General features: G+C 38.4%; 2 protein-coding genes across 2 annotated transcripts; both read left to right on the top strand.

Moving 5' to 3' along the window:
* Positions 1 to 29,055: 29,055 nt before the first annotated feature.
* On the top strand, positions 29,056 to 38,528 carry CA3 (carbonic anhydrase 3). The gene is made up of 7 exons (XM_036830963.1): positions 29,056 to 29,346; positions 30,091 to 30,288; positions 32,477 to 32,595; positions 34,334 to 34,426; positions 35,532 to 35,594; positions 36,436 to 36,591; positions 37,545 to 38,528. The coding sequence occupies exons 1-7, from the start codon at positions 29,313 to 29,315 to the stop codon at positions 37,662 to 37,664; spliced, it is 783 nt and encodes a 260-aa protein (XP_036686858.1). The 5' UTR covers positions 29,056 to 29,312; the 3' UTR covers positions 37,665 to 38,528.
* A 14,282-nt stretch (positions 38,529 to 52,810) lies between these two features.
* CA2 (carbonic anhydrase 2) lies at positions 52,811 to 68,244 on the top strand. Its single transcript, XM_036831011.1, has 7 exons — positions 52,811 to 53,358; positions 54,468 to 54,665; positions 61,314 to 61,432; positions 61,861 to 61,953; positions 62,963 to 63,025; positions 65,914 to 66,069; positions 67,433 to 68,244. The coding sequence occupies exons 1-7, from the start codon at positions 53,325 to 53,327 to the stop codon at positions 67,550 to 67,552; spliced, it is 783 nt and encodes a 260-aa protein (XP_036686906.1). The 5' UTR covers positions 52,811 to 53,324; the 3' UTR covers positions 67,553 to 68,244.
* The last annotated feature ends 3,845 nt before the right edge of the window (positions 68,245 to 72,089 follow it).

Here is a 72,089-nt window from a genome sequence, read left to right as displayed (position 1 = left end):
TGTGGCATTGGCCATGAGAAGGCTTATAGCTTGAGAGTTTCTGAGAACTGGTGACAGGTGTTAAAAGGAACCTTATAACACCAGATATGGATGGATGTGGCCCAGTATACTCATGAAGTATGTGTCTGGATGCATTTTATATAGTCCTATGCAGCTTCATTCAGCTGGGTGCAGTTTATTGCATTCACTTAATGGTTCAGGTTAGAACAACTTTAGATTTTCAAAACATGCATTAAAGCAGAACTGACTACATTTTAATAGTTTTTTCTCATATAATTATGGCTAATTTTTTAATATTACCCTAAAACTCAACAAATAGTTGTTAAAGATTAGCTTCACTGTAGAATCTAAAACCATATTAATAAGTTTTTCATATTCTGTTACATTAAAATTTATGATCTATCTTGTTCTTTAAATAGATTGCTTACCCATGCATGATTTTGTAATATCATCCTTTGGCTATTTGGAAAATATTGGTTCATTGAGTTACTAGCAAACTGACTCCAAAGATATTTTAAAAAAAGGATTATATTCCACGACCACATAGGATTTATTCTAGAATGCAAGGTTGTTTCAACATATGAAAATAAATAATATGAAATAAATCAACTTATGAAAATAATATGGTAATGCACCATATTAATAGAATAAAGGACAAAAACCACATAATCATCTCAAAAGATGCAGAAAAGCATTTGACAAAATCCATCACCCTTGCATGATAAAAAACATTTAACAAATCAAGAATAGAAGGAAACTTCTCCAGCTTGATAGAGGACACTTACAAACCCCCATAGCTAATGTCATACTTAATTATAAAAGACTGAAATCTTTTCCACCAAATCAGGAATAGGACAAGGATGTCCACTTTCACCACTTTAACATTCAACATACAATACAACATTGTACTGGAGATTCAGCCAGCATAATTAAGCAAGAAAGGGAAATAACAGGGATCCAAATCGGAAAGGAAGAAGTAAAATTTCTGTATTTGAAGAAGACATGATATAAGAAAAAATCATGAAAAATCCAAAAAATATCCTATTAGAGCTAATAAACAAGTTCAGCAAGGTTTCAGCATACAAGTAATGATGCAAAAATCGGTTATATGTTTATAACACTAGCAATGAACAATCTGAAAGGAAATTTTAAAAAATTCCATATACAATTGCACCAAAAAGAATAAAATTGTTACAAATAAAATCAACAAAAAAAGTTCATGACTTATACACTGAAAACTACATAACATCACTGAAAGAAATTAAAGAACTAATACACGGAAAGACATCTTATGTCATGGATTGAAAACTTGATATTGTTAAGATGGCAATACTCCCTAAACTGATCTTCATAGTCAATGTGATTCCTATTAAAATTCCAGCTGTCTTTTTTTACAGAAATGGGCAATCTATCCTAAAATTTAGATAAAAATACAAGACACCCAGATAGCTTAAACAATCTTGGAAAAGAACAAAGATGAAGGACTCACATATATCAATTTCAAAACTTACCACCGAGCTATAGTATTCAAAACAATGTGGTACTGGCATAAGGATAGACATATAGAGTACTAGAAGAGAATTGAAAGTACAGGAATAAACATTTCCAGTCAACTGATTTTCAACAAGGATTCCAAGAATATTCAACACAGAAAGATCAGCCTTTTTAACAAACTGTGCTAGGACAACTGGATATCCATATGCCATAGAATGAAGAAGGACCACTATCTCACACCATATACAAAAACTAATTCCAAATGGTTAAAGACCTAAAATTAAGAGCAAAACTATAAAACTCTTAGAAGAAAATATAAAAGAAAACATAGATATAACTTTGTAACTTTGAATTAGGCAACGGTTTCTTACAGATGACACTAAAAGCACAAAAACAACAAACATGCATACATATATACAAGTTCATCAAACTTAAAAAAAATTGTGTTTCAAAAGACACTATCAAAAAAGTTAAAAGAGGGACTACCCTGGTGGTGCAGTGGTTAAGAATCCACCTGTCAATGCAGGGGACATGGGTTGGATTCCTGGTCCAGGAAGATCCCACATGCCGTGCAGCAACTAAGCCCATGTGCCACAACTACTGAAGCCCGCGCGCCTAGAGCTCATGCTCCACAACTAGAGAATCCACCGCAATGAAAAGCCCGCTTACCTCAACGAAGAGTAGCCCCCGCTCCCTACAACTAGAGAAAGCCCGCACACTGCAACGAAGGCCCAACGCAGCCAAAAAAAAAAAAAAAAAGTTAAAAGATAACCCATGGAATGGGAGAAAATATTTGCAAATCATACATCTGATAAAGGACTAGTATCCAGAATATAAAAGACCTCTCTCTTGCAACTCAAAAATAAAAAGACAAGTAATACAATTGAAAAATGGGCAATTTCTTTGGATATGCATTCTTCAAAGAAGATATACAAATGGCTAATAAGCACATGAAAAGATGCCCAACAGCATTAGTCATAATGGAAATGCAAGTCAAAACAACAATGAGATACATCTACACACGCACTAAGATGTCTATAATCAAAAAGTTGAACAATAGCAAGTGTTGGCTAGAATGTGGAGAATTGGAACTCTCTTACACTGTTGGTGGGAATATAAAATGCTACAACTGCTTTCTTTTTAAGATTTTTTTGATGTGGACCATTTTTAAAGTCTTTATTGAATTTGTTACAATATTGCTTCTGTTTTATGTTTTGGTCTTTTGGCCGCGAGGCATGTGGGGCTTTACCTCCCCGACCAGGGATCAAACCCACACCCCCTGCATTGGAAGACAAAGTCTTAACCACTGGACCACCAGGGAAGTCCCTGGTATAACTGCTTTTGAAAACAGTTCCCCAAGAGGTTAAACAGAGTAACACTGTAACCAATGAATTCCACTCATGGGTATATATCCAAGAGAAATGAAAACACATGTCCACCCAAAAACATGTATGCAAATGCTCATAGCAGCTTTACTCATAATAGCCAAAAAGTTGAAACAACTCCTATTTCTATCAATTGATGAATGGATAAATAACACATGGTACATCCATACAATATTATTTGGCCTTAAAAAGGAATGAAGTACTGATACAGGCTACAACCTGCATAAACATTGAAAAGATTAAGTGAAGGAATACAACCACAGAAGACAACCTATTAAATGATTCTATTTATCTAAAATGTTAGATAATAGGCAAATCTGTAGAAACAGAAAGTAGATTAGTAGCTGTCTAGGACTGAAAGTTTGAAAGAAAATGGGGAGTGACTGCTAATGGATACAGGATTTCTTTTCATGGTGATGAAATGTTCTGAAATTAGATTTTGATGTTTGCACAACTCTGTGAATATAATAAAGCCACTAGATTGTACAATTTAAAAAGGTAAATTTAATAATATGTCAATTATATCTCAATAAAAAATGGAGAGATATAGTGATTATTAGGAGCTAGCAATGGATCATTTAAGAATAAATAATACTTTAATAATCTCATTGACTACCATTTTTTCATAAGTGGACCAGACATATAGATCAGAGAAGTGACATACATGTAGGCAATGTATGTTGATATAAATAAGTAATTTGACCCAATCATCGTTCCTTTATTTATTCAGTAATTCATTTTGCAAATTTACTGAGAACGTGCCTGAAGTATGCTGGCTATTGGAGATATATAGATCAACATGAAACAATTCTTTATGGAATTAGCCTACTAATTAAAAACTATTTTGTAAGTTAGAAAAGAGAAGTTCAGAGATGTTAACTAACTGCCCCAATATCACACAGGCAGTCCGTGACAAAGCAAGGATTTGAACCCAGTTACATTTGGGTTCAAAGCCCGTGATGTTCTATTACATCACACATCCAACAGCAGCGTGCTGGTAGGTAAGAATAGGAACTGGGTAACAGTGTAATTAGGGAGATTTACAAAGAGAAAAACTGTATGCAGAGAATGTTAATTCATGGACTGATCTCAACCTGGAGGGACATCGTCAGAGTGGTCAAAAAGTGTTCTTCCCATGGCTGGATCCTATTTGATAGTCTTATCAACAACATAAATGAAGACACAGAAGGCAGACTGGTCACATTTGTTGTTGACAGAAAGCTGGAAGTGATAGTATGCTCATAAAAGAATCAGGATTCAAAAAGATTTCATCAGACTGGAAATATGGGCTGATATTAATACAATATGCAGGGACAACTGGCTTAACAGGAATTCATGTGAAAAAGACTTGGATATTTAATTGAGAGCAAGCTCAATATCATTCAAGGGTCTGAGCCAAAAAAGCTAAGGCATTCTTACCTTGCATTAAATGAAAAGTAGTGTCCAGGAAAAGGAATGTAGTTGTACTTCTAGTCACTGCTCTTGTCAGACAAATTCTGAAGTATTTTGTTCAGTTATTGTTAAGAAGAATATTGACAAAGTGGAATATGTTCAGAGGAGAGAGATCAGGAGAATGAAATGTGTCACGTGAAGAACTGGAGATGTTTAGCTTAGTATGAAGAGTTGGACCGTACAGTGGAAGTGGGAGGAGGGAAATGAAATAGCTTTTTTCAAAGACTTGAAGGCATATCTTAGGGCCGTAGGTTTAGTTTAATTCCATTTATTCGAACAAACAGAACTAGAACCCACACAAGATAGGAAGACAGATTTGTGCTCATAAATTATCTTCAAATAATTGGAGTTGTGGAAAAGAGAATAATCTACTTTGTAATTTACTGAGCAGTTACTCATGAGAATCACTCAAGAAGAGTCTGGATGACCACTTGTAAACTGGAGATACCTGGAACTTCACTGCAGTTTGGATGAGATGACCCATGAAATCCATTTGAAGTCAAAGACCCAATAACAATTATAATAATAATCATTATTATTGTATCAGCTAATATGTATTGAGAAAGCTACTATAGAAAATATTCTACATGCATTATCATATTTAGCTCTGACAAGAACTTAATGAAATATTTTATTATCCTCATTTCATAGATGAGGAAACTGGGGCCTTAGACAGGTAGAGTAACTTTCCCAAGGATGCATGGCTTATTAGACGTAGCACGCAAACTTAAGGTGCTGTGATTTCACAGCCTCAGATCTTAATGCTTTCTAAAAACTCTTTTAATCTCTATGTTATTTAATGAGTTATAAGACTGTGATTGTGAGATAATTTAGCTCAACTTCTATATGTTCACAGTGAACATATTGGAGGGTATTGTATTGCTAGACATCTGAATAATTCAAGGTCAACAGGAAATCTTATCTTTGTGGAGAGTAAAAGCCTGTCCAGTGGAATTTCAGGATTGACACGTTCAGTGTTTAAAAAAGCAAACAGCTTAGCTCGTATTTTCATCCTTGGATTATTTTAAATAAGACAGTGCCAGAGTATATAAAAGCAGACAGCTTGGTTTCAGATTTTTACTCCTGAATTGAGATTTCAGTATGTATGCCATGATAGCAGATGCCTACCAAAGAATGGAAGGAGTAAGGGATGGAAATTACTGTATTTACTCTTGCGGTAGGCAGGTAACGTTTCTTCAATTTACATAGTTGTTTTGATTTCCTATAAATAGTGAACCAGTGATGAACAGGTGACCTCTGATATGCTGCTCAGAAAAACGTGTTTAATTTGAACTTGTAGGTCCCACCACAAAGTTTAAGTCTTTGGAAGAGACAAAGGACAACAGTGTTTTGCTTCAATAAATTCTTTTCTAGTTTAGAGTATTTTGAGGACAGTCAAATCAGAAATAAATTCATTCATTCATTCATTTTAGGTAACAAACAAATTACTATAGATTTTAATAAGTAGAAGAAAGAATATACATATGGTGCGCTCACAAAAATTAAGGAGAATCTACTTGGGTGAGATGACCAAGAAAGGGCACTTTGAGTTGGTGACTATTTAAAATTTTTTTTTATTGACGTATAGTTGATTTACAATGTCATGTTAGTTTCAGATGTACAGCAGTGATTCAGTTATACATATATAGATATATATGTATATTCTTTTTCAGATTCTTTTCCCCTATAGGTTATTACAAAATATCAAGTACAGTTCCCTGTGCTATACAGTAGGTCCTTGTTGGTTATATATTTTATATATAGTAGTGTATATATGTTAATCCCATCCTCCTAATTTATCCCTATCTCCTACCTTCTCCTTTGAGAACCATAAGTTTATTTTCTATGTCTGTGGGTCTGTTTCTGTTTTGTAAATAAATTCATTTGTATCTTTTTTTTTTTCAGATTCCACATATAAGCTACATCATATGATATTTGTCTTCGTCTGGCCTACTTTATTCAGTAGATTAATCTCTAGGTCCATCCAATGGCATTACTTCATTCTTTTCTTATGGTTGAGTAATGTTCCATTGTATATACATATATATATATCACATCTTCTTTATCCATTCATCTGTCAATGGACATTCAGGTTGCTTCCATGTCTTGGCTATTGAAAATAGTGCTGCAATGAACACTGAGGTTCATGTATATTTTCAATTATGGTTTTCTCCAGACATGTGCCCAGGAGTGGGATTGCAGGATCATATGGTAACACTATTTTTAGTTTTTTTAAGGAGCCTTCATACTGTTCACCATAGTGGCTGCACCAATTTACATTCCCAGAGTTGGTGACTTTTAAACTGAAGCCTGAGTAAAGGGAGAGAGCCCAGGGAAAGAGCACTCCAGATAGAAGACACAGCAAGGTGGGACTTCCCTGGTGGTCCAGTGGTAAAGAATCCACCTTACAATGCAGGGGATACGGGTTCAATCCCTGGTCAGGGAACTAAGATCCCACATGCTGCAGGGCAACTAAGCTCACGCGCTTCAACTAGAGAACCTGTGTGCCACAAACTACAGAGCCCACGCGCCCTGGAGCCTGCGCGTCACAACCAGAGAAGAGAAAACCCGCATGCCACAACTAGAGAGAAGCCCGAGCACCTCAGCGAAATGTCCTGCATGCCTCAGCGAAGATCCTGCGTGCCACAACTAAGACCCGATGCAGCCATAAATAAATAAATAAATAAATAGAAGATATAGCGAGCTGAAAGGCGCTGTGGCTGGGAGGAGTTCAGTATATTCTAGGCATACATAGAAGAGACAGCAATCGTCCAGATGAGGGATGTCTGTGTCTTGGACTAGGATAGTAACAGTACAAATGGAGATGAGTGGATAAACTAGAGGTATATTTTGGAAATTGAAATCAGACACTAGAATGAATACTATGCATGTATGCAATATCCTAGGTGCAGCACATATGCATACAAATAGCTCTAGAATCCCTATTCTAATTCTATATAATCTCAAGAAATCTTCGACACGTTTCAGTCTTTTATCAAAAGTCTTGAATATAAGCAATTCTTTTTCCTTAATGGGATCCTCCTTCAGACAATTCACTTTCTGTTAGTTAGAAAATCCCTCCCTCCCTCCCTCTCTTCCTTGCTTCCTGCATTCCTTCCTTTTTGCCTGCCTGTCTTTCTTCCTTCAGTAGTATGTATCAATATTACATGCCTACTTGGTGTCTAGCAATGAGTTAGCTACTGGGCATATGGTTATGACCAAACAGTCCTGGTTTCTGCCTTCATGAAATTTTCATTTAATTGAAAGCTAATTAACCCAGGGCAAAGTTTTACCGCTTTTACATGCCTATGTTTTTTAAGCTAGTAATTGCTGAATGCTTATTAACATCAGACAGTATTCTAAACACTTTATAGGTGTTATCTTAATTAATCCTTAAAGCAAACACATTCCCACTCTACTAATGAGGAAGCTGGAGCTCAGCAAAGTTACTTTCCCTAAGAAAATGGTGGAGCTGAGGTTGGCGCCCAGGTCTCTGGAACTCTGAGTTCTACCTCTTAATTGCAATGCATTGAAGCCTCTCTAATTCTATTTTAAAACTAACTAACCAAATATAAAAATAAAAGCCAAAGAATGGACAAATAAAAACTTGCTCAAGCATCAGCTGTTTCTTGCCACAGCTGAATCTGTGGTCTTCCTTTAGTTGGAAGGGAACTGGAGAGTTTTATACCTCCTTTTCTCAGGCTGCTCTGGTCTACGTGCATTTAGATATATTTCAAGAGAAGTCATAAAATGGCGATCACCAGGCACAATATCAATGACCTATTAGTTAACCTGAATCTCTAACTGATAACCATTCATTATCTCCTAATGTGAAGAAAACAAGGTATTTTTGTATATTTCTATTGTCTCATTTTGAAAGTAACTAAGTTGAAATGTAGAAATTGAATTTTGTTTCTTGTTTCTTCCTCCTTGTGCAGCCACACAAATTTCACTAGTGGTACTACAAACTCTATTTGAGATCTGTAGCTTCGTCACATGAAGCAATGTTTTACTAGAGTCAAAATAATGCAAACTATTGTTCCCCTCTTGCTTTTTACCTCCAATTCCATTCCATGTAGTAGTCAGAGTGATCTGCAAAGGTGAATCAAGTCGTATTCCTCATCAGCATTACATTCTCCAACAACTGCCATTGCACTGAAGTAAAAGATCAACACTTCCCTGCAACCTACATGGCCTTACATGGCCTAGCCTCTATCATCCTTTCTATCCTCTCCTTGTACCACCCTCTCCCTTGATTACTACCCTCCAGACAAAGTGTTCTTGGAGTTCCTTCCACCTGAAAGCTCTTTCTTGAATTCTTGCAATGGTTAATGTTTTTCCATGTTTTAGTTCTTTTATTTCAACTCCTCAGGAAACTCTTCCATAATTATCACATCTAAAGAAGACCTATCTTTTCCAGTCTCTCCAGTGGATTTTTCCCTATAAGCAATGGTTATTGTCTGTTTATTTGCTTTTTGTCAGTGCCACCCAACTAGAATGTAAACTCAATGAGGGGCACAATCTCTCTTGCTCCTTAATTTATCTCCAGTGCCTAGAACAGAGTTTATAGAAGCATGTAGAAGGCATTAAAAAACTGTGTTGGATGCATGAATAGGTGATATTCTTTCAATTACATTCTTTAGATATATTTTAAAAACCTACTGGATTTTGATAAAATAGTATTCCATTTGGAATTTGCTGAATTGGGTATGTCAAATATACTAATAGGAACTTCAGAAGTAATAGTTACTATGATTAGTCACCTGTATCACAGGCTAAGAGGACAATGTTGGACCAGTCATTGAATGAAATAAATAAATTTTTGCACTGTAATGACTTGAAAATTATGAAATGAAATGTGATGGCCTCAGAAGTTTCTATCTGTTAGTTGACAAAGAAACCATTTCTGAGAGACAGGATTTATGCTAAGATTTGTGATACATCATTTACCTACATCTGTAGTAAAATCTAAATGGAAGGTATATGTTCGAGTCAAAGTATATTAAATTTATGAAATAAATGATTTTAATTTATATTTTCCATGCAATTCAATACTTGTATTTCTGGATTTTAAAAATTACTCTGTTCTTGTTAAAAGAACAATAAAATTCTTTACAAGGTAAGTAGTAATGAACAACTCTTTCTAAGTTACCACTGCCAAAGAGAGATCCATCTTTATTTACTTAAATAATGTACCTTAAAAAAATCAATGTAGATGTTAGTAACACAACATTTCAGCAATGTGAAAGTGTGAAGAAATTGTTGTTCCTGAATCAGAGCTGACAGATTCATTTTTTAAAGTTAGTTTTGGGCTCATGCCACATTTTAATTATGGCAAGGAGAAAGTTTGTGCAATATCAGATATGCTAGGCTGTCATTTATTTCTCTCATCACCATGTCCCAGACTAGGCAGTGTTGGTGGTTGCAAACTGAGTGCTGAACCCTGGGCAGCAATGCCCATTACTCATCCTCTCAATCAAATATCAATGTGGAAAGTGGTGACTTAGGCCAAAGATGAAAAGATCTGACCAGCTGTTCCTCTCCAGCTCAGTTCTGATTCCTGTGTGAAGAAAGAATACCTTAGAAAAGTAATTTTGAGTCTGAATACAGTGATTGCCAAGCAAAGAATCCAGCTCTGCTTATTTTGGAAGGGCCACATGCATCAATCTGGCTGTGAGCAAGGTATAGCAAGGTTTATCCATCTCATTTGAATGGAGATTCCTCTGAGTGAATTTTTTGTCTTCTCTACCCTGTCCTTGGCACCTTCTGAAAAGAAGAATGTCTTTAAGGTCAATAATAAATGATTACTAATTATGCATGAAACTGAAAACCAAAAGTCTGGTCAGAATGGGCATCCTTGAGGATTCAAGCTCTGACAGTACAGAGGGATAAACTGTCCTAAAGGTTAATGTCAGTAGAACATAGGAGTTTAACGAGGGATTAACGAGGGATGGTGAGGCGGCAGGATAGATCTCCAGGCAGGAGCAGGACACTCTTGGTCTCTGATCATGTTATTCCCCATCTGACTCACCACTTTCCCATTGGTTCTTGTCTGTGCTTCTTACGTATCAAGTCTAAATTGGAACCTTCTTGGCCCTGAAGTGTGGATATGCTTTCCAATTTTTCCAGGTTGTTGACATTCATAAATGCTAACAATGATTAGGTTCTCTGGTCTAAAGAAGCTCTGGCTCTTCCACATTGCAATTTACTTCTACATGTCATACAAGTAATTTTCATTCAGTTATATTCCATTTTCAATAGGATATTCTGAAAAATTAAGTTATGAAGACAAATTCTGGTTTCTATTAAGTAGTATTTTGTTTCAAGGTTAAAATATATTGGATCTTAGAAAAGAATTTTTTAGTGTTAAATATAAATTCCTTAACGTCTTTTGAATTCATATGATACTTATGATGTATGAAGAAAAACACATTTTACTAAAGACAGTTCTGATATGGAACTTTAATTCCAGAAGTTTCAATTCTAGTTACACATTGAATTGGCTCCAGGAAAATATTTATTCTAGCATGTAACAAAACACATTTGTTTTAGACATCAATATTTATGTTGATGTCTTTCAACACTTTTAGTTTTACAGGGTTTCATATGATTAGCTATTTATACTGCATTATGCTTTTCAAGCTACTTTTTTGTTGGGGACATGGTGAGCTAGGATTTCACAAAGGAGATATTAAAATTTTATCATAAACATTCCTCTGCTAAAACAAGGCAGATAACTTATGTAGCAGAGCACAACATAAAAACAATAGATTAGTGCAGCTATTCACTCTCCAAGTGGAATTTCCCCTTCCTAATCTTACATTTCATCTGACTGAGTATATACTGTAATCACCTTGAAGACGATGTAGCTTACCATATTGTGTTAATAGTTGTGTTTTTCTTTACATTGACAATAGTCAACTAAAGAAGTTTCTAGTTTGAGAAGATTTACCTCAAAATTTCACACTGGTTTTAAGTTATTTGAATACCAAAGACCAAACTATATGCCAGGGATTTCAGTTGATTGTAATATATAAGAGAAATTAATAATTTATCTTAAAAATTAAATTAAGTAAATAATTAATTTTCCCCATATCATTACAAACCAAGAGGATATATTAGGTTGAGTAAAACAAAGTAACAAACAATGTTATAAAGCCATATCTGAATAGAAATTAGATTTTTTGCTATTTTTTTGGTTTTCATGATAATAAGCATTATATAGTTTTTAATGAATACACGTTAATGCCTTAGTACCTGTGAGAAGTATTAATTCCTCAAAAGATTAAGGTCTACCAACTTAGAGAATTCAAATATTATATGTGATACTTGATGATCATAGATATTCAAAGATGAAGGGACATTCCCAATCTGTAGTCCAGTCCTCTCATTTATGTATAAGAAAACATTACTTGAGATGTTAGGCAAATTTGCAAGGTTACACACATAGTTAAGGATGGGACTAGAATCTGGGTTTCCCCATGAAGTTCAATGCAGTTATCAGCTCCAAAAGTGGCTCATTTATACCTTCAATGTTGTCAAATGAATTTTTTTATCAAGTAGAGAAATGTGAGATACATGGCTATGAATTTATCAGAAATTACATTTTTCTTTTACACGACAAGATAGTCCTTATCATTTAGAGTCAAAATCAGAAGTGTCCAAATAACTTCTTCTAAAGACAGCAGATAAAAGTTAATCATATCTTAAGGTATGAGGCATGCTGAGACACTATTGAATGAATTTTTTTAAAGTAGTGCATGATGGCTTAATTGACAATATTTTTTTTCTTAGTGGGACATAAAATAATAATTTATCCTAGGATCAATAGCATTTACAATGGAGGAAATGAAGATATTTAAATAGCATTTTTTTGTAGAAGGAATTTTTACTTTTAAAATACTGAAAATTGGAAATAGGAAGAGGTTAGTAAAGGGGTACAAACATTCAGCTATAAGATGAACAAGATCTGGGCTTCCCTGGTGGCACAGAGGTTAAGAATCCGCCTGCCAATGCAGGGAACACGGGTTCGAGCCCTGGTCCTGGAAGATCCCACAGGCCGCAGAGCAACTAAGCCCGTGCACCACAACTACTGAGTCTGCGCTCTAGAGCCCGCGTGCCACAACTACTGAAGCCCCCACACCTAGAGCCCGTGCTCCACAACAAAAGAAACCACCACAATGAAAAACCTGCACACTGCAACGAAGAGTAGCCCCCACTCGCTGCAACTAGAGAAAGCCCATGCACGGCAATGAAGACCCAACGCAGCCAAAAATAAATAAATTAAATAAATAAATATTTTTAAAAAGATGCATAAGGTCTGAGGGATTTAATGTATAACGTGGTGACTTGTTAAGAGAGTAGAACTAAATGTTCTCACAGTACAAAAGGATAAATAGGTGAGGTGATGGATGTATTAATTAACTAGATGGGAGGAATCTTCACAATGTATACATATATCAAATCATCGCAATGTACACTTTAAATAGCTTACAATTTTACTTGTCAATTATACCTCAATAAAACTAAAAAATACAGAAAATTCTGCAATTCTATCAACATAAAATATTTTAAGAGTAGATTATTTAAATTTTATTATTTATTTGGAATAAATATGATAAGATAGCTGTGTGGCATATTACACTAATTCAAAGACTTCTATTAGTCCTGATTACTTAATTTTGGGGAAAAAATTACTTAATAACATTAAAAGCCTATAAAATTTAAACACTTAATGCAGATATTTTTCTGCTGTTATTCAGAAATTTGATGAAAAGCAATCTCTAAGGTCTCTTTTTTTTTTGTGGTTAAAATGTTTGATTTTATTTTATTTTTTTTAACATTTTTATTGGAGTATAATTGCTTTACAATGGTGTGTGTGTTAGTCTGTGCTCCACAACAAAGTGAATCAGTTATACATATACATATGTTCCCATATCTCTTCCCTCTTGCATCTGCCTCCCTCCCACCCTCCCTATCCCACCCCTTTAGGTGATCACAAAGCACCGAGCTGATCTCCCTGTGCTATGTGGCTGCTTCCTACTAGCTATCTATTTTACATTTGGTAGTGTATATATGTCCATGCCACTCTCTCACTTTGTCACAGCTTACCCTTCCCCCTCCCCATATCCTCAAGTCCATTCTCTAGTAGGTCTGTGTCTTTATTCCCGTCTTACCACTAGGTTCTTCATGACCTTTTTTTTTTTTTCTTTTTCCCTTAGATTCCATATATATGTGTTAGCATACAGTATTTGTTTTTCTCTTTCTGACTTACTTCACTCTGTATGACAGACTCTAACTCCATACACCTCACTAGAAATAACTCAATTTCGTTTCTTTTTATAGCTGAGTAATATTCCATTGTATATAGGTGCCACATCTTCTTTATCCATTCATCTGTTGATGGACACTTAGGTTGCCTCCATGTCCTGGCTATTGTAAATAGAGCTGTAATGAACATTGTGGTACATGACTCTTTTTGAATTATGGTTTTCTCAGGGTATATGCCCAGTAGTGGGATTGCTGGATCGTATAGTAGTTCTATTTTTAGTTTTTTAAGGAACCTCCATACTGTTCTCCATAGTGGCTGTATCAATTTACATTCCCACCAACAGTGCAAGAGGGTTCCCTTTTCTCTACACCTTCTCCAGCATTTATTGTTTCTAGATTTTTTGATGATGGTCATTCTGACCGGTGTGAGATGATATCTCATTGTAGTTTTGATTTGCATTTCTCTAATGATTAATGATGTTGAGCATTCTTTCATGTGTTTGTTGGCAATCTGTATATCTTCTTTGGAGAAACGTCTATTTAGGTTTTCTGCCCATTTTTGGATTGGGTTGTTTTTTTTTTTGTTATTGAGCTGCATGAGCTGCTTGTAAATTTTGGAGATTAATCCTTTGTCAGTTGCTCCATTTGCAAATATTTTCTCCCATTCTGAGGGTTGTCTTTTCGTCTTGTTTATGGTTTCCTTTGTTGTGCAAAAGCTTTTAAGTTTCATTAGGTCCCATTTGTTTATTTTTGTTTTTATTTCCATTTCTCTAGGAGGTGGGTCAAAAAGGATCTTGCTGCAATTTATGTCAAAGGGTGTTCTGCCTATGTTTTCCTCTAAGAGTTTGATAGTGTCTGGCCTTACATTTAGGTCTTCAATCCATTTTGAGTTTATTTTTGTGTATGGTGTTAAGGAGTGTTCTAATTTCATACTTTTACATGTACCTGTCCAGTTTTCCCAGCACCACTTATTGAACAGGCTGTCTTTTCTCCACTGTATATGCTTGCCTCCTTTATCAAAAATAAGGTGACCATATGTGCGTGGGCTTATCTCTGGGCTTTCTATCCTGTTCCATTGATCTATATTTCTGTTTTTGTGTCAGTACCATACTGTCTTGATTACTGTAGCTTTGCAGTATAGTCTGAAGTCAGGGAGCCTGATTCCTCCAGCTCCGTTTTTCGTTCTCAAGATTGCTTTGGCTATTTGTGGTCTTTTGTGTTTCCATACAAATTGTGAATTTTTTTGTTCTAGTTCTGTGAAGAATGCCAGTGGTAGTTTGATAGGGATTGCATTGACTCTGTAGATTGCTTTGGGTAGTAGAGTCATTTTCACAATGTTGATTCTTCCAATCCAAGAACATGGAATATCTCTCCATCTATTTGTATCATCTTTAATTTCTTTCATCAGTGTCTTATAATTCTCTGTGTACAGGTCTTTTGTCTCCTTAGGTAGGTTTATTCCTAGATATTTTATTCTTTTTGTTGCAATGGTAAATGGGAGTGTTTTCTTAATTTCACTTTCAGATTTTTCCTCATTAGTGTATAGGAATGCAAGCAATTTCTGTGCCTTAATTTTGCATCCTGCTACTTTACCAAATCCATTGATTAGCTCTAATAGTTTTCTGGTAGCATCTTTAGGATTCTCTATTCTAATGTCTCTTAATGCCTTTATAAGCCATGATTTTAAGTTTACCAGGTTTGTGCCTTACAATTTAAAAAAAAAAAAGATAATTTGAATTTCTTCCTAAATGAAAACTCCACAGCTCTTAAATATTTATTCAATTAACTGTTTAAAGTGAGAATAATGACAAATGTGAAATGTTAGTTTTCAAGTGCTTGCACACATGTTATTTCTTTTGATTCTAATAACCAAGTGTAGTGTGCAGGGCAGTTATTACTTATTCTGAGAAGCTAACTGACTAGCCTAGGCTAGCAACACTTTACAGAAAGAGCCAGAAGTGGAATTGGAGTCTTTCTAGCTCTTAGAGAAGTGAGGTTGATGCTTGATTTTGCTCAGGGAAGCAAAAAAAATTTACACTGTATGGGAAACAACCCCCTCCCCCCCCCCAGTAAAAATAATACAAAAAACAAGTCAATGCAACTCTAACAGTGGCTTGGCCTTGAGTTAGAATGGCAGCAGAGAGGAAAAGAAAGCAGGCTTAACAGAGAACCGATCTTAAAAATGAACCAATGCCGTTTCAGTGTGAAATTTTACATAAACACTCACTATGTAGTCTGCAGAATGGTTGATGTAAACAGTTTAGCTTTACCAGGTATAGACAATGAAAAGGACAATGGAGTCAAAGAGAATAGTGTGTGAAAAGGCATAGAGGTAGGAAAAAATAAAGTGTGTTATGGGAAGAGGGAAGGATACTCTGTAGCTGAAGCAGAGGGTAATTGAATTTGGAAGGAAAGGCAGGGATAAAGTAGAAAAGCAGGTTGGATAGACTTCTGAAGACCCTGAATGCCATTCAGGAGAGTTTGCATTTCACTTTTAAAAACTCATTTATCAAATAATATACTAAAGAAGTGTTAAGCTTTGTAGGAATAAGAGTCTTTTTAGTTCTTATCACAGGGCTTTTGAGTGTCAGTTAATTTTGTTATATTAGATTAATACATTTTGCACATAAATGGTCACATACGGTTAAAAAAGTTTACTTCAACTCCCACTGCGTGAAGGGTCCATTAGATAGAGCAGCTCAAAATAGTTCAAGGAGAAGGTGAATGCTGTGGGTATTAATTTTATCTTACCCCAGCAGAATGCATCCTTCATCTCAGTAATGTCTGTGGGTTAGCTCCTGTGCTCTGTGACATGCACAAAAGGCACTGTTTATGACCAAAAAGGAATGAAGAATTTTCAGGGTAGTTGATTGTCCAACGAGAAACTGGATAAAATGCACAAGGCCACAGAGGGTACTAACTTTGCTGAGACTGGCCTAGACTGTGATAAGTCCTTTACTATGGTATCTCACTGAAGTCTCACAAGAACCCTGCAAGGCAGGCATTATTCTCCTCATTTCACAGATGTGCTGCTTGCAGCCAAAGAAAAATTTAGGCAAATGGCCACCTAAATGCTATGAAATGTCAAAACAAAACACAATTCTACCTGTTAATTTTGCAGGCAAATATTGTCATTAAGTTATTGAAAACTAGAATTGATAATCTAAATTTGGTCCTAAGAAAAGGTGTCATAAATTTCAATTAATGCATTTTCCTCAGTTTAAGATGCTATTACTGTATTTCAAAAGAAGAATTTGTATTTGAAAGAAAATAGTGTGAATTTATGAACACTGATGATCAAATATTATTGCATAGATCTGTGGGGAGGGGCTCTTCACCTTTAGATTCATGCTCCCACTCTCAAATAAAGTGACTATCTCAGGTCAATACATTTAGTGAGGGACACCAGTTGGGACAAGGTCTCAGGCTGCTCTCCAACAAATTTGCTGTGAACAGGAGCCAAAATCTAAGATTTTGTCGAAGTAGCTCAAACTGGTGACAAACTCAGGGACTGGGCCTATCAGGTTTTTACCTTCTTTTACTTGGAAGAAGGTAAAAGTTTAGTTATATATCATAGTTAAACAGATGAATTTAAAATTTTGATTTTAGAGGGAGAGATGGATAAAAGGAATCACCTCTGTGGTGATGGGTAGAAACTAAATTTTTGGTGGTGAGCACACTGTAGTGTATACAGAATTAGAGATAGAGGGGAGATCAAGAGGGTGGAGGAGGATGATGCAGAGCTTACTTTCCCCCAAGAATGCAGCGAAAATACACCTACATGTGGAGCGATTCTCACTGAAAACAAACTGGACACTGGCAGAAAGACTCTTATCCAACCAAGGCTCTAAGCAATATCTGCATGAAGTCAGGTAGGAAGGGAAGATAAGGGATCAGATTGGGACCTGTGAGCCAGGGAGGGGACACAGAAGAGCAAGGGATTACATGGGCTCAGAGATCCTCCCTAGGGAGTGAGTACAGTAAGCCCCCTACATACAAACCTTCAAGTTGAGAACTTTCAAAGATGTGAACGTGTGTTCACATGTCTCAATCACATAAGTTAGTTCACATGTCTGGAGTACAGTGTCATATGCGTGTATCCTCTACAAGTGGTTGTGCTTTTGTGTACTTTACTGTAGAGTACTGTTGCTGTGCAACATGAGGAGCTTATTAACAAAGACCTGATGGAATTGGAGGTCCAGAAAAAGGATGTGAAGAGAGACAAGAGGAAGAAGTAACTGAAGAACTGAAGAGATTCATGAAGCAGGAAATGGCAAGTGGATTTTCTTTATTTGAGAAGACACTGTTAGTTTTTGAGGCACAGGACCCAAACGTAGAACGGTACATGAAGGTTGCAGCAGCCGTTCGGAATGCAATCCAGTGCTACCATGTCATCTATGACGAGAGAAAAAGAGCTACTACTCAGACATCACTGGATCGTTTTTTCAAGAGGGTAGATAGAATTGAATCCAGCAACGAACCAGAACCTGTGCCATCCATGTCAGGCGTGAGTGAACTTGCAGCTTGCCCTCCATCTCTTATTGCTGATGAACCTTCAGCTCTACCATCTCTCACCTCCTCTCCCTCCTCCAGTCAGTAACTCTTGTTTCCTGTTCACTCGAGGCCAACCCCTGTATGCCAGCTGTTGTACTATACTATTGTACTTTTCAAGGTATTGTTCTGTAAGAATTAAAAACATTTTCTTTATTTTCTGTGTTTGTTTGTTTTTTATGTGTTATTTGTGTGAAAAGTATTATAAACCTATTACAGTACAGTACTATATAGCCGATTGTGTTAGTTGGGTACCTAGGTCAACTTAGCTGGACTTACAAACAAATTGGACTTACAAATGCACTCTCGGAATGAAAGTCGTTCATATATAGGGGACTTACTGTACTTCAAACCACATATGGAGCACCCTAGCCCTGGGGTCCGACACTAGGGGGGCATGTCTCCTTAGCAGGTTTGAGAACCAATGGGACTAACAGGAGGGCTGTAATAAACCTAGACTCTGCTCATGTGCACACGCTTGCTTACTCTTGAAACGAGGCAGAGGAAGCAGATTCTTAGTATTGAAACTGCCCAGGACTTGCTGGTTTCCTGCAACAGCCCCAGTATGTACCACAGCCTGAGTTGAGTGCTCACTCAGGCCCTGCCTGCTCTGCAAGCAGTTCCTGGGATGAGGGCTGCAGTGGACAAGAGAAGTATGCAGTTGTGAGGGATGTAGCCAGCTGGGATCTGAATGGGGTAGGGGCAACCATTGCTAGCACTTACAGAGGCAGTGAATCGGGAGCAGTCCAGAACTCTGACTGGTGCTGGAACTGCCACAGCCAGTGCCCCAACTCATGCTGAGCACCTACTCCAGCTCCTCTTGCTCCAGCACTGTTCCTCCTGGGGTGAGGGCACCAGTGTTGGGAGAGGGGAAAACACACACTTAGAAAGAATGGAGACAGCTCAGACCTGATCCTCAGGGATTCTGCTCCAGCAACTTAGAACCCACTCCTGCCCCCAATAGGGTGGTGCTGGCCACTGAGCAGAGGAGAAAACCTGCTCACACCTGGCTCTGGCTTTAGCCATTCCATCTCCAGCCCCACCTCCTACCAAGGTGGTAGCTGCCAGCACACCCTGGGGAAAGACTTGACTCATGCCCACATCAGCTCCAGCCTTCCCACCAAAGCCGCTGGCATGTGCAGACTATATAAGGATGCCCCATATAAGGACACCCCTCAAGACCAGGATAGGTAATGGTTTCACCTAATTTCATAGAGTCAGAAAAAGTTAAGCAAACTCAAAGGAAAGAGGAATTTGTTTCAAATGAAAGAACAAGAAAAAAACTGAAAAAACTGCTAACAAAACAGAAATAATTTATCAGATAAAGAATTTAAAGCATTAGTTATTAATAAGAACGTTAACTGAATTACGGAACAACAAATGATCAGTGAGGATTTTAACAAGAAACTAGAAAATATAAAAAATAACCAGTCAGAGCTGAAGAATAAATAACTAAAATGAAAAACACACTAGAAGGAATTAAAAACAGACTAGATGATACAGAAGATCACATAAGTGATATGGAAGACAGAATAATGGAAATCACTGAGTCAGAACAGCAAAAAGAAAAGCAATTAAAAAAAAAACTGAGAACAGTTTAAGGAATCTCTGTGACAATATCAAACATACTAACATTCATAATACAGGGTTCCCAGAAGGACAACACAGAGAGAAAGGGGTTGAAATGTATTTAATAAAATTATGGCCGAAAGCTTCCTGAACCTGAAGAGGGAAACAGATATCCAAGTACAGGAAACAAAGAGGTCCAAAACAAGATGAAACCCAAAAGACCCACACCAAGACATATCATAATTAAAATGACAAAATTTAAAGATAAAGAGAGAAATATAAAGGCAGAAAGAGAAAAACAGAGTCACATACAAGGAAACACCCATAAGACTATCATTTGATTTTTCTGCAGAAACTTTACAGGCTAGAAGGAAGTGGAAAGATATGTTCAAACTGTTGAAAGGGAAAAACCTGCAACCTAGGATACTTTATCCAGAAAAATTGTTTAAAATTGAAAGATAAAGAAAGAACTTCTCAAAGAAACAAAAACTAAGAGTTCATCAATATTAAACCTATCCTAAAGGAAACGTTAAAGGGTCTTCTCTAAGTGGAAAAGGAAAGGCTACAGCAAAAAGGTAAGAATTTATAGGAAAGAAAAGGTCCCAGTAATAAAGGCAAATATATAGTAAAGGCTGTGGATCAATCACTTATATAACTTAGTATGAAGATTAAAGAAAAAAATTATAAAATCAACTATAAAGACAATAAATAGTGAAGAGATAAACATGAAGATATAAAATATGACAACAAAAACACAAAATGTGGGGGAGGGGAATAAAATGTAGATCTTCTAGAATGTATTTGAACTTAAATGGCTACCAGTTTAAATCAAGTAGATATAGTTATAGGTCAACATTTACAAACCTCATGGTAACCACAAATCAAAAATCTACAATAGATACACAAAAACTAGAGAGAATGGAACACAAGCATACCATAAAGAAAATCATCAAACCACAAGGGAAGAAACTATAATAAGAAGAAAAGAACAGAGAAGAACTACAAAAACAACCAGAAAACCAGTAAAAAAAAAAAAAAAATGACAAGAGGTACATACTTATCAATAATCATTTTAAATGTCAATGGACTAAATGTTCCAAGCAAAAGATACAGGGTGGCTGATTGGATAAAACAAGACCAATTTATATGCTATTTACAAGATCCTCACTTCAGAGCTAGAGACAAACAAAGACTGAAAGTGAGGGGACAGGAAAAGATATTTCATACAAATGGAAATGACAAGAAAGCTGGGGTAGTAATACTCATATAAGACAAAATAGACTTTAAAACAAAGTCTATAACAAAAGACAAAGAAAGGAATTATATAAGAATAAAGGGATCAATACAAGAAGAGATATAACACTAATTAACATATATGCACCTAATATATAAAGAATAGAATAGAAGCACCTAAACGTATAAAGCAAGTATTAACAGACATATGGGGAGATATTGACAATAATACAATAATAGTAGGGAACTTTTTAACACCTCACTTACATCAATGGACAGATCTTCTAGACAGTAAATTAATAAGAAAACAGTAGCTTTAAATGACACATTAAACCAGTTGGATTTAATAGATGCCTACAGGAAAATCCATCCAAAATCAGCAGAATACACATTCTTTTCCAGTGCACATGGAACATTCTCCAGGATAGATCACAGTGTAGGTCACAAAACAAGTCTCAACAAATTCAAGAGGATATAAATTATATTAATCATTCTTTTCTGACCACAATAGTATGAAATTAGAAAGCAGCTACAGGAAGAAAAATGGAAAAACACAAACACATGGAAACTAAACAACATTTTATTTAAAAACAATGGGTCAGAGCTTCCCTGGTGGTGCAGTGGTTAAAGAATCTGCCTGCCAATGCAGGGGACACAGGTTTGAGCCCTGGTCTAGGAAGATCCCACAGGCTGTGGAGCTACTAAGCCCATGCACGACAACTACTTAGCCTGTGCTCTAGAGCCTGTGAGCCACAACTACTGAGCCCATGTGTCACAACTACTGAAGCCCATGTGCCTAGAGCCCATGCTCCACAATAAGAGAAGCCACCGCAATGAGAAGCCTGCACATCGCAACGAAGAGTAGGCCCCGCTCTCCACGACTAGAGAAAGCCCACACGAGGCAACAAAGACACAACGCAGCCAAAAATAAATTAAATAAATAAATTTTAAAAAACCAACAATGGGTCAATGAAGAAATCAAAGAGGAAATCAGAAAATACCTTGAGACAAATGAAAATAACAACACAAATTTCCAAAATCTATGGGACACAGAAAAAGCAGTGCTAAGAGGGACGTTCATAGCAGTATAGACCTACCTAATGAAACAAGAAAAATCTCAAATAAACAACTTAACCTACCATCTAAAGAAATTAGAAAAAGAACAAACAAAGCCCAAAGTGAGGAGAAGAAAGGAAATAATAAAGATCAGAGAGGAAACAAATAAAATAGAGACAAAAAAACATTAAAAAATATCATGAAACCAAGAGATTTTTTTTTAAAGATGAAAAAAATTGATAAGTCTTTAGCTAGCTCATCAAGAAGAAGAGAGGACTCAAATAAACAAAATAAGAAATGAAAGAAGAGAAATAGCAACAGATACCACAGAGACACAAAAAATCATAAGAGAATACTATGAGCAGTTCTATGTCAACAAATTGGACAACCTAAAAGAATTTGATACATTTCTAGACATATGCAAACTTCCAAGCCTGAATCAGGAAGAAATAGAAAATCTGAAAAAACATTAGTAGTGAAATTGAATTTATAATTAAAAAAAAAAACAAAAAAACCTCCCAGCGAACAAAAGTCCAGGACTGGATGGCTTCACAGGGGAATTCTACCCAACATATAAAGAACAGCTAATACCTATCCTCCTCAAGCTATTCAAAAAATTGAAGAGGAGGGGACTTCCTTGGAGGTCCAGTGGTTAAAATTCTGCACTTCCATTTCAGGGGGCACGGGTTCAATCCCTGGTCGGGGAACTAAGATCCTGCATGCCACACAGCACAGCCAAGAAAAAAAAAAATTGAAGAGGAGGGAACATTCCCAAATTCGTTCTACAAGACCACCATTACCTCATCACAAAACCAGACAAAGACACTACAAAAAAAGAAATTGCAGGCTAGGGGCTTCCCTGGTGGTGCAGTGGTTGAGAATCTGCCTGCCAATGCAGGGAACACGGGTTCGAGCCCTGGTCTGGGAAGATCCCACATGCCGCGGAGCAGCTAGGCCCGTGAGCCACAATTACTGAGCCTGCGCGTCTGGAGCCTGTGCTCCCCAATAAGAGAGGCCGCGATAGTGAGAGGCCCGCACACTGCGATGAAGAGTGGCCCCTGCTTGCCGCAACTAGAGAAAGCCCTCGCACAGAAACGAAGACCCAACACAGCCATAAATAAATAAATAAAAATTAAAAAAAAAAAAAAGAAATGGTCCATGTCACTTTCACTAAAAAAAAAAAAAGAAAAAAATATTGCAGGCTAATATCTCTGGTGAATATAGATGCCAAAATCCTCAACAAAATATTAGCAAACTGAATTAAACAATACATAAAAAAGATCATACACCATGATCAATGGGATTTATTCCTGGGATGCAAGGATAGATCAATATCCACGAATTGACCAAAGTGATACACTACATTAAGAAAAGGAAGAATAAAAATCACATGATCATCTAATAAATGTAAAAAAAGCATTTGACAAAACTCAACACCCATTCATGACAAAAACTCTCATCAAAGTTGGTACAGAGGGAACATATTTCAATATAATAAAGGCTATTTATGACAAACCCGCAGCTAACACCATACTCAATGGTGAAAAGCTGACAGATTTTCCTCTAAAAACAGGAATAAGACAAGGATGCCCACTCTTGCCACTTCTGTTTAACATAGTATTGGATGTCCTAGTTACAGTAATCAGGTACGAAAAAGAAATAAAAGGCATTCAAATGGGAAGGGTAGGAGTAAAAGTGTCACTATTTGCAGAAGACACAATACTGTATATAGAAAACCCTAATGTCTCCACCCAAAAACTATAAGAACTAACCAATGAATTCAGCAAAGTTGCAGCATACAAGATTAATATACAGAAATCTGTTGCTTTTCTATACACTAAAAGTGAACTATCAGAAAGAGAAAACAAGTAAATAATTCTGTTTGACATTGTATCAATAGAATAAAATACCTAGGAATAAACTTAACCAAGGAGGTGAAAGACTTCTACTCTGAAAACTATAAGACACTGATGAAGGAAATTGAAGATGACACAAATAAATGGAAAGGTATCCCATGTTTATGGATTAGAAGAATTAATATTGTTAAACTGTCATTACTACCCAAAGCAATGAACAGATTTAATGCAATCCCTATCAGAATATCCATGACATTTTCACAGACTAGAACAATAATCCTAAAATTTACAGGGAACCACAAAAGACTCCAAATAGCCAAAGCAATCTTGAGAAAGAAAAACTGAGCTGGAGGTATCATGCTCCCTGACTTTAGACTGTACTACAAAGTTGTCAAAACAGTATGGTACTGACACAAAAACAGATACATAGATCAATGGAACAGTAGAGAGTGCCCAGAAATAAACCCACACACCTATTGTCAATTAATCTATGACAAAAGAGACAAGAATATACAATGGAGAAAAGACAGTCTCTTCAATAAGTGGTGCTGGGAAAATTGGACAGCTACAGTAAAAGAATGAAATTAGAACGTTTTCTCATAGCATATACAAAAGAAAACTCACAAAACCAAAAACCTCAAAATGGATTAAAGACCTAAATGGAGGACCAGAAACTACAAAACTCCTAGAAGAAAACATAGGTAGAACACTCTTTGACATAAATCGTAGCAATATTTTTGGATCTATCTCCTAAGGCAATGAAAACAAAAAGCAAAAATAAGCAAATGGGACCTCATCAAACTTGAAACCTTTGCACAGAAAAGGAAACTTCAACAAAACAAAAAGACAACCTACTGAATGGGAGAAAATACTTGTAAATGATATGTCCAATAAAGGGTTAATATCCAAAATATATGAACAGCTCATACAACTCAATATCAAAAAACCAAACAACCTGATTAAAAAATGGGCAGGGGCTTCCTTGGTGGCGCAGTGGTTGAGAGTCTGCCTGCTAGTGCGGGGGACACGGGTTCGGGCCCTGGTCTGGGAGGATCCCACGTGCCGCGGAGCGGCTAGGCCCGTGAGCCACAATTACTGAGCCTGCGCGTCTGGAGCCTGTGCTCCGCAGCGGGAGAGGCCGCGATGGTGAGAGGCCCGCGCACCATGATGAAGAGTGGCCCCCGCTTGCCACAGCTAGAGAGAGCCCTAGCACAGAGACGAAGACCCAGCATAGCAATCAATCAATCAATCAATTAATCAATAAAAAAATAAATCTTTAAAAAAAAAAAAAAAAAAAAAAAAAAAAATGGGCAGAAGAACTGAATTTTTCCAAAGAAGATATATAGATGGGCAGCAGGCACACAAAAAGGTACTCAACATTATTAATCATCAGAGAAATGGAAATCAAAATAATAAGAAGATATCACTTCACTCCTGTCAGAATGGCTAGCATCGAAAAGTACAAATAACAAATGTTGGCAAGGATATGGAGAAGAGCGAACCCAAGTACACTGCTGGTGGGAATGTAAACTGGTGCAGCCACTATGGGAAACAGTATGGAATTTCCTCAAGAAACTAAAAATAGAACTACCATATGATCCAGCAATTCCACTCCTGGGTATATATAAGAGGAAAATTAAAACATTACTTTGAAAAGATGCATGCACCCCAATATCCATAGCAGCATTACTTACAATAGCCAAGATATGAAAGCAGCCTAAGTGTCCATCAACAGTTGAATGGATAAAGAAGATGTGTCACACACACACACACACACACACACACACACACACACAGTGGAATGCTGCTCAGCCATAATAAAGAATGAAATTCTGCCATTTGCAACAACATAGATGGACCTGAAGGGTATTATGCTTAGTAAAATAAATCAGACAAAGACAAACACTGTGTGTTATCACTTATATGTGAACTCTAAAAAATAAAAGAAATGAACGAATTTACAAAACAGAAACAGATTCACAGATATAGAGATCAAACTAGTGGTTACCATTGGGGAAAAGGAATGGGTGAGGAGCAAGATAGGGATAGGGCATTAAGAGGTATAAACTACTATGCCTAAAATAAATAAGCTACAAGGATATATTGTACAACAGAGGGAATATAGCTGATATTTTATAATGATTTTAAATGGAGTATAATCTATAAAAATATTATACACCTGAAAATATTGAGTTGTACACCTGAAATTAATATAATATTGTAAATCAACTATACTTCAATTTTAAAAAAGAATTAGAAATATAAGGATGTACACATGAAACTTACATAATGTTATAAACCAATGTTACCTCAATAAAAAATAAATTAAAAAAGAGATAAACTGAAGGCTAAACATTATTTTTTTAAATTTTTTATTAGTCATATTTATATTTGTATCCCAGAATTTGTTCTCTGAAAATAAAAATGTGTTAGAAAATACATATCCCTATAACATATAAGATATTTAAGCACAATTATGTAATTACTTCAAATCCTAATTTATGCTTTGATCGCAGAGGTGAATAAATAGGCAATTTCTCACTTCTTTTGTTTGTTTCTGATGCACTAGAAACACCAAATGTATCAACTTGCAGAAGATTTGACTTGGTTATATTACCTAGCATCTTGCAAAATAAAATGCCAAATCGAGAGTAAAAATATGTTTAAATTTTATCAACTTAGATCTTTCGAGTTTATAATTTTAACATACCACCTGAAACTTTTACATTCAGACACTCCCTCCTCCCAATAATTTTATTTATCCAAATTATCTTCTTTGATTACTCTGTTCTCTCTCTCTCTCTCTTCCTTTCCCTGTATGAACACACTCATTTTGGGGGATAAATCTTACAAATTGCCCAATACATCAACTTTCCAATAATAGTGTTGAGAAATTCTATGTACATGCTAAGGGATAATTTGTAGCTCTTTTTCTGGCATTATTTTTCTCAGTGTATACCTAACAGTTTTCTTTTTTCAAGCCAACTCCAGAAATCTCAGTGTCTTGGACACAATTTAGATTTTTCTCTTTGCTCTGTTGACAGGGAATTTTGAAATTTATAGACAAACATGCTGGAGTAAATCAATTCAGATGCAGATGATTAATTTGGGGCTTCTGAAAAATATACTATGGTCTAAAATGACATGATATAAACTGTCTTGAAATTCCAATTTTGATTAACTCTCACAAGAAAGTACAATGAAAAAACCAACATTAGTTTTCAAGACCACAAACCCCAAACCTATTAAACATTTCACTTTGCAAATTCTAACTAGTGTTTATGTGAAATTATGTGCTATTGTGCAAGTGTTTAATTTATTACTTTGCACAGTCTTTTTAAGATTTTAATTAATGACAACCCATTTTAAAACTCTATGCATAAATAGTAACAATATGATGAATTCCTGGATTGTTGGCCTTGTTTGGTATAAAGGCTTTATTAAAAAACTTTACCTGTATCATTACTGTATCAAATAACATGAAATTTAGTTACCAATCTTCTAACCACATATAGCAGAAAAAGAGAGATGGAAACAATTTCGTGAATTGGCACAGGATCGTAGTTTACTAATACAAATAATTATGCAGAATATAACCTCTATTAACCACAAACTACAGCGGCACACTATCACAGTGAAGCAGAAAAATGGCCCAGATATGCCAACTCAGTAGCCTTTCTAATCCAACACTGACATATTTGAGCTCAGAGTCTAAGGGCATTTGCATTGATGTTTGCTTGGATTTTCCAAACCATCTCAGTTCTTGATTCCACATCGCTATTGTGTGGATCAAATAATCCCTGGTCACAAAAATACGCTGGGGAGTGACTCCCCTGGCGTCCAGGTTATGAGTGTGGTTAGTCATTCCACATGCCTTGGGGATGAGCTATCTTTACCATGATGAGAGATTTCCTTTTCAAGTTTTGTAATCCCCAGATACAAAAGCCTAACATCAATAAAAGTCAAAGTAATTAAGAAAAGGTATATTACAACCTTGTTCAAGACAGCACTGGAATTAGGCTTATCTCTTCTTGCTGTCTTTTTTAGAAATAAAATTAATACTGACCTGGAACAAAGAAAAAAATTTATATACTCTTAAAACTGTAAATATCTACTACACTGGTTCTTCAGTGTGAACTACAACCAGACGTTTAAAAATATATCTTCGACATGTGCACACTGGATACGCCAGTTCTATTCTCCTTTTGTGTGGGTTATCGTACTATAAAACAACTTGGGAGGGGGAGAAAAAAAATACAAAGCAATTCTGGAAAATTTTCCGCTCTCTTTTCTTCCAGTCTTTCATTATGTCTTGGAAAATGAGGTCATACGTTTTACACAATATGACTCACTTTATGTTCGTGGCCTTCCAACACTCCAGAAGGTTCTCGACTTTTCGTGAGCAGACTTACAGCTCACGCAGTCGGTAAATCAGGCTCCTGCTCTGCGGTAACCTGCATCCAGATCTCTCCCCGATTCCCGAGACCCAGCCCTCGGAGTCCTGAAGACCAAAGGGACCCACGAGGTTAAGAAATGCTGCCTGGTGTGGTTCAGGGATCTGGCATCGTCAATCTCTCAAGAATAACAGAGTTAGAGAACCTGCCCTCCGGCCTCTTTCTTCCCATCCTTTGCTGCTAGGATTTTACAAGTTGCCTGCAAGGGAGTCAAACATGGGTCAGGCAAACAAACGTGTTCTTTCCAGCCACCGAAACCGGATCGCTGGAGCGAAATCAACCCGCAGAAGCATCTGGAGACCGCAGCCAGACCGGCAGCCTGCGCTAAAAGCAACTTCTAAGTGAGGCTGCAAGTGCCGGCGGGGTGCAGATTTCAGTTGGATGCTAAGCACAACTACCACGCCCCATTCCCCCTTACCAAAAAAAAAAAAAAAAAAAAAAAAAAAGCTTGGAGGAGGGAGGGAGGGAGGGAGGAGGAGGAGGCAAAAGTCGCCGGCATTTCTGCACATCGGCGCCCGGGGTTAGAGAGCCTTGCAGCTTTAGGAGCCGGGAGGGAGGAATAGAAGGGCCAGGAGAAGCGCTCCCAGGGAGAGGGGAGGGGAGGGGAGGGGAGGGGAGGGGAGGGGAGGGGAGGGGAGGGGAGGGGAGGGGAGGGGAGGGAGGGGAGGGGAGGGGAGGGGAGGGAGGGGAGGGGAGGGGAGGAGAGGGAGGAGAGGGGAGAGGGAGGGGGAGGCGGAGGGAGAGGTGAGGGGAAGGATGCCCTCCGCCCATCTCCCCCCACCCCGACAGCTGTCCAACTTTTGGAATTCATTGGCTTCCCCACTCCGCCTCCCAAATACCACCCCAATCCTGTTTAGCCCCCCACCCCACCCTCGCTGACCTAATAAGGCCGTGCAAGTGTGGAGGGACCTATATAAAAGGTGAGGGCTCACGGGGACTGTGCACGTCGGAGGAGAGAAGGCAGCAGCCGTCCAGTGCCCAAGAAAACGACCATGGCCAAGGAGTGGGGCTACGCCGACCACAACGGTGAGTGTGGGCAGCGGCTGCCGGTCAGTCCGGGATGGTGCTGCTCAGAAAGTGCGCAACTCCAGCAAGTGCGGTGGCGCGGATGGAAACTAACATTTACCGGGCACTTCCCGAGTGCCAAACACTGCTGACCCTTTTACTTTTTATCTGATTTAGTTCTCCGTGGTGTGGAGCTGTTATTACTCCCATTGGAGGAAACTGAAGCGCAGAGAGGTTCGGTAACTAGCCCAGATCGCAGTGCCTCTGACGGAGAAGTCAGACCACCGAGGGCCAGTTCTCACTGTCCCCTTCTCCATGATACTGGGCAAGCACTTAACCTCTCTGAGCCTGGTATTGGTCTAAGCTGCTCTGCCTGCAGCTCCTGCTTACCCATGGGAAAAGGAATATGGATATGCTCTGAAATCTACTTAGGGTCAGTGTTATTTTATTCCAGCTCTATGACAGAAGATGGCATTGGTAAAACATGTGATGAAGTCCACTTCAAAAATAAGGCTATGAGGCTATATTTGAGCAAATACATGGAAAATTTGAGGAAATACACGGAGTTAAGTATAGTCTCCAGGTACACTATTAACAAAACTATGAACAGGTCTTAAACACTAAGCCTTGTATTGCCCAATCTGATATTCAAGACCTTTTTATAATCACTGGCTAGCCTCTGTGTATTTTGCTGGTTTAGTCACTTAGAAAGAGGGCTTGGATTGTGCCACTAAATAAATAAATCCTCTCAATTTGATTTCCCAGGTCCTGACCACTGGCATGAACTTTACCCGATTGCCAAGGGAGACAACCAGTCGCCCATTGAATTGCACACTAAAGACATCAAGCACGACCCTTCCCTGAAGCCATGGTCAGCATCTTATGACCCCGGCTCTGCCAAGACCATCCTGAACAATGGGAAGACCTGCAGGGTTGTGTTTGATGATACTTATGACAGGTCAAGTAAGTATCACACTTAGGTAGAGACACGTGAACATTTTCAACATCCATATTGGCAAAATGTGATTTATGACACAGCAACAGAATTGGTGGGAAGCGGGGGGCACTTCTTCTCTGAAAAAGGAGATGACATTTGACTTTGCTCTAGTCTTGAAGAATTACATTTATACATAGAAGAGGAATGTCTCACTCTCTAATGCTGGTCACCCAGGCTGCTACAAAATGGCCCCATGCCCAAGCTAAAAGTTGGCAATGCATTCCTGAAATGAAGCTTAATAGGAAGGTGATGGTAATGAGTCCAAATGAGTGTTCTTCAGGCTCTGATGGTCTACACCTGAGGGGTTTTTTGCTTCCTAACCAAGGCCTGGAGAGCAAGGCTCCCAGTCCCAAAAGTGGCACAGATTCCATTCTACAGAGCAAGGAACATAGCAAAGAAACCAAGTAGGTACTCTCTTCCTCTGCTGCATGGGTAGGGGCCAATCCAGGGGAGAGAGTAGACCCACTGTATGAATCAAGAAGACTTGCCTTCAATGCTTCAGTGGGGTTCATCTGACTAATCATTTTGGTGAGTGTTTTTGAAGAATCTGACAATTTCTTCTTGAGTTGTGATTTGTATTTGTGTGAAAATGAAAAATCTCATGTTTAAAAAAATCTCTTTATTTCACCTACACTATTAAGCAAATCAATGAAATAAAAGAAGGCTAATTAGAAATGCTTTATTTCACTGTGAATGAAGTAAGAATCTACCTTTAGCATTTTGGTGCTTGATATACAGTAATACATTTTCCTATAACCACATTTGTAAAAAATTTAAAATTATCCTTACTGATGTATAGGAATGAATATTCTCAATGATGTTGTAATTAACGAGTAATAGTTATAATTTCTACCTACTAGCAGGTTCCAGGTAAGGAATATCATAAAAATATATTTTCTTAAACAATAATCTCGTTGGTATCTGCTACTTTTTTTCTCTTATCCATTTAAATCAAGTTCCATTCTGAAGGATTAGTAACAAAATTAAACAGTATCTGTTAGGTTGGATCACATGAAAATGACTTTTTGTAAGCAAAAATGATTGACTATTGACAATTTCATATAATTCGTCCTAATAAATTGGACTCATATGACCAAATAATAACTGTTCCTAGTGGTTGGGTAGAAAGAAATGCAATTAATCAAACCAGTCGTTCCTACATGACCAAGCTTACACAAGCCTCATTCTATTGTTTTAGACCTATACTATGGCTTTCAGTGTGCCATTTCAGCACCAACAGTTGTCAATCTTTTCTAGAATAGCTACCCTCTGAATTCTATTTTTGATCTAGCTTATGTTGCTAAATTTTGATTTAGGGTTTCTGTATAGTTTCCAATATCCTTTAGAAATATTTGAACTTCTAAATCACTCCCCAGGCTGAATGAAGTGAAACCAAGTTAAGTGCCAGGTTGAGGTATTTGAACAACAAACTCACATTCATGCTATGGAGAATCATCTCATTTAGGGGTCCACATTGATTGATTCCCTGGGAAACTTCTGAATTTTCCATTTCATCTCATTTGAGTAAACACAGTCTGAATTAGACATGGATGAGAGCTCTTGCCTGTAGTACTGAAGAAAAGTGTAGTGAGGCGAGACATGGAGAAGGAATTCACATTTGTTCAGTGATGACTCTGCTGGGCACTGTGATGAGCAGTTTAAAGCCCTTAATCTCATTTAATCCTCACAGCAGCTCTGAAAGGTCAGTATTATTATCACCTTCAGAGAGATGCAGAAATGGGTTCAGAGAAGTTTAGCAATTTGCCTGAGATCACACAACTAGCAGGGGGTGGGGCCGGGATTGAAACCTAAGTCTGCCTGGCTCTCAGATATCCTGTTCTCCCCAGTGCACCACACAACAGACCTGTGCTTTGGTTGTTTTCATTGCCCATCTCCTGTTTTAATTTTATTTTCATACATGTTAAATTGACATTTAAAAAATAATAAAACAAGCAAACAAAATCAGAAAGACAGAGAAGAGAAAGCATTTATTTTGATATAACCCAAGACTTGACTTTGTGAGAAAGAGACCAGTGTGCTTGGGAATGGCACCATCAGCCCAGCCCATCAAGCTTAGGCTATAAGGGCTGTTTAAAGCAGGGCTCTGTAAAAGAAGTGTGAGTTCACTGCTGACCTAGCTTCTCTGAATCACAGTGCTGAGAGGTGGTCCTCTCACTGCACCCTACCGGCTTCGCCAGTTTCATCTTCACTGGGGCTCCTCGGATGATCACGGCTCTGAGCACAGCGTGGATGGAGTCAAGTATGCAGCGGAGGTAGGAGGAATTGCCATTACCCACTCTGGATCTCACCCAGTGAAAACTGAAAACTGAACGATAATGACAGAATAGCATCCAATGCGTTTGCTTCAAGCCTGTAGTTATGAAAAGAGCTGCAATAGTTTAGCATAAACTGAAGCTGCCAAACATTCTAGGTTAGACAGTTAAGAGAGTGTAGGTGAGTTAGTGTCACGCATGAAGAATTTCAAGGTTGTATTTAGAAATTGGATAGCAGCTTAATAATAATATTTTTTAAAAAGCCAGGGACCTGACTGGAACTGAAAAGATAATGGTAGCTAATACTTACTAAGTGCCTACAAGTACTAACTCATTTGATCCTCTCAGCACACTATGAGATGGGCTACAGACAAGGAAACTGAGGCACAGAAAGGTTATATAACAAAGTCACACAGCGCATGAGTGCTAGACCTGTGCTCTACCTTATGCTGATTGGCTTCATAGTTCATCATCCTGCCCAGTGCTCTAAGCTGCCTCTTTTACAAGACTGTGGTGCTTTAAAAATAGCACTTAGTAATTCTGGCTAATGCTCATGCTCTAGTCTCTTAATGAAGGGTGTGCATATGTGTGTGTATGTGTGTGTGATTTTATATGTACATATGTACTTATACAGAGATAGCTAGATATAGATACACACAATTTAATATGAACAAATACTACTCTCTGTTCCAGTTAACCCATTAACGGAAACCCATGATTTGTAGCTCAGATCAAGGCATCAAATTACAAGGAAATAAGACAAGCCTCCTGCATGTTCTCTGTATAAAGCCAAGCCTATAAGGGGTGTCAAATGCCCTGGAGGTGAGGATAATTCCATTTGTACTGCCAAACTCATCCAGCGGCAGACTCTGGTCAACCGTAGGAGCTGAGACAGAAACCTTGGAGCCACTTGTGGACACTCTCTTAGGCAGCATCATTAGGCAGCCTAGCTAAATTTGACTAAACAGTTAAACTAAACTATAGGAGACCCGAAGTACTTCCCTGTGATCATTTCTCTACAGCCCATCTAGACAACCGGTGACAGGATAAATTAATTGAGAATGCCTTCCAGACATCTTCCCCCACAAATGGGGAAAGTTTAGTATATTCCTTACAAATGTGGGCAAGGCTTGCAGTTCGGTCTTTACATGTGGGATTATCTCACACTTTTGGTCTTGAATAAAATACTTCTAAATTGCCATGAACTATTGTATTCTCTTGCCATTCTATATAATGCAATGTGAAAAATTTGACTAATTTAACTAGTGTCTATGTTAGCACCTTAACATTATTAAGGTAAGGTGACCACCCGGTTCTAGACCATTTGTTGCTGAAAGGAGAGAGGCATGAAGACACCTAAGAATTTGTCCCCTTATTTTTCCTCTCCTACTTCCCAGTTAATTGTGACTTTAGAATGCTAGCAAATTCCTGATTATAGCTCTGTGTTTCACTGTTTGATTTGGTCAGAAAAAGGACTAATGTTATACAAAGCTAAAATAATATTTTGAATTGGTTTAATGAAAGTTCAGTTTTCACCAATTCTACCTATCATAACTTTTAATTTGAACCATTAAAAGTCTTACCAAAATATTGCATGTTAATTTTTAGAATTCTGTCAACTTCTGTGAGAGTGTTCAGCAACCTTAGACTGTATAATTATTGGGTTTATTGTGAATAATTTTATACTTATTTCCTTATTTTAGGAATTTACCTCATAACCTCTGTTCTATGGTTTCAGCTTCATTTGGTTCACTGGAATTCAAAGTATAACAGTTTTGCAAGTGCTCTGAAGCAACCTGATGGAGTAGCTGTGATTGGCATTTTTCTGAAGGTAAGGTAAAAATTGACCATGTATTTTTTTCAAAGTTTAGTTCCTTATCAATGCTTAAGTTTTACTCCCTCCTTTTATTTAAAGGGGAGAGAGGAATGAATTTCAGTATTCATTCAACTATTCAAGATATTTCTGTTAAGATCAGCTCAAAACTTTTTGCTCTCCCTTAAAAGAGTAACTTTTGCCATACTTCAGTACCCCTAGCACTTCTAAATTTTCTTAAGATGCAGGATGTATGTGTGTGTGTGCGTGTGTGTATGTGTGTGGTGTGTGTGTGTAGGGGCGGTGGAGATGGAGCCTTTGAAGGAGCTTATTTCACTGGCAGTGAGGGCAAGGGCAGCCTTGTTCATTACCCTTTCCTGCTACTCCATGTCAATTGCAGTGGAAACCAGAAAAGCCAATGTTGGGAACGTCTGTGATGCCGAGTCCCTGGCTGGACATCCACTCGGCTTAGGGTGGCCACCACTCACATGATCCCAGGCTAAGATAGCACATGGAATGTGTGTGTTGTTGAGCCAGCCTTGGTGTAGAGAGGACTTGGTGTCATTAACACATGAATTTAGTGGTAACATAACCAAGATTTTAAGCCAGAGGTGAAAATCTAGCTTCTTTCTTTTTATATTTTACTATTTTTTTGTGGTTTTTTTGCTTCTTTCTTTTTGAATGACCTAATTTGTTTTATGTTCTGAATTCATTGGGTCATTTTCAGTGCTTGAACACAGTACTACAGGAAGTGGAGTGGGTCTGAGCAGAAAGACAACGAGTTTAGTTTTAGATACACTGAGTCCATCCTAGCTCTAATTCTATTAAAAAGAAAAGTAGACTGACTTCACAGAGAAGGTCAAGGACATAGATGTAAATCAACATGTAATTTGTGGTTTTGTACTTCAGAGGCCTGGAGTCCAAGTTTAGTTCAGAAAATATATATTCTAAAATCTTGGGGAGGGGGAAATAAACTTATGTTTTTGCTTAGTACAAGATATTCTGACAGATTTATAAACACTAGTTGTAGATGGATGGATTAAAATTAGTTTTTAAGACAATCCTAAATTATGGAGAAGAGAAAAATATAGTTGTTGGTTTACTTTTTCTTTTTTTTTTACAGATAGGACATGAGAAAGGCGAGTTCCAGCTGCTCCTTGATGCGCTGGACAAAATTAAGACAAAGGTAAAAAAAAATCATTTTCCCTCCCAGACCATAAAAGCAGGGTATGTCAATTTTTTTCTTTTTACATTTTCAAGTGTATTTCTTTCACCTAAAATCTGTTAGTAAGTTTGATGAATATGCTAAGCATACATAAAAGCAAATGCTATTATATTTGTATGTATATTTTTATGGTTTATAGGTTTTAGAGCAGTTTCACATACATAAGTTTATTTAATCCTCATAGTCAACCTGTCAGATAACTACATTTTTAATGAAGTGTTTGAGAGAAAAGTTGAGTGGTGTTCCCCTGCCCAACACACACACACACACACACACTTACACACATGCAGAGGTACTAAATGTTTGGGTCCTAGTGTTTCCCTTTCTCTCCTGGGTGGCACCTGTATATTTTAAATCTTAACAGTAGATTCTTCTACTTAGCAGACTCACTTTAATTCTTTCTGTTCTAATCAAACGCGTTATAGTTTTACCACCAGAGAAAGTAAGTATTCTGAGTATGATACTCAATAAAAATGCAAGCCTGTTTTGTATCATCAAGAACCACAGCATTAACTTGTATGAAATATTTCTGTTACAGTTTAGAATGAGTTTGTCCTTTTTCTTGAGAAATGATAGATTTATAGTGCTACCTAGAGTGAATAAGGAATAAAATTGACTGTGGCAAAGTCATACCATGCAAACCGGCCTCCCCCATCTGCCCTTTATATCTGAAAGGCACGTCCTTGTTCACAAGCTCTGTTTTCTCTGTTGCATTTGAAATCCATTCTCCCCAAACGGTGAGACGCTGGGGCAGGCGATGCGCATGCGCCCACTCACCGCGCTGGGTCCCGCTGTCTCCCAGGGCAAGGAGGCGCCCTTCACGAACTTCGACCCGTCCTGCCTGTTCCCCGCCTGCCGAGACTACTGGACCTACCACGGCTCCTTCACCACGCCGCCCTGCGAGGAGTGCATCGTGTGGCTCCTGCTGAAGGAGCCGATCACCGTGAGCCCCGAACAGGTGAGCGGCGGCCGCGGGCCGGCCTTGAGAGCACGCTGACTTACCATCGCCGGCGGGCTCTGTGAGATACAGACGCTAAACTGAAAATATAAAGCAATAGATGCTTACCGAACAGCTCTGCGACTGGAGATTTCATAGTTTGCCCCGGTTAATTACGATCAGCCTGTTTAACTTTCTAAAGCTCAACTTCCGAAGGGTACCAGGCTAAATGCAAGAACATTTAAAGGTGGCGGTGACGCTGAACAATGCCCAAGTTTGTGCTCTAGAAACACTGAAGGGTACAGATCCATATGAGTTAGACTTTGCTAATTTGGAGAACTCCCAAATACTGAGCCCTGTTTAGGAGATGGAATGGTAAATACAGGCCTGGGGATAAGATGCTGGTGGAAGGGATTGAATATCCTTGTGAGGTGTGTACTGGTTCCCCAGTTTTACAGCTAAGTAGGCTGAGGCTCAGATAGGTTAAGCAGTTTGCTCATGATCACACAGCCAAGGGCAGGATCTGAGATTGCACCTCCAGTCTGTCTGCTTTCAATACCTTCGACCTCTCTCCTCAGGCCTCCCTTCTAAGTGTTCATGTAAATTGACTTCATTAACTTATGCAATGAAGGGCCAATTGAGCTTATTATTTGCACTGTCTTCCACTCCTACATAAGGGATAGATTTCATACTGATCTGTCAAATTAAAATAATTGTTTCAGAATTCAGGAGGAAAAGGTTTTGACCAGAGGGTATGGTGATCCTGTATAAAAGGAAGAAAAGTGTTTTTACAAATTAAAAAAAAAAAAAAAGGTTTTTGTTACTCAGAACCAAATAACTCTGGACTGGACATTGGAGACAGGTTTTGTAGTTTGCTTGTTTAGAAAGCTAGTGATTTCTAACTCTTTGTCACACGCTTAATGTGTCCACTTGGTCCAAATGTCATGCTGATAGCCTTCCCTCGCCCCTTGCAGATGGCCAAGCTGCGGGGCCTCTACTCCAGCGCGGAAAATGAGCCCCCGGTGCACCTGGTGAGGAACTGGCGCCCTCCACAGCCTGTCAAAGGCAGGATAGTGAAGGCCTCCTTCAAGTGAGGCTGCTGGAGCTTGCCCTCTTCAGGAAAGGAAACCAACAGTGCAGAGCTTGGTTCCTTGCCTCCTTTTGGTGCTTCTTACTCCAAGTATATTTCACTTTTCCATACCAAGCAATGAAGATGAGAGATGTGATCACCAAGAAACTGGAATTAACTATTGACAAGATCTAATATGAAAGCATTTGGCCTTTTTAATAATCACCTTTCCTGTAAAAACAGCATTTCTAGTAAGGTTTCAAAGAAGAAGAAACAGAGTTGGAAGAGGAAAGGTAGAGAAAAATGGCTGTTGGGCACTGTTTTTGTGTCATCTTAAATTTCACAGAACTTCAGTTTACTCTTTTCATGTTATGAGTTATCCATCTTAAAGAAATAATGAGTAATTATATACGTGGGGGTAGAGGTGTCTGAAGATCGTATAGCAATTCAGCATAAGCCAGAAATTAAAATGACTGTGGATACAGAGAATTGAGATGGTGATGTGTTTTAACCTTTAAATAAAACCAGTAAGAGGTCCATCACTTATTCACATTTAAACTACTGTAAAGATTGCCTGGTTTTGATTATCAATGAAAGTAAAATACACTGACTAGGAATTTTTTTTAAAAATTGACCCATTATTTGAATGCTTTCTTCATAAAGATGTTGACTTTATCCTAATATTTTTCTTTACCTGAAGGAGGGCCATTTATTTTTCATTTTACTACTTTTATCTTTGCATGCTTATTAAAATAAAAACTGCCTCTGATATCTTTCTAATTTGAGCATGGGATTAATGATTCCTAGAACATGCAGGAGTGAATGCCTGCACTTGAAGTAAAAGCAGTTGTACTGATCATCAAAACTAATAAAGACATGAATGTAAACAGTTGAGTGTTGTGTTTTTTAAGGAGGGAGAACATTGTAAGTTTGTTTTTATAATTGAAGTGACTCAAATTCTGAGTTGGATTGGAAGCTACATTCCTTGTAGAGCAACTGAAGCTATTACTGGGGGCCTTCCGAGGAGATTGCAGACAGAAGAGGAATGTGTAGCCATACATTTGACAGTGTGGACTAGTTTCCAGAGGCCTCAAAGTTGGTTTAGGATTCTGGGGTGCATACCAGTACCATGGTTGCTAACTTAGGGGCATGGAATCAACTCAGACTGTAGCCTTTATGTCCTTATTTTTTTTAAATGTGCATCAAGATAACACCAGTCTAACACTGAAAAAATCCATACATTGAGACCTTCAAAAATATCTTTAGACATAAAGTCTAATTTTGCAGTTAGTGGCTCTGATAAATCTTTTATCACATCACTGGCTAATATGTTAACTTACTTTCAAAAATGGCAGCAATAATTGAATTACCCTAAAGAATGAAAATGGTATTGGGTCAGGAGAGTCCTGCAATGCTGGAAGTCAAGTCATGTGACAGAGTCCTAGGAGGCTAATGTTATTTAATGGTTTACCATTTGGGTGAAGTAAAACCAGGTTGGTCAGTGCAAACTGGTTGTGTTAATTAAACCCCTTGAAATTAGGAGGTGTGGAGCTTTCATCAGTTAGTGGTAATACACAAACTGATTCTCTCAGGGTACTTGGTAATGCTGGGAGCACGGTAAAAATGTACCCAATGTACACTCGTATGTGGTGAAGGAACATATGACTTAATTATAGCTACAATGGTGCTTACACAAGCTTACACAGGCTGGACAAGTCTGGAACTGTTTTAAGGGAAAATGTCTAATCAAGAGAAGGTATCTCCCTAGACCATGAGCTCCATTAGGGCACAGACATGAATCTTGTACACTAACATCCCCCTTTTTGCCTAGTATGGTGTCTGGCACTTGATAAGCACTCAATAAACATTTGATTTCATGAACATAGATGAACCCAGGACAAATACTCATCTTCTTTAACAACACAGGATTAAGACTAATACTGTTTTTTGCTCATCTCATTCAGTTTGGGTCTCCTTGGAAAATGATCTCTTTAGCTTCAGGTGGTAGCCTTCCAGTAGAACATATATTCCCTGACCCCCATCCAAGTCATTGCAAATGATCACAATTATCACCCAACTTAAAACTTCCTCTCAACTTCTCCCTGCAACTCAAAGTGCTGAATTATTATAAATGTCCATTAGAATATTGAAACCACACTTGTGTCCTTATTCAGTAGGGGGACAATTTTCCTGATCATGCACAGTCTTCCAAACAATTACATTTTAGGCATACACAGCCTACAGAGGGGACATGGCTAGGAGCTGCTGTGGTGAAAAATGTTTCCACATCTGCCAACTTTTGTTCTTCAGATATAATCATTTCAGATATTTTAAAACTTCAGCAAAGGGCAGAAACTAATTTGAATGACGTGTGTTACAATAGTCAGATGATTATATCCTTAAAAGTCTATGAATGGGGCATCATCAATAAGAATTTACTGAATATAGGGCATTGCTACATTTTGAGAGGGTGTATATAATTCCTACCCCTTTAATGGGGAGACAGAATATATTTATGAAGAGGTAAATAACTATTCAGGACCACTGATCCAAAATTCTTTACGTGCAATCAGTGAATACTTATGTAGATGAATGGGAAGTATTCTACATAGAGCATGTAAAACTGAAGATTTTGGTGTCTAACTATAATCATTTACATAATTAAATAAATATGGGTGAAATTGATCAACTATAAACAACTGGATAAATGTGAAAAATTAGTATGTCAGTTACTCAAATAAGAATTGGCACAAATAAAATTGTTCTAAAAGAAATACATATGGTCCAAAACCACATCAGATACCATGTATAAATAAAATTAATGAGATTTTAGTTTCTCCTCTAATACCCTCTTATTTGATACTAAAAAGGAGCTGTGGACATGAGCAAAATACATTATTTTAGCAGACAAAGAATAAGTGAGAAGTAAGAAAAACTGCAAATGTCATATTTTTAGAAATTCTAAAAATTTCAAGTTTAGTATATGAAGATTTAATGATTTTTTTTAAATGACCCCTAAGGTAGCACTTAAAGACTTAAAATACAAATAAGAAGACAAAATCAAGTTTGCATGTTATTTTCATTTAGATCACTGGATGGCAGCAACACATTTAAAAAATTTCATTTGGGTCCCTAGATGACAGCAAAATAATTACAAAAATGACAAATGAAATGTCATTCACAGAGCAATGAGGGTTTTTATTTTTAAATCCTGAATACCCTATTTCCTTTTCCCAAATGTTCAATATTAACCATCAATATCTATCGCAACAGAAAAGATGGTGAGAGAGTCTTACATATTTCTGATAATTTTTTTTTTAAACACATGGTCAATCTTTTTCTTAAAAAAAATTAATTAATTAATTTTTGGCTGCATTTGGTCTTCGTTGCTGCACGCAGGCTTTCTCTAGTTGCAGAGAGCAGGGGTTACTCTTCGTTGCGGTGCACGGGCTTCACATTGTGGTGGCTTCTCTTGTTGCGGAGCGCAGGCTCTAGGTGCGTGGGCTTCAGTAGTTGTGGCTTGCGGGCTCTAGAGCACAGGCTCAGTAGTTGTGGCACACAGGCTTAGTTGCTCCACCGCATGTGTGATCTTCCCACACCAGGGCTCGAACCCGTGTCCCCTGCATTGGCAGGCGGATTCTTAACCACTGTGCCACCAGAGAAGCCCCTTTCCGAGAATTTTCCAAAAGTGAGGCCTGTGTGTTAGTAGTTGGTACACTAAAACTGAGACAAATGAGAAATGAACATTCTACAATCCTGTTCAGTCTTCTGGAGGCCTGGGTACAAGGTACACAGCACTCCCCCAACACGTGGCCTCAGGCAAGTTAACTTCTCTGTGCCTCACTCTCCTCATCTGTGAACAAGAGTGATAAAAGTACCTGCTCAGAGGGTTAGGTATTAAATGAGTTAATATATGTAAACCTCTTAGAGTAGTTGTTCCAGACATAATAAAACTCTCAACAGCAGTTAACTATTATCTTCTGTAAGTTAATTTTACTTCAACCAAGAAAAATTCCATTGGCTTATTCAATACTTAAAGTCATGTTTCTTTCTTGATGTTTCTATGAGTAAGGTCATGAATCCATGTCTTATCAATTTAGACAAGACTAAGGAGTTAGTTACCATAATGGTCTCCCCTAATGAATTCCCTCTGTGCTTGGCATTGGGGAAATGGTTTCTAAAAATAATGGCGGTAACTCTTGTCTGCTACTTTTCAGCAGCAAAAACAAGTTGTGGCTCCATTAGAAACCAGCACAAAGCTAGAATGGGTGATTTGGGGAGGATCAGAAAATTTTCTGGAGGAAGTTTCTATTCCAGAGCTCTGCACCTGACCTTCTGAGGAAATGTATGATTAGCAAAACATCCAAAAACTAAACCAAAATAGAGAGGTGAGAGAACTATGGTGTTCACTCTGTTTTGCTGACTTTGGAATGTTGGCAGGATAGAGTAGCTCAGAGTGCTGTGTGAAGTGGAAAATCTATCATCACCGTAAGTACAGGAAGTCTCTTGCCATGAAATTAATTTGGGACTTGTCTAGGCATGTCATAAAATCAGAATCATAAATGAGATGCACAAGTCATCCTGGAGGATGAGTTTATCCATTTTGGGGCAACTCAGCTCCAATTGTACAAAAGGAAATAAAACAGTCGAGGCTTAAAATCCAGGATCCAGGGAATGACTAGAGAACTAATTAACTACTTCAGATTTGAAGGCATTTAATGGCAACCACTTGACAACTTGACAAGGTGGATAATCACAGATAATCAGCAGGAGTAAGAGTGAGTGTAATGGTGGGGTCACAGGGGACCAAGTGCACCACAGAAGCATAAAACCCAGTGATTTAAAAACTAATTTTAGCCAGGTGAGAATCGACTCTGTGCAGTAAATGAGGAATAAGATTCTCCCTTGTATTTAAATTATTCCCAGGTAGAGGAGCCTGGAAGCTCAGGAAAAATATTTTGGCCATTAAATGTACATATTCTGTTTCAGCATGCCCGTACATTTCTATCATACTCACTCAGCTCATTTGAAATTTGGGTGGTTACAAACACATTTGTTCAAGGGAAGTCATTCCCCCAAGGACAATTGAGTCCCGTGAAAGTATATGACAAATGGAAGTGTCTGAAAATACAGTGCAACTTGGGTTCAAAGAATTCACACTTCTCCCTCCTGTGTGTGTGATTGGTTTAATGCAACACAGGACCCCAGAGAAGGGGCCTGACATGGGTAGGGAGATTGTACAAGCCAAGCAGAGAAGATGGAAGGGTGGGGCCCAGCCCAGGGAAGAACTGAGAACTAAGCAAGAAAAGGTGCATTCGACAGTCAGCAATATGGAAACTTCGTCCAGTGAAGACCTAGGGCTCAGGTCTTGTACCAGGACTTAATTAATTTTAAGAGTAACAAGATTACTTATCAATTATATCTGTAATGTTAATTCAGTGTATGCATGTGTGTATGTAAGTGTGATGAGTAGTGGGGCCCAGGAGACTTTACGGAGGGTATCAGGACTCTCTCTGTCTGTTATACTACAGAGGCCCCCAGTACCTAACCACAATTATCTGGAACATAGTCAGTGCTGGAAAAGTACCTGTGAATGAAGGGAGGAATGGAAGGATGGATGCGACAGATGGAAGAGGCAGTGAGAGTCCTAAAATAATGAATGCCAGTCTAAGTTCCTGAGTGGTGGGAGCTATGTCCTCATCCTAGGAAGGTCAGTGACATATCTGGAAGGGCTCTTGGAGAAAAGCAGGGGTTTCCATTGCTGCCACCCAGGCTTGTCTGTACAGAGAGTGTGGGTGCCAGAAGAGAAACAGTTTTACATATATCCAAACCTTATCATTTGCAAATTTAACTGAGTATAGAAGAGACATATTTTAAGAGATATAAAAGGAGATTCTCTACCAGAGTATTTATCTCTTAGCACCCATGCTTCTAATATGCAAACTGAAGGTAGTTGGCAATGAGCCTGTGACATTGGGCTCTGGTGATACTAACTGGCACGATTCATGCTAGTGCTTGAAATTTTATAAATTTGCCTTTATTTTCTCATTTGTCATTTTAGTTCTTCATTTCATTCACCTTTGTGCTCATAGCAATTCCACATACATAATCAAGATAACTCTTTAACTCAAATGCTTGTGTTATGGCCAGAAATGAGCAAAGTATGATACTTTTGAAAATTCAGTAAAGAGTTTCAACTGACAGGTTCCACCCCACCCCAAGCAAATGACGGTCAATTCAGGTAAATGTCCTGCCCTCCACAAACAACACAGACATATACACCACATATATCCTCACACCCTTGTAATTACTACCTGGAGCTTTACAATATAGTGGATGATTCTTTGAGAAAAACATTTACTCAGGCAGTGAATTTACCAGAAATCAAACTCAAGTTCTGTTTTGGCAGGTGGGGAGGCGGGGTAGGAAATGCTAGTTGGCAGCTCAATTCATAACTAAAAGTGTAAATCTCTGGTTACCTCTATAATTTTTTTTTTAATTAAAGAAGTATTTTAATGATATTCAATCAGAGGTCTAATTTCTTCTTTTAGTTGGTTTCTCTAACAAAGGGCTTGTTGTCAAGATTGTGAGGCGCACTAAGCCTCTTGTTCTTAGCAGCTTGATATGGAACATAGATTAGGCCCTAGTAGGGGGTGGGGAGTTTCAGAGGAATTATGAAATAAACCACAAGGAGCAAAGAGAAAGTTTGTAGCTTGCTAAGATTGTAGTGGTTTTAGCTGGGCAGAAGCATTCAATATTTGATATATAATTTTAAAAGTACTTGCAAGTGACTAAAAAAACCCTTTTCTTTAAAGGATTTCATGTTTTTCAAAAGCAATTATGAGTCGAGTATAAAAGAAATAAAAGTAGTCAAGGATCTACCTGGAAGCATCAAGGAAGAGAAAAAAAAAATGAAAAGAAAGAGTCCACCTTCAAACATTACTCAAGAGAAATTGTACTAAATGTGGCTGTGACTGCTGAGGAGAAGGCCTTATCGGGCATGGCCATGGTGCCCAGCACACTGGGCATGAAATACATGGTAAATAGTGATATCAGTGTCATTGGAAAGAAGGAAAAGATAGCAGAACCAAGGGCACAGGCGACCTGCAAAAACCTGGCCCTGGGTCACCTGGGCCTCTAGGCCAATAGTGGACTCCAGACTCTTTTTGGATGATGTAGCCACTAGGGCTCAGTTTTAGAACATGAACCTCCAATATAGAATTTTTAAAAATGAATTATATACTCACAGTATTATACTGCTATATATGTTTATAAAATATAATAAAGTGGAAATTTTTAGGGAGTGAAAAAATAGCTATTAAGAGAAACATTCTCATGGGTTTTTTTCTGCCATGGAGTGGTCCTTCATGTGCACCCCAAGGTGTGTGCATTGCGTGTGGAGGCAGCTGGTTTTGGCGCTGTCCACTAACAAGACCAGCTTAGACAGTCTCCTGCCAGCCAATCAAACTTCACTCTGTTCTATGATTCCTCACCTCACTGGGCCACTGTTGCATTCACTGTCTCACCCAGTGGGGATTAGCTGAGTGGTTAGAAGTAGAAAGGATAACTCTATCATATGTGTTAGAAAAATAGTGCAAATAGGCCCTGTTGTGAATTGTGAGAAGTCTAGCAACAGTTTTGACTGACCAGTTTTGACCTTGGATTGGGTGGTTTTTTGAATTGGTTATAACTCTTTTCGCTCAGTCAAAGATGACCAAGGAAAAAAAACAAGAAAAAGAAAGAAACAAAAAGGCATCCCATCATATCAAAGATAACTCAAGGGATATTTACTATACTATTCCTTCTGTCCCTTAAAATATGGAAATTTATTGGGCTTCCCTGGTGGCACAGTGGTGAGAATCTGCCAATGAAGGGGACACGGGTTCGAGCCCTGGTCTGAGAGGATCCCACGTGCCGTGGAGCAAATAGGCCGTGAGCCACAATTACTGAGCATGTGCGTCGGAGCCGGTGTCCGAACAGGAGAGCCGCGTTAGTGAGAGGCCCGTGCACCGCGATGAGAGTGGCCTCCCACTTGCAAAACTGGAGACAGCCCTCGCACAGAAAACTGAAGACCCAACACAGCCATAAATAAATAAATTAATTAAAAAAAAGTTCACTGCCTGCAGCCTTTAAAATATGGAAATTTATTAATTCAAGGTGTGTATTCTAACAAGGCACTATGCTCTAGAGGAAGAGAAAGAGAAGGACAGAGAGGAGAAGAAGAGAGGAGGAGGAGGAGGAAGAAGAAGAAGAAAGAGGAGGAGGAGGAGGAGGAGGAGAAGAAGAAGGAGAAGGAGAAGGAGGAGAAGGAGGAGAAGAGGGAGAAGAAGAAGAAGCAGAAGAATAAAGAAGAAGAGGAAGAAGGGGAAGAAGAAGAAGAAGGGAAGGAGGAGGAGGAGGAAGGTGGAGAGGGAGGGGAGAGGGAGGGGAGGGGGAGGAGGAGGGGGAGGAAGGGAAAAGAGAGACAGAGACACTCAGATATATGGAGAAAAATTTGTGTGGAATAACTTTGAAAATGTTGTGGCTGTAAAACAAGAAAATTTTTGTGAAGTGGTTAAAAAAAATGCACATAAGTAATATGAAGCAAAGAAATATAACGGAAATGCTATGGAGTTGCAACATCAGGAGCAATATTTTTAGGTTATGACTACTTCTCTTTTATCCCCAAATCCTCATTTAGCCATCCAAAACTTTCAAGATATCTTTTTTTTTTTTTTCAAGATATCTTTTCTTGCATAAAATAAACTTACTTTCTGTTTAGGATTAACCTGGATAAGTACAAAATGAACAAACTACAGAATTATAAAATGTAACCATCTCTGTTTCCTATGGCCTATCCATATATATTTTAAGATTATAAGAGTGCTGGTTTCCCATTTGTATACTCTTAAGACAGTTTCCAGAAAACCAAATTTATCTGGATCTAAACCTTCCATGGGCTATTATGGCATGAGTGATGCTCTAGAAGCATAAAGTAATTTACTTTACTCCTGTTCTTAAAATGATGGCTAAAGGCTAAGGTTCTCACTGGGGGAAAAGATATACTCCATGGAGACACTGAGGGCACCCTAACCAACAACCTAAAACAACAACAACAAAAGTCATTAAAGTATATATTCAAATGTAAAATTTGGGGTGGGAAAGTATGTTTTGCCTCTAGTTTATGACACCAGTGAATCCTGACTCGTGCCCTTGATAAGGGGGAAAAAACTGCTTGTCATGCCTATAATTCCCCTTGCATGGAAAAGTTAAATTGTTCTGGTTACTAAAAGGAAGTCAAAAATTCCCCATTCAAGGTGGTGATTTATAAGCAAATGAGAAGTTTAATCATGTGATAAAGTTACTACTAACATAACCAACTCTCATGATTTGGTAGAAAAGCCATTATTGAAGATATGCTGAAGCAAAGTGAATAAACAATCATTGTAAGGTGCAGACGTGAGATTTTATGCTTTTCTATCCAATCCAACCAACAAAAATGAGTGAGAGCATATTATGGGCAAAGCACTCTCCTAGGGCTCATGTGTTGCTGGATACATACATAACTTTCACAAAAGCATTACCATACAGATACTCTTAAGGCAGAGTTTCATGATCATGGTACTATTAACATTTTGGACTGAGTAATTCTTTGTTACGGGGGCTGTTCTGTGCATTATAGGGTGTTTAGCAGCATTCCTGGATGCCAGTAGCACACTACCCCCCAACAGTTGTGACAAGCAAAATGTCTCCAGACACTGTCAGTTTTGCCCCCAGGTGAGAACCAATGCTCTAAGAAGAGGTGGACTTTTATTAAATTGAATACTTCATGGTGCCACGTGTGGTAGCTGCCATGGAACATAAAATATTTTAAATGTATAATTTGCATTTTTAGTGTAATTGTCTCACTTAATATTTTCATTCCAGTTCTAGTTGATTGAAACAATGTTTGAATTCACCAACTACTCTTAAAAACTAAATAGATTTAATTACTACGGAAACGTTGAAATGTTACTAGTTTCCATGAAAGAAAAAGACACATTTAGGAACTAACTTTTTAAACATCTGAAAAGCAGTTTACTAAGGGAAGTTGAACTCATCTGTTTATTATGTATACTCGGTGCCAGCTCCTGCCACTTTAGTGATTGGTAGGAAACCCGAAAAGTGACAAGTATGTCTATATAACTTTGTTTTACAGAATAGTAATGCATGCATAATCCGAATGCACTGTTACTATATCACCTTGAGGCCACACAGCAGATGGCTAAGTACTCAAACTCTAGAGTGGGACAACCTGGGGCAAACTGACCTACATCTATGCCTCAGGGCTGTGTAAAACCTTCAGAGTCATGCTTGCAGCATAATCAGATTTCCAAAAATGTTATTTTTTTATAAGAGTAGGAACTCCAAACATATTCCTTAAGTAAACGTGAGTTTTTTCATCCAAGTTAGAGAAACAGAAAAGCCAGTTCATGATTTTACAATGGGAAGTACTATAATAATAATTATACCATTTATTCAATAAAGAAAATGTTCCAGAACCATATCTGCTATCTTCCAGATGTTAGTTCTCATCATAATGCTTCAGACCTAGAATTTCCCCCTAATTAACAAATAAAGTAAGTAAAGTTCAGAAGGATCGTGTAGCTCACTCAAGGTGATGGTAACACAGCACGTGAGTGTTAGAGCCAGAATCTGGACTCAGGTCCATCTTCTCAGAAAGTTCATTCCCACTGCACAGTTCTATGCCTCTCTGCTACACTAACAAAAATCCTAACGGAGCAGCTAACAACATCAGGCATCATGCTAGCTTACGTGACTAAATCACACGAATTTGCCCATCTAACACTCCCAACAACCCTAGGTACTCTTATTACATTTGGATGTAGAAACTGAGGCTTGCGGAGGTGAAATAAATCATCCAAGGCTGAGTAGAGGGTAATTCGTAGAAGCTGAATCCAAGCTCAGGAACCCTGGGCTCTTGGCTACTATGTGATACTGCCTCCCATCCTACGGTAGAAGAATGTCAAGAGACTCAGAGGCTAAGAAGGAAGCCAGAACCAGGATTAAAATGGCTTGATGGGTCAGGAAAAGGAGTTTGAATCTTTTGTGAAAGTCATTGTCAGGTGGTCAAAGGCAAGGGAGTGAGGGAACAGCAAGTGCATTCTGGGAACCTCTACCAATTTCCTCATCCATAAAATAAATAATCAGACTAGATAATCTCTAAACTCCTTTTAGTTCTGAAGCACACTATATTATTGCAGTTTGTATCATTTCCTTCCTTCCAACCTCCTGGTGGCTTCCCTGCACAATTAGTATAAAATCCTTCCCGGGGAGCAGGGTCTGAAAGGCTCTGCGGGTAGCCGCCCCTGCCTGCCTCTGACTTCACCTCCTTGTCTTCTTTTCTTCAATCACAATGCTCCCATCACAAGTTTTTCTGTTCTAGAAATGTCCTTGATCAGGGCCCTTACATTTACTTTTTCCTCTGCTTGAAATGTCCTTCCCCAGATCTTTCCTTAATGGTTCCAGAAATGCCACTGCCTTCAATAGGTCTACCATAACCACTGCACCTACAATAACATCCACCCCGTTATTCATTACCTCACTGGAAATTCACTTTTCTTGTTGCTTATTCATTTATTGTATTCTACCCCCATCCATCCCCATGTAAGCTCCACGAAGGCAGGGACTCTGTGGATCTGGTGCATGGCTGCAGCTCGTGTGCTGCAGCCTGGCACGTAACAGTACTTGACAGATTTATTGAATGAATGAATGAATAGATGACCACAGTTTTTACAGCCCACATAATACCTAAAAAAATAGTAAACACATAACAGGAGTTCAAAAAACATATATTAGTAGTAATGATAACTAGGATTTATCAAGTTCTAAATATTGGCACTATGCTAAATCTTTTATACAAATTATGTACATTAGTCCTTGCCTACTCTAGCAGGTGGGTAATTTTATTATCCTAGTTTTTCAAATGAGGAAATTGAATCTTTGCAAGACCAAGCAATTTGCCCAAGGTCAGAGTGCTAGTAAATTAGCCCAGATTCAAAACCAAGTCTAATTACAGCACAATGTTATTTGTTAACTGACTGGCTTCTGTACAGAGCAACTGCTATTGCCTCCATTTGGATTAGTGACTTCATAATTTCAAAGAGCATTACTTGGGTAGTTACTAGTTGTGTCCTGGGGCTCATGCCAGATAAAAGTGATACATACCTAGGATTCGGAGGTGAATAATGTGATACAGTTCCCAACCTCAGGTGGCTCAGTTTAATAAGAAAAACAAATATGCAAGTGTGCTAGAATGGACTTCTCCATAACCCAAACACTCCTCCCTCCCCCCACAAAAAGCTGCATGCTGCGGAAAGCTCATTCTTCTTGTTTCCCTGAACCTTGCCCAGGTATTTAATTTTGCATTCATTACATTATATTCTAATGGTTTAGCACTGTCTCGGGTGAACTGAATAGCCACCATTTACTGAGTGCCTTGATGTAGCAGGTGATTTATATATAGTCTCTAATTGAATCCTTACAATAACCCTGAGGTGGGTGTCATTATTCCTACTTCACAAATGAGCAGCCAGCAGCTTCTTGGGGTGGTGGATTACAACTTGATGATCGTAATAGTGTCTGATTAGAATGTGGTATCGAAAATACTTGGATGGATGAATATGTGTGCAAAGACCTACAGGAGCCCCAAGAAGGGATTGGCTCTTAGCCTCCATAGATATTTACTTGAAAACTATGATTGTAACAAACATGAGACTAGTTAACTTTTTATTAACTTATTAGTTTTGTAGTTAAATGTTTAATAAACTATGTATATTTCACTTTGTAAATATATTAACAATATCTTACTTTGAGGGGGGAAAAGCAAATACTTTTCCATTTTATTTTATATTTTTAGCAAGATTAATATGTTAGAAGCCTTTTTATTATGATAATTAGAGCATGGACTTCAAGATTTTTATATTATATTTCCCTGATGTATAGCCTGCCATTTCTTCCTCCTGGGGCAGGAAAAAAGTGCCTTTCTTCAGGTACTGTACAGTTTCTTTATTTAGAATTATTCTTAAATGAACAAGTCTTTCCCTCTAGTAGAAACATGGGACAAGATAATTAATATTTTTATATTAAACATCTAATCTTAGAGTAGTCTTTTGAACATAACTGAATCATGACTGCCTGCTAAGAATGCCCTCAGTAAAATAAAGTTACATTCTGAATGTATCTACATGAAGGCACAAAGCCATCTCCATCACTGAAAAAAAATGGACAGAAAAAAGTATTAAGACAATCACTGTAATAAAAAAAGTTAATAAAAAAATGTAGATCTCTGCTGAATATCCAAAGGTGAGATATATTTTCTGCCCTGCAGTGAGCGTGTGACATTCTCCCCAAGCGCAGCTCTGTGGGGAGGGCGTGCTCCACTGAAAATGAGTTCATTTTCCAGAAGTGAGAGAGAAGGGGGAAACTCACTTGAATAATAAGAATCTATTTTCTGAACTGCAGTTTGGTGGTGTTTGAAGTTTTAGAGATATTTATTAATCAAAATATACTCTTATTACTTCCATGTTAGTAAAGCCACAATCCAGCTCCACAGAAAGTAAGAAAGACACAATGATTCCAGCAGATCTGAAAGCCTAGCTACCTTCACAGAATCTTTAGAACCCACTTTACATTCATAGACTTAGTATTCAACTCTTAGCACTTACCAACTTTACATCCCCAGGGCCTAGTGAAGAGTCTCATAGAAACTGCAAGGCCCTCTCCTTTTGAATTAAGTAAATATTTCAAAATTATGCAAAGAATCAAAATTATTTTACTGGGCTCCACAAGACACTATGCAGCTACAGAGGCATAAATAAAAGGTTCTTTGTAACTACGAACTACATTTTCTGATGTTACTAGAAATCAAAAATAGCTCACTGCCTAAGAATTCACGGTGACATCAACCAGAAGACCCCAGCACAAAAAGATATACACTTTTCTGGAGTCTTAGGACAAAAGTAAGTAAATCTAAATGTGAATCATATTTGTTTGTGTGGAATTGACTGAAATAAATAGTAAATAATGATTTTGAGATCAACATTGCAAAAATTTACACTAATATTATAATTTATCCTTTTATTTATTATAAGAGTAATATGATGTTAAGGCTGATAGAATTGTGTAAAACTGTGTCCTGCTGCCCCAATTTTAACTCCAATACTATGCTCTCAAAGATCGCAGAGATCCACAGGACAGAAAATCCTTCTCCACTTTTTGTGGCAAAGTCCCTTGAGGGAAATGAATTCTGTCCCCACCTCAAAACAGTCCTGACTTACCCATTAGGTACAGGAAAAACAGTGACTCGGGCAACACTTTTAGATATCCATGAAAATATTTTCTTTTAAAATCAGAAGAAAAAATTGAACATTTAGATCAAAGAAAATGTTTAAATATATAATATTAAGGTATTAATCTTTATATCAATACAGCCATAAGTACCTGTATGTGTGTGTGAGCTTGTGCGTGTGTATGTTTATGAAGAAGGGACCCATAAAGGCAAAATGCCTAGGGCCCAGGAAAGCTATAATGTTGCCTTGTCCCAAAAATATCCTGTCTTAAATTTCTTTGAATTGGTTTTTAGGTATGCCAGATGCCAAGTTTCCTTTGTTAGCCAAGGAAATTCTCATCTTTTTGCAAGAAATTCTTTCTTTTACCCAATTCCTGTTAGAAAAGTGATTCTTTAGAAGTTTTGATTTCTTTAAATCAATATGTACTCAACTAGGAATTCTCTCCCGCAAAATTAATTTTTTAAAGAGAAAAAAGAAGGTAGGAGGAGATGAGCACTTTATATGAGACCTTGACAGCTCTCAAGGAAATGCATTCTCCCTTGCTCGCCTCAGTTTGGACTTAACGCAAAAGAGACGCTCTCCTCTTTCTTGATTTATTCCACGGCCTTCCAGCAGGGGGAGCGTGGTTCTCAGCCCTAAGCGGCTCGCTCCCCAGCGCCTCAAGGGACCGTATCCCTATTTGCCCCAAGGTCATAGCTCCTAACCGAGCTTGCCAGCCCAGGGCCGGGGATACCGGTCAGCAACCCTCCGGGCTGGAGACCTCGGCGCGGGTAGGGCCGATGGGGCGGGGCGGGAGGGCTCCGAGGCCAAGGATGCGATCACAAAGGGGACAGGGGATGAGAGGCACCGGGCCCGGGTCCCGAGCTGTCAGCGCTGCCGCCAGCCTCAGCGCCCCGGAGGGGGATGGGGTGCACGTAGACGCTCCGCAGCCCAGTCCAACCCAGGAGCCCAGGAGCAGCTGCCCCCGCCGCCTCCACGCGCGCGCGCGGAGGGCTCGGAGCCTCGTGGCTGCCCAGGGACCCGGGGCCCGCGCCGCGGGCCGAGGGAGCCGGGCGTTGGGAGAGGAGCTCCTGAGCCTGGCCGAGCGCCCGCCGGGAGGGCGTTCTCCCCGCCCCCGGAGCCTCGCCAGCCCGGCCCGCCCCGAGCGCGGGGAGATCACCTCCGCCTGTCACCTCCTCCCCGCGTCGCCCAGGTCCACCCGGGGCCCCCCTCCCCCGGGCCGCCCCCAAGCACGAAGTTGGCGGGAGCCTTATAAAAGCCGGCGACGGCGCGTCCCGCGGACACACGTTGCAGGCGCCCGAGCAGCCGCCGCTTAGATCCGCGCCAACTCCTCTGCCCGGACCTACGGCGCGACCATGTCCCATCACTGGGGATACGGCAAGCACAACGGTGAGTGCGGGCGGCGGGCGGGGCGGCGCGGCGCCCGGGGCCCCGGTACCCGCAGCGCCCGCACCAACTGTTAACCGCTGCCGTCCGGAGCACCCGAGGCTCAGGTGCGCCTCCGGCTCCCGCCCCGCCCGCTGCTCCCAGGCGCGGGATGCCCCCAGCGCAGAGCCCGAGACCACTGTCGAGGAATCCCTGCGTCCCGCTGCGGCGCGCAGGACCCGGGGAAAGGGGTGCGCAGCCGCAGCCGCGGGACCCACGGACAGCCCCTCCAGGGTCACGAGCCGGAGACCATCCTATCCCGACCCAGGAATAAACTAGGAAGGGTTGTAAGGAAACAGTTGTTGATCGCAGAGAAATTAGGGAACCCCCTTCACCCCCCTCCCCCAACTTCATCCTCAGCACCACCTGTGGCTAAGACTCTCAGCACGAACTGTTCCGGGGCATTTTCTTGGGCTGGTCTGAATCCTTTGCGCTGATTTCTGAGTTTTCCCTTCATCTCTCGACTTCTTATGTTAGGAGGTCACCAGGAACCCAGCTTTATCAGGGCCACAGATCTGGGTTCTACCGGGCCAGCAAACGCAAGGGAAAGATGTGTCTGGCGCATCTTTGAACATCTCTAGGGGTTTGGGGATCCCCAGGTTATGGGGATCCTGACCATTAAAGGAGGGGTGCCCGGGCCTGAGCAGTTGACTCTGTCCTTACATCTAGTCCGAGGACTAGAGGAAGGAATTCCGATCTGCTAGAGTGTCTTAAGTGAGCTTGCGTATCCCAAATCCTAATCACAAACCCAGTGTCAGTTGCTCAATTTCAGTAAAAGGAGCATAAAAATGGCTAATATTTATATGGCGCTCACTACTTGTTCTAAAAGCTTTACATGTATTGATTCTAATTCTCACACCAACCTCTATAAGCTAGATGTTATTATTACCCGCTAATACAAATGAGAAAACTAAGGCACAGATCAAATGTTTTCCCAAAGGTTATTCAGCTGTTCGGTGGTGCCGCCAGAATTGGAGCTGAGCAGTTTGGCTCCAGAGTCATTGCCCTTTTCTAGGGGTCTGCATGTGCCCTTCCCCACATTGGGGGGTTCACACATCTGTTCTCAAACCCAGGACCCGAGCAATGGCATAAGGACTTCCCCATCGCCAAGGGAGAGCGCCAGTCCCCTGTTGACATCCACACCCAGGCAGCCGTTCATGACCCTACCCTGAAGCCTCTGTCTCTTCGCTATGAGCAAGCGACTTCCCGGAGAATTATCAACAACGGTCACTCTTTCAACGTGGAGTTTGATGACTCCCAGGACAAAGCAGGTCAGTGTTTAAAAAATAACTTGTGCATTTCAGCCAGTAGCTGTTTTCCCAGCTTAACAAGAGCAGCAGCAGGACCCCTGTAATACTACACTCTGATAATCTTCATTAGGTTGCGGTCTCTGAGGAGTAGGCTGATTACTTTGAAGTGGCAGCGGCTGTCTCTCCCTGTAAAATTCCTGGTTTCTATGTAGGGCATTGAATAACTGTGACATGCCTGCAAAAAGTCACAAAACGCAAGGTCCCCTGGCAACAGAGATCAGCAAAGATGAGATTTGCAAAAATTGAACTTTTAAGACCCTTTCTAAAATATCTGTTTTCCAGAATTGATGCCTATCCAGTAAAAAGCACATCCTAGGGTGATCTTCAAGGTAGCAGTGAGAAGAGTGATGAAAACCTAATACTTTAAAATCCTGAAATTCTTGGAAACATTGTATTTACAAATAGTTTCTCAGCATTGGGCTAGTGTGATAAAGGTGGCCGTGTATCTTGGTATCCACCCAGAAATTCATTCCACAAAGGAAAATGTTTTGGAGTTGGTTGGACATACCTGGTCCATTACTGACAAAACCAATTACCATAATTTATTTGTAGTAAAGCTCTTTACAGAATGCCCTTTGAATTGTTATTTTTTTCTTGCTTAGAAATAGGAGAACAATACCCTTGATTTTGTTGCCAGTGTCCTATTTTTCTGAGTGCTTTCCTCTGAAGGGCACTGAGTGAATGGAGCTACAAACACATTATGTGTGGTGGTGTGGGATTCTGGGGGGGGGGGGGCGGGGAGCACTGGGGCAAAATGAGGGAAGATAGAGACAACATTCAATAATGCTGTCAGAATGTTGGTGTAATGACCTATAGTACTCACATGGTATATAAATGTAATTATAGTCATTATAATAGAGTTGACTATTCTCTTTCAGTAGCTATCCAATGTATTCAGTACAGTTTTGAAAAAATTCTTCCTTCCTCCCCTCTTGGGAGTGATGGTAACTTACCCTAAGTTTTTGTTTTCTTAACTGTAAAATTGGAGTAGCAGTAGTATCTATTACAGAGGAAGGATTGAATGGGACAGACATATAAAGCCTAGTGCCTGGTAGCTAACAATTCCTCAGTAAATGACCACTGCTCTTGTCGGGTCTGCACACAATTTGACTGCCTTTATTAGGCAATTGCTGTAGCTATTGCACCTCTGATAAGTTTTTTGAATTAAGTTTTTAATTAGCTTTAAAATTACTTCCCATCACTTGATGGTATTTTAAAATCTCACTTTTATATTGTCCCAAACATGCCATTTATTATATTAAACTATGTACTGATTTTATATATGACATTATTACATAGTAATATGTTTTACCATGAATATGTCAAGTTCTGATGGATTTCTACATAAGCAGGAACTAATGAGAGCTAGCCACCTTTGTCTAACTACTTCTGGTGAATAACACATACATTACTAAAGCAACTGGCCATGTTTAGATTGTGAAACAGATGAAAATCAAGTGGTTCAGATAGAGGCTCAAACCCATGTCTTTAGAGACAGAGGTATTATTCACCTAGTTTTTATGCAAAAAAAAAAAAAAAAAATTCTTACGAACACCACTTATATGTAAGACAAGCTAGGCATCTTGAGGGCAGGATGGAGTCCTGGTCCTTCTCCTGCATCCCCGGAGGCCATGATGGGGATACCTCAAGTAGAAAGACATAGAAATAATAGATGCTGACAGTCACTTTGATAAGTGCAACAAGGAAGTATTCCAAGGAAATATGGAAAGCAGGTTTGGAGTTGGCCTGAGCAAGTCAGAAAAGACTTTTCAGGGTGAATAAAGTTTGTGGTTGAAGGATGAGGCTTGAAGGATTTCAGTGTCTTGGAGGAGACTCCAGGCAAAAAGAAGTAGGAAACGTGGGGGACCTGAGAGAGCCAGGCAAGAGGTACAGTAAAAACAAGAGGAGTGAATGTTAGAAAGACTTGTTCTCCTTTACATATGAAAGACTCCTTTGTAATTTTGCCCACACCTCTTCAACATTTGCAGTTGTTTTGATTAAACAAGGAAGCATTTTTTTTTCTAGAATACAGAATATATTAAACGTTGATGTTAAGGGAAAACACATCTACAGGATAGAAAAAAGAAAACAAAGTGAAACAAAACCAATCATCCCATGCAGAGAAACACCCTTTAGACATTTTTTTTAAGATCCTAGACTCTCAAGTTAGAACAAATGGTAGAGATACTCTAGTCAAACCCACTTAAAATAAACATGAAGAAACAGAACGCTCAAGAGTTTAAGTTCCTTGCTAATCATCTCCTTCCTAGTTTGTTGGAATGAGACTAAATGGCAACCACTTAAAAATAGAAATTGAATAAGAATATTTGAAGGACCATCATAGTTAATATTTAGTGTGTTCGTACTTGTACCATGTTTTTAAAAACTGATATACTTTTCTGTTCACTTAAGTCGAAAAATATTTTTTCATTTTGGTCACTCAGTTTTTTAAAATGGACAGTTTATCATCTCTTTTTGTTAGGAATTATTTTCATGGTGTTAACATTTTTAGATATCCTTGATTTTCTGTATTTAAATGCTTCAGTTCATTTACTTCCCCTCTCCACCCCCAGTGAGATTTCAGTCTTTTAGAACTTCTCATAGACTCAGATTTTCAGATGTATCCTAAATGTATACCCAACTTAAATACTTGGGTATAAGGAACTGAACTGGTAGAATTTATTGCTATGTTTAAGCTTGAGAGAAATCTTTTTAAATGTGGAGTTAATAGGCTTTAACTACAAGCTTGGGTTAAAGCTCTCATCAATCTTCTAAATTCCTTTAAAAATAAACCACCTTAAATTAATGAAAAATTGTTAATCCTGTTAGGTTTTTTTTTTAATTATTAAAAAATAAATCTTCCTGCTTGAGATCTTTTATTACATGCTTCATCTGGGATAAAAGAATAGTAGTCAAATTATTAACTCCTGCTAACTTATTAACTTTTATTAATGAATTTAAAACTCTCCTGCTTTATAGCAAAGTTAGAGGCAAATATTGAAAAACCAATGCTTGAATTATTGGGCCAACCCATATACAACTCTCATATCATTTCTGCTTTTAGAAATTGGAATATTTTTATCTGTTTTTATTATTTCAAGAAAGAGAAGGAAGGAAGCTGAGTTTACCTGTGTTCATTTCAAGCATATCATTGTTTGTATGATACAATGGATCGTCATACAAAAGTCCTGCTTGATTTTCAGGGACTTGCTTTTGAAGCTTTAACATTTTCCTTTTACAAACAATTATAAGTTAAAAGGAAACAAAACAACAAAAAATGGAAGGGCTTGTCCTGCATACTGCTAATGGTGTGAGCAGAACCCTAAGCTTCTATAAAACTGACAAAAGCATTCTAGACGCTGTATTTAATTATGTTCATGTCAAAGAGTTACTTTTTTTTTACTCTCGTACAATTGCCATAAACCTGAAACTGAAAATTTCTGTTCTCTTGAATCTTAATTGTGCTTACAGTAGTGAAAGTGACAGGTAAATATTTCACTACATAAAAAGAAATGGAATGTGCGTGTCTATTTCTCAGATTTGTCTACACTGACATTTTTTTTAACCTTAATAGGTAGCCCTAGGATTATTGACCACTGCCGAAAAACCAAAACCGATTTAATAAATTTCAAATTATTCATAGAGAAAATTATTCACCTGCTAGAAGTGTGTTTTTAGTAGACTTATTCATTTACTTCATTAATAGGAAATCCCTTAAATTTTAGTTTTAAACTAAGGATTATTGGGAATAGTTTATTAATATTTTGGATTTAAGAGAGATTATTGACATTCACCAAGGTCTTTAGTTTGTTATTTGGATGCATCTTATATTAAGTAATAATAAAGTGATCAAGAAGGAAAACAATTTTTAATGTTAAATTTTGTCTTTAATTTGCATAATTATCTAATTTATTTCAATATTACTGGAATGAATCTCTTTTCACAAGTAATGTATAATTTACGTAAGTAATATGTATAGGAAGACAGATTATAATATTACATTTAGTGCTTATTTTGTGTTTTATATATAGTATGTATAACTGATGGAAGATCAAAAAGTTAAAATCTTCTGGGGCTCTTGGTTTTGAGATTTGGATTTAAATTAAGTTTGGAGGGGTCTTGAAAAAGACATTGAGTCTTTGAGTAGAAAACCCCATTTATGTATCTCTATCATCACTTGTGGAAAACATTTCTGTGTACAAGTGGTGACTGACTCTTCAGAGCCCCACTAACAGATTTTACAGAGGAAAAAAAAAAAAACAATTTTTAAAAGAATATCAGCAATTTCTGATATTCTTTAAAATTATTTTTGCATTAGAAAAACAGGTTTTATTTTAAACTGGGGTAGTTTAGAAAATGGCTTGGAGCAATCAAATTAAGTAAAAAAATAAGTAGATCCAGAATATTGTGTAAGCTGCATCTTTAACCTTGTCTTTCCTATTTCTCAAATAAAAAGATGTATGCTACCTTTATTAGAGTTGATGGCAATTTATTATTATAACAATGTTTTGAGGGATTTCATTGACTAAACTCCATGCTAAGAATTTGCTGAGGAATGACCAATTAGTTGAAGAAGACCAGAAATGCTTTTTGTAGCAATTAAACTTTAAGAATTTATACCTTTCCTAATTACAGTGGGCTTCTATCTACATAGCAACATGGTTTTATTTTAACAGGAGTTCAAACAGGTATCTGGGAATAATAGATTAGCCCTGAAAGTGTTTAATCTTTGAACCTAGAGTGTTTCTTTTTTTTTTTTTTTAGTATTAGAAAGCCTTATTTAATAAAAGCTCATATACTCTTGCCTAATTCTAAATCTTTTCTGAAATAAGATCAGTTATCGTAGATGCTTACTACGGTTTTATTTAACTAATTTTGCCACTTGGTAGAATTAATGATATTACAAATGGTTTTTATGATCAGCCAGTTAGTTAGTAGTTTTAAAAAGTTATTATAAAGGAATTAATTTTGGTATCAATTTACCTTATAAACATGTATTTTGTTTTAAGGGTATATATAATTATGAAAAATGGGAATTCCTTCATTTTGGAAAAAGTCTATTTTGGGGATATAAGGATAATTCTTTCCTTATCAGATTTAGAAAAACACTTTTACAATAAAGTTGTTCTTAAGTTTCAAGAGATGTGATATTATCAGAATACATCCAAATCATGTTTCTTAAGAGATCTGTAATGTAATACCATTTATAATTTGTTCTCTCTTTCTTTATTTTTTATTCTTTTCTTCTCCTGGCCTATTGTAAGGCAGACCTGGCAGCCAGAGTTTGTATCAGGAGCCATAGAAAGGCCTGACTGCCTAAATATCTTCCAGCCAGCATTATCTTTCTTTGAATAGATGAATGGGTATTGCTACCATCTAAGCATATTTAGGTGAAGTTGAAGCGAACAAACTTTTTTGTACAGACTTTGTCCCTTGGTTTACAAAGCCAAATTAGTTTGGGCTCATTACTCTGTGGAATTATAAACCAAAGCTAATAAAATACACTTATAGCAAAAGGTGTTCTAATCCCAGTTCTAGAGATATAAAATTGAAGTAGTAGAACTAAACTAATTTTTAAAACTTTTAAGTATATCAGTTAAGTCCCATTAATACATATAAATTAGGTAAAAGGCTTTTTGGAGGGAATGGGAGAAAGAGTGATTTCTTACTACTTTAATCCTCTCTTAAGACACAGCTCATTAATTATCTACAGATAGACTATAGTCTAAGAATGTGATTTCTAATATGGATTTAAGTATAACAAAGTTACATTAATACCAGAACAGTAGAATCATGGGATGGGATGATTATTAAAGTTAGAATTTCAAGAAAGCATTATGCACTGCATCTCACAGATGATCAGTCAATTCTTAGCGAAGTAGTAAATAATTGGAGGTATCCATTCTACAGATGAGCAAATTAAAATCAGAAAGTCAAATAGAACATTTTAAGGGTATAAAGCTAATTAGTAGCAGCGACAGTCTGCTGTGTGAGGAAAATTGTAAGCCTGTGTAAGGAAAAAGCCTGTGTAAGGAAAATTGATTTTATGTTGTTAAGCTCAAGGGAATGCTTATTGTTTCACAAATTCTGGTAAGAACTGGTATCAGAGGTTAGCAAAGCTGGCTGAAGGTCAGTCACTGGGCCATGGCAGAGGAGAGATTCCTCAGCTTGCAGGTGTGCAGCAGACCAGCACTGGCAAGCAGCTGTGGGCACTTCCTCACTGATTCACAGAGGAATTCATAGTTCCCCTGAAAATTTCCTCTCTCTGAACCTCAACCTGAACCTATGAGGAGGTCCAAAAAAAAATCTGGAAGAGAAGTGCCACTGTGCTCAGAAAACAGATGGGAAAAGCATCCATCCTTCAGTCAACACAAGTGAGGGAAAAAAAAAATAAACAGTTGAAATGATCCTCTTTAGCTCTGTAGACTAAACCTGAGTCTAGATTTAATTTTCACAGAGTGAAAATGTTGGTTCAGGCATAAATTTAGTACTATAAAATGGGATTAAAGATTGTAATATTCAGTAGTGTGTGTTTCACGTGCATATGTATGAGTGTGTGTGTATGTAAATGTGTGTGTGTGTATATATATATATATTTTTTAATTTTAGTGCTGGAAGGAGGACCCCTCACTGGCACCTACAGATTGATTCAGTTTCACTTTCACTGGGGTTCATCTGATGGGCAAGGTTCTGAGCATACTGTGGATAAAAAGAAATACGCTGCAGAGGTAAGATACACTTTTTTTCTTTCAAAAGCTTAATTTTGTAAACTCAAACCACCTCTTTTACAAAGGACCTTCACATTTGCTTTTTATAACTTTTATTTGTGATATTACGATTAATGCTGCAAAACTTTCTCTAAGACCTCCATTTGCACAAAATTAATGAATTCAAATTGGAGGATCCTGTTTTAATGGAAATCTAGAAATAAACTTTCTGTCTTTCCTCAAAAGTATGCAACTCTTTGTCTTAGAGTTGTTGAAGGAATCACTTGACATTATGCCAATTAGAATTAAAATACAAGTTTAGATTTAAAATTATCCACATTTTCACTTTCTTTAGTAACCTCTAACTGTGAAGAAAAGATCTCTAGAATGCTGTGTAGGCTTTTATCATGCAAATCATTTGTTGTTTGTGGTTTTGTCTCCTACTTTAGCTCCACTTGGTTCATTGGAACACCAAGTACGGGGAGTTTGGAAAAGCAGCGCAACAACCTGACGGACTGGCTGTTTTGGGTATTTTTCTGAAGGTTAGTTGATGGCCCAATTCTTTTTATCCCCTGTTTTCAAAAAAGATTAACCGGACAGAACATTCATAACAAATACGACATTCTACAAAGAGCCGAGGAAATGCCTTTGGCTCTGAAGTATTTTCAGGCTTATTTTCCCATGTATCTGCTAGTAGCAGTAGAGATGGAGGACAAAAAGACAATTGCAGAGGTATTTCATAGGTACCATTTGGATGTAAATGTGAAGGGTATATACATGTGAAATGTGAAATGAGAAAGAGGCATATTTTGGATGAACACTAGTATTTTTTTTCCATTTAACCTTAAGCTAGATAGTACTATTTTATGATAGTGCTAAATTAAGGCCAAGTTTTGGAGAAGTGAAGGACAGTGATACCATATTGGAGAATTCAGGCAACAAGAGTAGGTCATACAGGTTGAGCTGCCCTCTGGATAGTTGTAAACCCAGTGGAGAAGGGTCTGGGCTGCAGATTCATGGTTCCTGGAAATCCTGTGTCAAGGTGGAAGCTACAAGTGTATATGAAATCATCCAAGGAAAGCATGAAGAGGGAGGATAAAACTGCTCAGCAAGCAACCCTAAGAAACTGCAAACTGTAAGGAAAGATGCTGATTAAATGACTGAAAAGGAATACAGGAGTCAAGGGAGATTTGGGAGGCTGGAGAGCAGAAGGAAAGCCAAAAGAGGGGAGAATTTTTAAAAGGAGGGAAGGCAATAGCGTAAAATCCTGCATGATGCTTAAAGTAAGCACGTGAACAGTGCTCTTTGCTTTGGCAGTTGGAGATCACTGGTGACATTTGAGAAGGTAATTTTAGGGGAACTACAGGGGCAGAAGCAGAAGGAGGTTGTCAGTGAAAGTAGGGAAATCAAACTAAGACTGATGGGTGGCGTGTAGCAAATGGTGGGTTTTGGTTAGCTATTTGGAGAAATTTTACCATAGAGCTGCCCTAATCAAAAGCTGGTGTAGTGCTAACTGGAATACACTATCTTGTCGCTTGTCTCTTTCTATAGATTGGTGATGCTAAACCAGGCCTCCAGAAAGTCATTGATGTGCTGGATTCCATTAAAGCAAAGGTATAGTTGAATTTTTTGCCACCTGAATAAGGTACCTATTTTCCATACCCCACTCATTTTTGAAAATTCTTTTTTTTTAAAATTAATTAATTAATTAATTTATGGCTGTGTTGGGTCTTCGTTTCTGTGCAAGGGCTTTCTCTAGTTGCGGCAAGCGGGGGCCACTCTTCATCGCGGTGCACGGGCCTCTCACTATCGCGGCCTCTCTTGTTGCGGAGCACAGGCTCCAGACGCGCAGGCTCAGTAGTTGTGGCTCACGGGCCTAGTTGCTCCGCGGCATGTGGGATCTTCCCAGACCAGGGCTTGAACCCGTGTCCCCTGCATTGGCAGGCAGATTCTCAACCACTGCGCCACCAGAGAAGCCCCTGAAAATTCTTTTGCTCAAATTGAGTAGTCTCGGTTTGACGTGTGGTGCTTAGATGAGCAGTTAATAAAGGTAAAATGTTGCTTATGCGTTTATTTAACTTACCTTTATCCCAAAGTTGATCCTAATGCTTGTATAATTTTAAGACTTGTATTTATTTAATCTTGCTTCCCATCATTTGAACATCCATATGCATGCATCAGAGAAAATCATGATTGCAAGGAGGCTGAAAGATCATCTGGTCAAATTATTCACTCATTCATACAGCAGATATTTGCTGAGTACTTACTACATGCTGGTCACTTTGTTAATCTAGGAAATACAGTGGTGAACATGACAAGTAAAGTCATGCTTTGTGGAGATTTATATTCTATGACCTCTTTGAATTCATGTTTAAATTCGCTCCACAGCACAGTTGTGCTGAGGTCATGGTGCATCTGCTTATAAATACTACCATCAGCAGTAGCAACCTGGCTTTATAAAACTCATCCTCAAATTGAAGCAGCATCTATCTTCTGAAATGCTCACCTGTTACCCTGAGCTTGACTCTCTTGATTCATATAGAATAAACCTGATCCTACAACACTAATTCAAAAAGATATATGCACCCCCTCATTCACTGGAGCATTATTTACAGTTGCCAAGACAGAAACAGCCTAAGCATCCAGTAACAAATAAATGTATAAAGAAAATGTGGTATATAGATAGATAGAGATAATGGATTCAGCCATAAAAAAGAATGAAATCATGCCATTTGTGACAACATGGATGGATCTTGAGGGCATTAGGCTAAGTGAGATAAGTCAAAGAAAGAAAGACAAATACCATATGAACTCATATGCGGAATCTAAATAAATAAGCAAAACAAAACAAACAAACAAACAAAAAACCAGCTCAAAAATACAGAGAATAGATTGGTGGTTGCCAGAGGTGGGGATGAGGCCAAAATGGGTGAAAGGGGTCAAAAGGTACAAATTTTCGGTTATAAAATAAGTCGTGGGGATGACTTATAAATAAGTCAAAATAAGTACTATATTGTCTATAGTTAATAATACTGTATTGCCTACTTGAAAGTTGCTAGGAGTAGATTTAAAAGTTCTTATCACAAGAAAAGAAAATTCTGTAACTATATATGTTGACAGGTGTTGACTTATTGTGGGTGATCATTTCACAACATATTCAAATATTGAATCTTTACATTGTATTCCTGAAACTAATATAACATGTCAATTATACTGCAAAAAAAAAAAAAGAAACAAAGCAGAACCTAATCTTCCTTCCACTGGACCCTATTCTCTATCAGCCTTTTACCTACCCCCAGGCTAATTATCTTTAGTCCTCTTTAACTAGTCTTACATGACAGTTGTCTCTTTGCAGCAAACTTGTCACTCTTCCAGTAACTCTTTCCTGTTGCTTCTGTTGCTCTAAAAGCATGGTGTCCTGAATTGAATACAGTTCTTCAGTTCTGACCGAGCCATCAAATAGGACAGCAAGACAATTACCTCCTCATCAAGGATACTATATATTTTCTGTAACAGCAACCTAAAATTGCATCATTTCAGTGGCAGTAATTTCACTTTAAATACTGGCTATGATCAGTTAATGACTTAAAGAAAAATACAAGGGATTATTTTAGAACAAGGGTCCCCAACCCCCAGGCCACAGAAAAGTACTGGTCCGTGGCCTGTTAGGAACTGGGCCGCACAGCAGGAGATGAGGGGCGGGCGAGTGAGTGAAGCTTCATCTGTATTTGCAGTTGATCCCCATCGCCCACATTACTGCCTGAGCTCCACCTCCTGTCCGATCAGTGGCAGCATTAGATTCTCATAGGAGCGCGAACCCTACTGTGAACTGCACATGCAAGGGATCTAGGTTGCGCGCTCCTTATGAGAATCTAATGCCTGATGATCTGAGGTGGAGCTGAGGCGGTGATGCTAGTGCTGGGGAGTGGCTGCAAATACAGATTATCATTAGCAGAGAGGTTTGACTGCACAGAGACCATAATTAATCAATTGCCTGCAGACTCATATCAAAACCCTACCAGTGAGTGGCAAGTGAAAACAAGCTCAGGGCTCCCACTGATTCTGCATTATGGTGAGTTGTATAATTATTTCATTATATATTACAATGTAATAAAGAAATAAAGTGCACAGTAAATGTAATGCGCTTGAATCGTCCCCAAACCATTCCACCCCTCCCCTGGAAAAATTATCCGTGGAAAAATTGTCTTCCATGAAACCGGCCAAAAAGTTTGGGTACCTCTGTTTTAGAGGACAAGATGAGAAAATGGATAGGTGAAATTAATAGTCAGGTTCTCTTGCTCATATCTGCCAATCTAAATTTCCATGTCAAATGTCTTCTGTTAATTTGTTTTATTCTGTTTTCTGGTGAACATGGAACTTCTCTTTAAAAAATTTGAAAGTTTTCTGGGTACCAGAGGGGAATACTTCTGTTTCCTATTCTCCTGCCTCCACCCTACTCTGATCCTGTGACATTTTTAACCCGTGTATTTGCCTTGTTCCAGGGTAAGAGTGCCGACTTCACTAACTTTGATCCTCGTGGCCTCCTTCCTGAAAGCTTGGACTACTGGACCTACCCCGGCTCACTGACCACCCCTCCTCTCCTGGAAAGCGTGACCTGGCTCGTGCTCAAAGAACCCATCTCTGTTAGCAGTGAGCAGGTCTGTTTGCTAAAGTCAGGTGGAGCATTTATTCCAGGCAGAAGGACTTAGCCTTTGGAGACAGACAGACCTGGGCTTTAATCCTCCTCCTGCTGCTTCTAGCTGTGCAACTAATGCCAACAACAGTGCTTAGCAGATATAATCAGCACTCAATAAGTATTTGTTGTTGTTAACTATAACCTTAGGCAGTTTTTTCTTTTTTACTCTAAAGTTGGGTAAAATTGAAGATTACATGAGAAAGGTGTCTGTCACCTAATAAATGCTTTTTTGTAAGCTATGAAGAAACTGAGGCTGGGAACAAAGAGATGTTACATTCAAGGGTGCATAGGTACGGGTGATAATTCCCAGCCTACTGCTCACTCACCTAAGAGCTCACTGCAGTTTATTTATGTCAGAATACATTTCTGGATCCTGACAAAGGCGAGAGTCATCCCTTAGAGAAAATGTGTCTCTTAAAAGTCACTCCAGGTTGCTTTAGCAGCTTAGACCAGACACACATTTCCTATACAGTGTAGTTTGTGCTGTTCGAGTGATCAGTGCACTGCAGTGACAATGGTTGTGCGTGTTACGGTAGTTGACTCACATGAAGTTGACTTCCTGGGGGGTGATCGAGGGAATATTAGTGGACCAAAGAGATCAGGTTCAAGGCTATTGATTCATGGGCAGCTACATTACTTCCCAAACCACCCTTCTTCATTTAGATCAATTCATGCTTAAGGAAAAGGAAGTGTCACTTTGCAAAAACAACCTCAGAGAAGAAGGAAACTGGTTGAGGGCTGCCTATGTCACATCACTGTGCTGGGAACTGATGCAAATTTAAAAGGGAATCAAAATTAACCAATGATAAGGATTTGAAATCCCAGCTTGGGCAGATTCATTCCTGTGTTTCTATAAATTTAAGAAGAGATGTCAGCCCATCATTCGGCCCCGGAATTTGCAGATCCTGGATCACTTCATCTAATTGTACAGATGCTGTCGTTTATCTTCCCTGGGGTAGAAAACAAAACCTTAATTGGGATCTAGAATTGTTAGTATTACTTTACATCTCAGAATTATTTTATAGGCTTTTGATATTTGATTATAGAATTAAAAGAGGAAAAAAAACAAGCTCACCGAAAATTTCCTTGCAAATGACAGCAAGATTTTGTGTGTATTTTATAGAAATTGATTTGTTGTATAAAAGCATATATATGTGATCTATATGTGATTATATATCTATTGGGAATCAAATTAAATTTTGAACATTGCAACATGGAACTGTGGATATTGGGGAATGTATTTCAAGATTTAACACAAACACATAGTTGAATACTACTGTGAAACTTTTATTTTTAATTTTTTCATCTTCGATTTTGTCTTTTAGATATCGAAATTCTGTACCCTTAACTTCAACGCAGAGGGCGAACCTGAACACCTGATGGTGAACAACTGGCGCCCGACTCAGCCACTGAAAAACAGACAAATCAAAGCTTCCTTCAAATAAGATGGTCCCAGAGCCAATGTCCAATGAAGAGTCTTTGGGTTTCCCTTTAGCTAAGCGCAAGTCTACCTTGGTGAATTGGACCCTGGCTGCTTTGCATCTATCTGGTTTTCTAGACCCTTCGTCTCTCACCTGACATTCTTACTACTAAAATGTGAAAACCTAGACCAATTGTCAGCCTTGACAGAATTGCTGTGACTGGTGCTTTGCTTATGGTAATAGCCTTTTTGTAACAGAGAATAATATAAGGAGTAGGAGAAAAGTACCTTGATTTTGTTCATAGCACGTGGGCTAATGAGCACTCACAATTGTTCACTAAAATGCTATTTTTAAAACATAAGAAAGTAGGATGATTGAATGCAAAGCCATATAATGAGATAAACTGAGCTGTGTAATATAAATCAGGTAAAATAGTCATGATCCTATGTAATGTAAATCAGATAAAATAAATGTTTGTGGTTCCAATATGGTAAATTAAAGAAAAATTTTAAATTCTTATATATTTGTAACAATGTTATCTTAAATATGAATTATGTTGTAATTTAGTGACTTTTGAAATATAGAGATGTAAATGAAGTATTATCTGTAAAGATTGTTATAGTTGTGATACAGAGTATATTTCCATTCAAATAATATATCGTAACTTCATAAATATTGTATTTTAGATATATTCTCTAATAAAATCTGGAATTCTATTTTGGGTTATTTTATTTTATGCTGGGCAGTGGGTAATAGTGGAGGAGCAAATGTGTACTTTTATAATTCATATTAATTTACTGTTAATAATAAGCCATCATAATTGACTTTCTCATAATTGATGGAGTCTCCATAAAAGGAAAACCCCTGAAAGTCATTTATTATTTGCCAAGCACTGTTTTAAGTGCTTTGTGAGCACTCACTCATGGGATCTCCATGAGGACTGATCCTGCAAAGGAGAGAGGAAGTGGTGATATGAACAGCAGAAGGGGGGTGGGGGGATGTCCTGAATCAACACATGCTCCCTGGAAATACAATAAATAAAAATCCATTTTATTCAAAAAGGGAATCCAAGTGGTACCCAGAAGTAAAAGTGTCATTTGAATTTTAGGAAGGTAAATTACACTATTACAGGTAGGAAGAAGAGTGGGTAGATGAAATACCAATCTCCCACTACTATGGCTGTTTTGGATCTAGCTCCGTGCCAGGACCATGGGATGTTTGGCTAATGAGTTATTATGGGAAGCCAAATTTAACACATAACTCAGGTTCCACACTTCAAGGAAAAAAAACTCTTTGTTACCAGAGATAGCAAACTCTCTAAACTCACTCTCACCTGCTTTCCTAAAGAATTAAGCTGAGTTTTCTGCAGAAGAAAGATCACAAGCTTTGGAGTTTGATGATTTGTTTTGAATCCCAGCTCTTCTCAACCTCTCTGATCCTGAGTGTAAAAAGTGAATAACACCCAGGATATTCATAATTATATGAGATAATGTCTGGTGTATAAGAGATGGTCGAAAATAACACATTTTAAATGTGTTTTGTGTGTGTGTGTGTGTGTGAGTCTGTCAACTTAGTTTCCTGGAACAAGGTTTGTCCTCTAATTTGTTGTTTTTTGCTTTGAGTATGGAACCCACAAAGTCAACCTTAAACAGAATCGTGTATGAACTAACACAAGAGGGAGGAGACATGGGGATGTATGTATATGTATAGCTGATTCACTTTGTTATACAGCAGAAACTAACACACCATTGTAAAGCAATTATACTCCAATAAAGATGTTAAAAAAAAATCACTTATTTTTCAAATCAAAAAAAAAAAAAAAGTAAATCTACTCCAGGTGAGCTGCAGAGGGCCTCTTCTAAATACGAAGAGTTTAATTTATGCATATTTTTACATATTGGTTTTCAGTTATATATGGAAGCAGAAACTTGTCAACAACTGAGTTCTATATACAGATGAATTATGATGTTCTTGGTGCCTAATAAATGATCTCTATATTCTGCAATGAAAACATTTTATATCACTTTTAGCTGGGATTACACGTAATCAGGAGACATTATTTTCTTGAATTATTTTTTGAGAGACAAAAAACTTTCACAAATTATTCTAATTTATACCAGTGCTTTTCAGATGTTCCATCAAAATATTCCTTAAAGCAGAGAAGAAATTCCTTAGGCACAGTTTGGAGCAGATCATTGCTTCTTTAAAGTCTCATGTTTTACTAAATTTACTCAAAATTTCCATTCTACTCTGTATTATAGCCATGTTCATTTTTAACATAAAATGTTTTAAGTGGCTTATTACAATTAATAAAATTGGCACTGGAGTAGTGTTTATCCTGCAACTTATTGTCACCTCTGGTTATCAGGTGTACCTGCTGGGACCCAGGTAGTCCCAGTTTGAGAAGTACTAATAAAGTAATGTTGGGAGGCAGGAAACAATTTAATGTTAACTATTGAGGATTTTGATTATATAATATTTATTTCTCCAAGGACAATTGTTAGTTTTAAATGGTGTTCACCTTGATGCCTTAATGCAGCAGTCCCCAACCTTTTTGGCACCGGGGACCGGTTTCTCGGAAGACAATTTTTCCATGGACCAGTTGGGGAGGATGGTTTCGGGATGATTCAAGTGCATTACATTTATTGTACACTTTATTTCTATTATTATTACATTGTAATATATAATGAAATAACTATACAACTCACCATGATGCTGACAGGAGGCGGAGCTCAGGCAGTAATGCAAGCGATGGGGAGCGGCCGTATGTACAGATGAAGCTTCACTTGCTCTCTTGCCCGCTGCTCACCTCCTGCTGTGTGGCCCGGTTCCTAACAGGCCACCAACTGGTACCTGTCCATGGCCCGGGGGTTGCGGACCCCTGCCTTAATGGATATCATACTTGGTATAAGTATGTTTACATTTTTTAAAGTATATTTGAATTTTTCTTTTGCATTTCACTAATAGGATTCTAACTCAGTTATTCATACTGAATAAAAAGAAGGGAAGTAACATAAATGATACTGTAGTAGGCATACAGGGGCCCTCCAAAGATGCCTATATCCCAAAATTGTGAATATGTTACCTTACATTGTAAAAGGGACTTTACAGGTTTGATTACATTAAGGATTTTGAAATGAAGTGATGATCCTGAATTATCCTCATGGGCCCATTGTAATCACTAGGGTTCTTATCAGAGGGAGACAAGAAGGTCAGAAGCAGAGGAAGGAGATGGGGCAACAGAAGCAGAGACTGGGGCGATGCGGCCACAAGCAAGGGAAGCTGGCAGCCTCCAGAATCTGGAAGAGGCAAGGAACAGACTCTCCTCTGGAGCCTCCAGAACCAGCCCTGCTGACACCTGGATTTTAACCCTGTAAGACTCACTTTGGACTTCTGACCTCTAGAAAGGTAAAATAATAAATCTGTTGTTTTAAGCCATAAGGTTGTGGTGATTTGTTATAGCAGCAATGGGAATATAATACAGATGCAGGAATTATATGGAAAATTCATATGAAAATAAACTGTGATTAGCCAAAAGTTTACCTGTCCAGCCTTGGAGCCCTGGTAGAAATCATTCCTTGGCTTAGAATGTTCCTCCTCTCCATCCCTAACTGTGAAATCTTACCTGTCCTTGGATGCCGAGCTCTAACATCAACTCTGAACATCAACCCCCAATCTCTCATTCAGAAGAATTTGTGATTCTATGGCTTCTAACACCAATGCCCTTCTCCACCTGGGACTACAATTGTGACACATCTGTCTCCCTTTCAGCCTTGAAAGCCCCTGGAGGGCAGCTTTTGTTTCACTGCGGAGCTCTGTGTACATAGCTGGTGTTTGGCAAACATGTGTGGGATGGAATTAATCAGGAAAAGCCTTCTGAGGGGAGTGAACTTTGTCCTAGATCTGAAATGAGTCGAGTGGGTGGGTGTTGGAAGATGCCCTGCTCTCAGACGTGCACTCTGCACTTTGTGTGCAAAGAAAATGTAGCTGTTTATTTACTAAGGCTCATCTCATCTTCCCCAGGCCTACCCTCATCCACAATGCTCTGTGTAGTGGTGGTGGGGTGGTTGAAAACTCAAACATGCCACCAAAGAACATCTCAATCTATTCTGGTTTGAAGCAGATTTTTAAAGGTTTCCTATCTCTAATTCCACACCAGGCCTCACAAATGGCATGCCTGGGTGACTGGAGCAGGCCTGGATCCATAAGAGGTCCCCTAGGTGTTAGTTGGTCTCTGCCGTGGAGTGGCCTGCCTAGGCTGGCCCTGGCCTCAGTGTATGTCTGCTGACACTTGTTTCATCTGGTCTTTGGAGGTGTCTATGGCTGAACTTATCCCCACAACTGCCCCAATTGCAAAGTCCTGTACTCTCCCATTATAGCCCTAGGAGAGGGTCCAGGTGAATGTTGTTTCCAAAAGGGAACAGAGTATAAGGGAAGCCCCTTTCACACAGGAAGAATCACACAGAGACAGCCTCCCTCTTCTGACCCAGGTACTGGGGGCCTTGCTTTCCCCTCATCACCCAGATTTGACCCTGAAAGAAAGTGGCAGTGGGGATGGGGA

The sequence above is a fragment of the Balaenoptera musculus genome, chromosome 17 (assembly GCF_009873245.2).
Source record: "Balaenoptera musculus isolate JJ_BM4_2016_0621 chromosome 17, mBalMus1.pri.v3, whole genome shotgun sequence".
NCBI lineage: Eukaryota > Metazoa > Chordata > Mammalia > Artiodactyla > Balaenopteridae > Balaenoptera > Balaenoptera musculus.
The sequence above is the reverse complement of the archived record's forward strand: the minus strand, read 5'-3'. Positions and strand labels throughout refer to the sequence as shown.

What these genes read in the sequence shown, in the direction of transcription:
- CA3 (XM_036830963.1), top strand. Translation starts at nt 29,313, where the DNA reads ATGGCCAAGGAGTGGGGCTACGCCGACCACAACG. An exon ending in GGGCTACGCCGACCACAACG is followed by an intron (nt 29,347 to 30,090) that starts GTGAGTGTGGGC and finishes TTGATTTCCCAG; the next exon opens with GTCCTGACCACTGGCATGAA. An exon ending in TCACCGTGAGCCCCGAACAG is followed by an intron (nt 36,592 to 37,544) that starts GTGAGCGGCGGC and finishes CGCCCCTTGCAG; the next exon opens with ATGGCCAAGCTGCGGGGCCT.
- CA2 (XM_036831011.1), top strand. Translation starts at nt 53,325, where the DNA reads ATGTCCCATCACTGGGGATACGGCAAGCACAACG. An exon ending in TGACTCCCAGGACAAAGCAG is followed by an intron (nt 54,666 to 61,313) that starts GTCAGTGTTTAA and finishes TTTTAATTTTAG; the next exon opens with TGCTGGAAGGAGGACCCCTC. An exon ending in AAAAGAAATACGCTGCAGAG is followed by an intron (nt 61,433 to 61,860) that starts GTAAGATACACT and finishes CTCCTACTTTAG; the next exon opens with CTCCACTTGGTTCATTGGAA.